This window comes from Helianthus annuus, chromosome 5, assembly GCF_002127325.2.
Source record: "Helianthus annuus cultivar XRQ/B chromosome 5, HanXRQr2.0-SUNRISE, whole genome shotgun sequence".
Lineage (NCBI taxonomy): Eukaryota > Viridiplantae > Streptophyta > Magnoliopsida > Asterales > Asteraceae > Helianthus > Helianthus annuus.
In genome coordinates, this window is record NC_035437.2 from 97,537,434 (window position 1) to 97,609,522 (window position 72,089).

Sequence of the window (72,089 nt, forward strand, 5' to 3'; positions counted from 1 at the left end):
ATGAAAGATAAAGGCAAAGGCGTTGAAGGTAGTTCAGCAGTGACAGAGAGATCAATTGTTCCTTCCTTGGTTGTTGAGAATCCTGAACCTATAACTGCTATATCTGGTCCGTTTGAGGAAGAAACACATCTTGATGAGCTAGCTGGTGATGATGATGATGATGAAGAGGATGATGGTGATGAAGAGGATGATGATGAAAAAGAGGGTGATGATGAGGAAGATGACGAGGATGAGAAAGTATTTTCAGCAAGCAGTCATGGTTCTGATAACGACGATGACAATGCTCAAGGTGGTATAGGTGTAAAAGTGACTGAGGCTTCCAAAGAAAGAAATGTTGATGATTTTCTAAATGATTCTGTGAATGAAGAATCAGGGGGAGCTGAAGGAAAGGGGGAGTCAGGTGATACTCAAAATGTTCAACATGTCGAGAAGTTAATTTTGAGATTGGATACTTACAGGGAAGAAGGTGAACATTTCCATACGTACACATTGGAAACAATTAAAGAAATGACTCGTATGGTGAATCTTGATTTCAAGTTCGATTTTGAGGAAGAATTGAATGCCTTCGACATCAACCAACAACCTGAATACGAGTATAAGTATGTTAAGGAGGCTGACATGTACGACAGAGTTGAAGTTGAAGATTGAACGGATGATGAGAGTGTTAGTGAAGATACTTCTCAGTTGCCTACACTTATGGAGTTCTTTACAGAAGAGAATAGAGATGACTTGAGAAGAAAGATCGTTGAGATCTTAAAAGATAAAAACTTTGATGGCACTCCCAAAGAAATGGAAAAAGAAGAACGGAAAAAGTAGTTTAAAGACAGTCACGAGAGGAAGTTCAAAAGACCGTTGAAGTACTATCAACGTGATCGAAGTGTGTCGCTTGGTGACATCATTAGCTGGGGTTTCTTACTGTAGGATCGTTTGGCGACCCGAACGAGTCGTTCAGAGGTAATTCTATCAAATACAGGTGCGGAAAACAAGTATTTGACTCAGGAACAGCTTGATGATATATAACAGATTCTGGTACAATCTCGATCCGGCAGCACCTCGGTACGAGTTTTGACAAAACGTTACAAATGAACCGTTTTTAGTGCTATTTATAGAGATCCAGGTCCGCCCCAAGGGACCATGTCCGCATAAGCGGACCATCCATTGACAGATGAGCGGACCACATATTTGACAGATAAGCGGACCTAAACATGCCCTATAAGTGAACCTCTTACTAAAAACCTATACAATCTCCTATTTTCTCGTATAACGTGCCCTGATCTAACATTCTAATACTGTGACTCGATCCAAGACGAAGTCAACAGATGAAATGCACCAACAGACTCCCCCTCAGATGTTGACGGAGTGCCATCGAGTCACCACACTGTCTTCCATCTTCTGTCTTGATCTGCCACTGGGCTTTTCTCTATCTTCATCTCTTTCTTTTCTATCATCAACAAACTCTCCTTCACAAAACTTTGACATCTTTTGAGTGTATCAAGTCCAACTTGTACTCCCCCTCAAATATTACATAATCTCTCTCAGATGTTGACTTTCCTGCAAAAACTCTACCACAAACATAAGATTTATGACAACATTTAAGCATATAAACATGCACCAACTCAGACTCTCTCATCTGCACCAACATTTAACTCCCTCTCAATTCTCTATCTGTATGATGAACCACTTGAAAAAGTTAGATTATGAAAACATTTTTAATTTTACACACACACTCCATCAAATATTGCTCATCATGTTTAGCACTTTGAATTTTGAAAATCAGCTTTTCAACATCAGTTGTCGAAAATATTTTTGTGTTTTAAAAAAAATTTATGCTAACACATCAAAAATCTTTTTGGATTTTTCTGAAAGAAAATGAAAAAGTAGAAATAAACTATTTACAGACAATATTTTTGTGAGCTCGTACAAGAGGATCATATCAGTTTATGAGACAAATCACCAACACCGTTAAGCTTTAAACATTCTCAGTTCTAAACAATTTACCTAGATTGTTAGTATGTTTGTCCACTTAAATTTTCACACAGACTTCAATTGATTCGAGATACGATATTAATGTTTTAGAGACCTAAACTTAATTGTGTATCACTCCACTTGAATATACTCCTGTATCCAGATCCCAAATATTCAGTCTTACAGGTGAGTATACCACAGATGATATCTGTAAAGAGGTAGATGCGAAACCGTGAGAGCTCAGGTCAGAACTTCCGTTCAGCAGAGAGATGACGGCTCGACTTTTGGTGGTCCCCTTTAGAGGATCTTTTTTACAACAGCAACGACTATCAATTTTATTGTTTCATCAGCTTGCTGAGGGCGATGCTATATTTCAAGCATTTAGCGAAAAGTATTATCTGGGGACTAGGTCAGTACTTCCATACAACAGAAGTCCGGGGATAATACCCTAGATATCACTGAGTATAAAGACCTAGTATCTCAGAATACGGGACCTTTCAAACAAGATTTCGGGGGTTACCCATATATTCAAGAATAGTTACCCACGAATCAAGCAAGTTTGATTTAGGTTTATATCTCGTTTCAATTTACTAAATGTGCGAAAATCTACTGACACATCCGCAGTAAGATCATTTATCACTTTTTGACTTTCCAATTCTTTAGCATGTTGTGATAGTCCACTGATGTACTATCATTTCCTCTTTTTCGCAACAAAACTCATTTTTGATTTTATCATGTTTTTGGCTTTTTCAAATTTTCTAATGTTTTTGGATTTTCTGAAATTTTCTTTCTCCCCCTAAAATGCAAACACATTAACGAAAATTGAAAAGAAACTGTACAGAAACATGACAATCGATATCAAATCACCTCAAATCGCCATTCACTAGGCATAAACAATCAGAACTCCCCCTATCAACAAACTATTTTCCCATTTAGATTTCAAAACACTTAAGTTTGTTTTAATCAAAATGGTTTTTCCGGAAAATAAGTTTAATTGATTTTACCATTTGTAGGTTTATCAAACAAATGTTCGGGGATGTGGTTCATCATCTTGTCTTCCAACCAGATGTAGGAAAATACAAGTACAAATTAATGTCCTTGATTTACCATTTGCAGTTCAAAAACCTCTGTACCACTTGTAAGAAATACACAAACAAACCTCTTTATCGTTTTGAATGATTGACGTTACCGAATAAAACTTCAAGAAAGATGCCGATTCATGCTCCACGCTTACCAACCTGGGAGCTCCGGCAAGTCCTGAGACTTACTGTTCATAATATGTACCATCCCAGTCACAAACCAGGGATGGTTCAACCTTTTCTTTCGTTGTTTTCTTCTCATAAAATTCCTTAACCCCTTTGACTTTTCCATCAATCATCTTGCCAAAGATGTGTTTTACCTTGGGGTTAAAGACCTTCTCAGCATCAAAATCATGTTCATCATGATAAAATTGGTTAGAAATTTCAACTTTACCAATTTTCTTTTTATAATTCTCAGCCCGAAGTAATGGAAACTCCTTATCATTAACAATCGGAACTGAGTTATCAATCTTTACATCAGCTTCACATTTTGAAACAATTTGTGGCTCAACTGACTTTGTGGAATCAGTTTCATCGCCTGAAGATAGCTCCTCTGATTTTGATCCATCAGAATCATCGCTAGAGCTTTTACCAACCTTCTTAACAACCCATTTCTGGTTGTCAGATTTGGCTTTCTTCTTGTAAAACTTGTTCGAACTCTCACCAGTTTCAAAAATAGAATCTTTAAACAGTTTTGTTCTATCAAGTGGTGATTCGAACGCAAACACTTTCTCCTTTATTTTACGAAATACTCCCTGTTTTGATTGTATCGCATTCGAACAATCTTTTGCAATGTGTCCAACAGTGTTACATCGGTAACAGGTTCTTGTATCTCGTTTCTGTTCGTCTTGCTTCTTTGCAAGGAACTCTTTATTTGATTCTCTCCAGAAACTTGTCTTTTCTTCTTCATCAGTTGATGTGCCTGAAACAAATGACATTTTGGATTTAAAATCACGAACATATTTTTCATTTTTCTGCTTTTCTGTAGGAGTAAAACCTAATCCTTTCTTTTTGAAGTTACCGTTATGGTTTGATCTCTTTTGGAAATCTGAACCAGAACCGTAATTCCTTTTCTTGTTTAATCTCTGTTGAACTCTTGAGGTGTAAGGTTTAGGTTTATCAATAAGACATAAGCCTTTTATTTCAGAAATATTGATTTCTATGAGTATGAAAACCTTTTTAATCAGTTCAGTTTTGACACCTCTTATTGGAAACTCTTCATCAGAATATAATTTGTCAGAATCATTCAAAGTGTACGCCACTTTAAACAATCCATCATCCAAATTAGATTTTGACAATAAAAACATTTTATCATAAACCAATTTGCCCTGTTTTTATGTTTGACTCTGTGTGCCTGACCCAGGCTTTGACTCTTCCACATCATCATTCTCTAACACATGATCCACGACTTTCTTCATTAATTGAGACTGTTGATCAGTGTCAGATGATGTAAACACAACATCAATACTTTCTGGAAGATTGACCGACGACTCTGACTCCCACTGTAAATTTGTGGCCTTTTTGACTCTTTCATCGTTTGGATATCTGGGCAAATATCCATTTTCCAGCGGGGGTGGACACTTATTGTAACTGACACCTTTCTTCTTACCAGATGACGTCTTTTCAGTATCCTTTTTCTTGTCACTCTTCTTCTTGTCAGCAATCTTTTCCTCAACACTAACTTCAGCTGCTTTTTCTTCAGTTACCTCATCGTCTTCCCATACCTTCATGCTCTCAACCGTTGGATAAATCCTGTCAATAACATAGGAAGTACATGAGTAACTTTTTAATAAACGATTAACTCTCTCCGTTTCAATTCTTTGCAGCTCAAGTTTCTGTTCTAAAGCAGCACACTTCTCAATGTAGTTGTTTACAACTTTCTGTTTCGTCATAAACGCTCCCTGGAGTGTCTTCATAGCAACAGCTTGCTCTTCACTAGTTTGATTGTACTGATTCATTGTCTTGTTCAGCACATCATACGACTCCTTCAGACTGTTCAAGTTGTAAATCAAAGTGCTATTCTGCTTCTTCACAGCTTCACAACTTTCACACTTTACAGGAACTTCTTTTGCATCAACTTGTTCTTCAACTTTAAACTTAGGCACTTCTGTCACCTTTTGCCTTCTCACCACCGGCACCTCTTCATCATCACTACTCACCGGCGTTTTGATCTTCTTTTTCTTCTTCTTGACTTTTTCATCTTCACTATCACTCTCAGCAACCAACTTCATATCTTCTCTATATTTTCTAGCCCAATACTCTGTATCATCATCACTATCATCTACAATCTTTGCTGTAAAAGCAGTGTAAGCTGTAGTTTGATCAGGAATGTAATCATCCCAAGTGAAATTTGCCCAGCTAAAACCCTCTGGTAGCTTTTCATCTTCTTGATCAATCAAACACGCTTTTCCATTATCTGGAATATATTTATCCCAGTTAAACGACTGCTTTCCGTCTTGATTTACCACACATGCTCTTTTTCCTGAATCTTCTATCACATCTCTTCCATGTGCAGTTTGAGCTTGATGTTTTTGTTGAGATGATTGACCAACTTGGTGATAGATGGCTTTTCTATAGTAATCATTGTTGTTGTTGAACGGATTTTGAGCTCCACTTGCTTCTCGGTTTGTGCACTCTCTCTTGAAGTGTCCTTTTTCCCTGCACCGAAAACAAGTAACTTTAGATTTGTCAAAACCTAAAGTAGAGACATTCGCATCACGAAGATCATCTCTCCCCGTGATTTGTAGGAACTTCTCAGCTCTCCGTAAAACACTAGCCAGACACCACTTTATGTTCATCAGCTCCATTTCTTCAGCATCTATCTGATCGTAATCCTCTTTGGTTAACATTGGATTCCCGATACGACCTGCAACAAAACAAGTGTAAGATTCCAAAACCATTCCTAATAAAGACATTTGGTTTTTGGCCACTTCCTCAGAATAATCTTGATCATTTTCAAGATTTAATACAATGTTGCACTGTAATTTTCTCCCGTTTTTAGTAGCAGAGATGTTTGGATCATATGATGAAAATGAAGTAAAGCTGGTTTTGCTGTTGGACCCCGATGATGGACTTCCAGATGAATTCTTGGCAATATAGGCAGTTTCAACCTTTGGAGATAAATTTGAAGACTTCTTCTCATTCACCCCTGCCTTATAATACAACCCGATGTCCTGTTCACCATCGAAATCTTTCATTCTGATCACTTTTCTCTGTTCCATTTCCTGGGCCTCTATTTTCTCAATGAACTTACTAAGTGTCAGATTACTGAAACCTTTCTTGTTTCTGAGCATCATCAAATATGTGCCCCACGTCTCATAAGGCAATGCATCAGCAAGCTTCTCAATCAGCTCATCAGTACTCTTCTCAATACTTAACCTTTTCATATTTGCAAGCAGATTACAATAACGTTCAATAATCTCTCTCATACTCTCATTCTTCAACCCTCGAAATAAATCAAACTCTTTCTTTAAAAGTGACTTTTTACTCTTAACCATTTCTTCACTTCCTCTAAACTTTGATCGCAAAGCTTTCCAAATCGAATATGATGTTCCATTGTGTTGTAAAAGAACCATGATATCCTCTTTCACTGCCTGTTGAAGAAGACTTAGCATCATTTTCTCATCTTTGTACTTCTTCCTAGCATCAGCAGTAAGATCTTTTATCGGAACGGGTTCTTCATCATCATTCAAAGGTCTAACATACTTTGTCTCGACACATTCCCAAGCATCAAGATAGTTTGCTTGCACCCAATTCTCAAACCGACCTTCCCAACCTTTAAATTCTTCAATGTTCATTAGTTTGGGAGGCTTTTGCATCGTCCCTGTTTCGTTTTCGAGCATTGTGGTTTGAACAGCAGTGATTGGGGTACTCGGAGTAGCAAATGCGTTGTAGAAATCCTCGTCCATTTTCAAAATGTTTGAAAATTGTTCAAAGCAGCCTTAAAAGCGGACCAGTATGTTTCAATGAACACAAGAGCGGATCTGTGTACTGACTAATGAGCGGACCTAACACAGTCTATATGAGCGAACCAGACTTGTTCAATCAAGCAGACCAAAGTGCCAAGCTGACACAAAAGCGGATCAGAATGCCAATGCTGACACAAAAGCGGACCAGAATGTGTATGTAAAAGCGAACCAATCAACAACTTTGGAGTAAATTTGTGAGACTATGTATCTAAAAGCGGACCAGATAGGAACCTTTGAGCGAACCTACTCACAAACCGTAAAAGCGGATCTCAAACGGACATCAGTTTGACCCATTTTTACTTCGAATTTTGACCCCAAACTTTCAAGGGTTTGTCTCTGTGTAGTTGTGACAACTCGAAATTTAGAACCTTTCATTGTATCTCGATGTAACCTACTTGAAACGTTATGTGATTAGTTGACGTGTTGGTGTAATGAGATATGTGAACACCCTATGTGATTATATGTTATGTTTATATGTATGCTTGTATGTATGCGACCCGAGACACAAGAACCCGACTTGAGACCATGTGGTCTCGAGTGAACAGTGCAACATATGGGCCGGTTGGGCCGTGCACCTCACCCGAAACCCATTAGGGTGCATCACTTGAAGCTAGTATATAACCTTGATGTTAGCCAACACTACCATCTTTGGACAACACACAATCTCCTACTCTCTCTAGAAAACCTTAAACCCTAAGGATCAAACATCACCTCCCCTCTCATCCTTCTCTCGGATCCAACCGGTAACACAAGAGCCCACGGTTCAAGCTTAGAGATCTCCCTTGAAAACCTAACCGGTTAGTGACTTATGTTATGTGTGATATTTCGGTTGAAGATGATATGTTTCGGTTGATAGTTATGTATGATGATGATGTGTGATGAGTTTGTATGATAATATGCATTTGCTTGTTGAGTTTTACACATCCTTCTTGAAATGCCAATATTAAGATTGTTGTTATCCATGATGAATGCATTATGACTATTGTTGGTGTTTGATAAAGGTGCTTGTTTGATTAGAAATACACATGTTCATGTTTGATGTGTAGGATGTGTTTTAGATAACATAAAAATGGTTGAATGTTGATGATAAATCCTATAGATGCATGTATTAATCGGATATGGATGACTAGGTTGTATAACTATTGTGGTTTATGCTTATTTTGATTATTCAAGTGTGCAAGATGAAAACTATAATGAAGAACATGATGAATATGTGAAGAACTTGTTGAATATGATTTGGGTATTTGAAATTGATATGTTTGATCCATTTTGGCTAATTGCTAGACAAGAAAACATGTTTGTATGGATAGTACACACTGTTGCATGAAATCGGATTTCCATTGGTTAGTACAAATGCCGGCTATTAACAGGTGTGTCAGTCGAGACCCTTGGTCCCGACTCGAGACCATGTAGATGACAACTCGAGATCACGCTTTCGACACAAGGTTGCGAGTCGAGAACCTCTAGTCTCGACTCGAGACCATGCTTCATCAGCACACAAACATCATGACTCGAGACTATGCTTGCGAGTCCAATTTCGACTCGAGACCAATACATGCATGACCCGAAACCTCCTCAGATTGTGACTCGAGAACTTGTAAGCCACAACTCGAGACCGCACAGTCTCGACTAGAGACCGCACAGTCTCGACTCGAGACTACGCACATGTGTACGCTATTTGGACTTTCACGCTGTTACGGGCCTAGGTTAGTGGGCCGAATGTATGACTTTTCTGTGTATTGTTAATTGTGAATGTCATGCACTGTTTGAACTTGCATTGCTACGGGCTTAGGATTGGGCCGGACTTTTGGGCTTTGCTTACTTGTATACGTACTACTGTTCAACTCGTAGGTATTGTTGTAAACCGCTATGTTTATACGTGTATGCCATGAATAATACATGTATGCAACTTGCTAGTATACGTGTAGAACATACGTGCACTACTTGGATACGAACCTGACTTGAATGGTATCTATGTTAGGACGTAGTTGACCACTTATAACTTGATTGACTTCTCTGTGTATCTGCCGAGCAAACCAAGGTGAGTTCACACCCTCTACAAAGCATGGGATTCCCTGGGTTGGGAATGGGGTTAAGGAACGTAGATTCCTCGTCCTCCTTGGGTAGGACAGCAATGGTTCAGGAATGTAATTCCTCGTCCTCACGGACAGATAACTCGTACTAGACCAAAACTCTATCACGAAGTCCCTCCTTTTATATCGACTTAATCGCCGGGCCAATGGCGAGCGGGTCATTAGTTAGATAGCGCTATTTAGGTCTGACAAACCTCACACCGTGCCGCAGAGGACGGGCGTGAACTAATGGATCTGGGGCACGTCAATGATGATAGACATTGACAGTTTCAGGGCACATAAACATGACTACAGTCAGTAGTCGATATGGTAACGAGTCTAGTGTATACATGGGGTAGCCCCCACGGCCGAAATGCCAGATAACTAACACGGGGTAGCCCCCACGGCTGGAATGCCAGAGTAACCGGGAATAAACAAGTCACGTTTTCAACTATGGGGTAACCCCCACGGCAGGATGCCAGATAAAGGAAACTGTTTTCGAAACAAACTAAAACGAACACCCATTGTGAACTCACTCAACTTGTTGTTGACTCGTTACTACATGCTTTGCAGGACCATAGGTACTTAGCTGGAGCTTGCACGGAGGAGAGTCGTTGTGGGACATGGATAGCTGCGTGCCATGTTAAACTTGGAAACAATTGAACTTATGTTTTGGTTTTAAATCTTATGCTTCCGCTTGCAACTTAAACTATGTTTTGTTTGAACACCAATTGTATTGGTTAGACTTTATAACTACTTATATGCTTGTTCAATATGATTGGTGGCTGGATCCTGGTCAGTCACGCCTCCAAGCGGTAGTACTCCGCAGGTGGATTTTGGGGGTGTGACAGACTGGTATCAGAGCCATTGGTTATAGTGAACTTGGTTTTAATAAAGAAGAAACGTTTTTTTGTTAAAACCAGACTATAACCTGTACAGTGCTCAACGGTCCACAACGACGCTTCACTCCACATGCAAGGCTCGACATTCTAGGTGATATGATCTATGTATATATTGCCTACTTGTTAGTTACATAGTACATTGCTTATGGTATGATTGGTTAGTATAACTACTGTTGCTTGAACACGTGTATGTTTACCCACTTCTGTCATCGCATTTTTTCACGAACCCCTCTCACTCACGTTCCTCTTAATATGAAGAACATGTCTGGACGCGTTAACCTGACACAAGCCCAGTTGACGGCTCTGATTAATGAACGAGTTGCCGCAGCACTTGCAGCTGCACACGCAGGAGGTCAACATGCTCAGCCACCGGTGTGCACCTTTAAGACCTTTATGGACTGCCGACCCACTACTTTTAGCGGAACTGAAGGAGCAGTAGGTCTCCTCCACTGGTTTGAGAAACTAGAATCTGTGTTCGAAATGTGTGAATGCCCCGAAGCGCGCAGGGTGAAGTATGCTACTGGAACTCTCGAGGGTTTAGCCCTCACCTGGTGGAACGCTCAGGTTCAAATGCTAGGGTTGGTTGCAGCCAACGCCACCCCATGGGAAACTTTCAAGGAAATGATCAGGGAGGAATACTGCAGTCGTGATGACATTCATAAACTGGAAGACGAGTTCTACAACCTCAAGATGACGGGGTCAGAAATTGAGGCGTATACTAAGAGATCGCATGAGCTTGCCTTATTGTGTCCTACTATGGTGGACCCTCCATTTAAGCGAATTGAACTCTTTCTCAAGGGCTTGGTGCCAGAAATCCAAAGTCATGTGACTTTAGCAAACCTGGCCACTATTCAGCAGGTTGTTCAGTTGGCTCACCGTCTTACTGATTAGGCGGTGGAACAAAACAGGCTACCAAAGCGTATAAGTGCTACAGCTACTTCGGGTGCTCCTAGTGACAACAAAAGAAAATGGGATTGAGCTTCAAGCAAGGGTTCAACTTCTGTGCAATCTCAGTCTCAGCAAAGAAAGACTGATGACTACAAGAGCCCCAGTCAGCAATCGTCTGGTGGTCAAAGTCATGGTTGGTACAAGGGGAATCACCCCAAATGCAATCGCTGCAACCTACACCACAGTGGGCCATGCACCAGGGGCAACTGTCATCGGTGCAACAAGCCTGGTCACGCTGTAAAGGATTGCAGGAGCTTATACCCCGCCAATCAGAATCGTCAACAAGCTCAACAGAATCAGCGGCAGCAACAGGGTAACAACAAAGGGTGCTTTCAGTGTGGAGCTGAAGGCCACTTCAAGAAAGATTGTCCCCAACTGAACCAGAACAACAACAACAACAATAACAACAATCAGGGGAATGGTAACAATGGGAACCACAACAACAACAATGGTGCCAGGGGGCGGGTGTTCGTGATTGGCCAAGGTGAAGCAAGGAATGACCCCAACGTGGTGACGGGTAAGTTCCTTCTCGACGACTTTTATGTTACAGTTTTATTTGATTCGGGTGCCGATACTAGCTATGTGTCACTAGAAGTTAGTCAAATGCTTAAGCGTATTCCAACACCCTTGAGCAACAAGCACACTGTAGAGCTAGCTAATGGTAAGAGTTTGGAGGCCTCACACGTAGTCAAAGGTTGCAAACTTATTCTCGCTAACCAGACCTTCTCTATTGACCTTATTCCTATCGTCTTGGGTAGTTTCGACGTTGTCATTGGGATGGATTGGTTATCCCAACACCGAGCAGAGATCCTTTGCAACGAGAAGATTGTCCGTATTCCTGGTTCAGGCAATGAACCCCTCCTAATTCGTGGCGACAAGAGGAGTGCTGTTGAAAACATCATCTCTTTCCTTAAGGCCCAGAAGTGCTTGCGAAAGGGTCACACTGCCATTTTGGCTCTCGTTACGGACACCTCGGAAAAAGAGAAGAAGCTAGAAGATTTTCCAATTGTACGTGACTATCCTGAGGTATTCCCTGAGGAATTACCTGGTCTTCCACCCCATCGCCAAGTCGAGTTTCAGATTGAACTAGCTCCTGGAGTTGCGCCTATAGCTCGTGCGCCTTATCGTTTAGCCCCATCGAAGTTGGAGGAACTCTCCACGCAACTACAAGAACTCTTGGATAAGGGTTTTATTCGTCCTAGCTCATCACCCTGGGGAGCTCCCGTGCTATTTGTGAAAAAGAAAGACGGCACCTTCAGAATGTGTATCGACTATCGTGAACTCAACAAGGTGACTGTGAAGAATCGTTATTCTCTACCACGTATTGACGACTTGTTCGACCAGTTGCAGGGGTCGAGCTACTATTCAAAGATCGATCTGAGATCGGGATATCACCAGCTGAGAGTTCGAGAAGAGGATGTCTCTAAGACAGCCTTTAGAACTCGTTATGGGCACTCTGAGTTTTTGGTCATGCCGTTTGGGCTGACAAACGCACCTGCGGTTTTCATGGATCTGATGAATCGGGTGTGCAAGCCTTATCTGGACAAATTCGTTATAGTCTTCATCGACGACATCCTGATCTATTCTAAGAGCCAAGAGGAACACGAGCAGCATCTACGACTTATTCTGGAACTCCTTCGAACCGAACAGCTTTACGCAAAGTTCTCGAAATGCGACTTCTTGCTTCGAGAAGTCCATTTCCTAGGCCACGTGGTAAATAAGGACGGGCGTGAACTAATGGATCTGGGGCACGTCAATGATGATAGACATTGACAGTTTCAGGGCACATAAACATGACTACAGTCAGCAGTCGATATGGTAACGAGTCTAGTGTATACATGGGGTAGCCCCCACGGCCGAAATGCCAGATAACTAACACGGGGTAGCCCCCACGGCTGGAATGCCAGAGTAACCGGGAATAAACAAGTCAAGTTTTCAACTATGGGGTAACCCCCACGGCAGGATGCCAGATAAAGGAAACTGTTTTCGAAACAAACTAAAACGAACACCCACTGTGAACTCACTCAACTTGTTGTTGACTCGTTACTACATGCTTTGCAGGACCATAGGTACTTAGCTGGAGCTTGCACGGAGGAGAGTCGTTGTGGGACATGGATAGTTGTGTGCCATGTTAAACTTGGAAACAATTGAACTTATGTTTTGGTTTTAAATCTTATGCTTCCGCATGCAACTTAAACTATGTTTTGTTTGAACACCAATTGTATTGGTTAGACTTTATAACTACTTATATGCTTGTTCAATATGATTGGTGGCTGGATCCTGGTCAGTCACGCCTCCAAGCGGTAGTACTCCGCAGGTGGATTTTGGGGGTGTGACAGTAGTTGCGCACAATCCCTGAGATTTTGAGCCGATTTCGACCGTTGAAAGTGTCTGAATCAGAAAAGAAGGTGTAGAAGATAGAAATTTTGAAGAATCTCAGCTATTCTTTGTAGAACTCCTCCTCCTGAAGCTCTGATACCACTTGTAGGATCGTTTGGCGACCCGAACGAGTCGTTCAGAGGTAATTCTATCAAATACAGGTGCGGAAAACAAGTATTTGACTCAGGAACAGCTTGAATATCACTTTAAACACCTTTTCTATTGATATATAACAGATTCTGGTACAATCTCGATCCGGCAGCACCTCGGTACGAGTTTTGACAAAACGTTACAAATGAACCGCTTTTAGTGCTATTTATAGAGATCCAGGTCCGCCCCAAGGGACCATGTTCGCATAAGCGGACCATCCATTGACAGATGAGCGGACCACATATTTGACAGATAAGCGGACCTAAACATGCCCTATAAGCGAACCTCTTACTAAAAACCTATACAATCTCCTATTTTCTCGTACAACGTGCCCTGATCTAACATTCTAATACTATGACTCGATCCAAGACGAAGTCAACAGATGAAATGCACCAACACTTACCTCATGTTAATGCTTATGCTATCAGGAGAGAATGCGGGGTACAATACTTTGAACGTTTATATGACATAATGTCATTACCATGGTGGGATGTGGAGGAGCTGTCTAAAGTAAGAACTCTAGGGTATCCTGTGCGAAAAAATGATATTCCGATGTGGGGGTATATTAAGTTTGAATCGTTGAAAGAGTTTCGACACTGGAAGCCGCATTACCCTAAAAGAGTGCGAAGGGTAGATCTGGAAACAGGAGTTGAAGAAACTATCCTTAATGTCAAAAAGCCGAGGACGATGAAGACTATACCAATGCCAAAGATGGAGCAGGATTTCTATAAAGGCTTCTTGGGTTGGGTATATAGTTATATTTCGACTGAGGCTGTTATCACTGATTGAGCTGGAGGGGAGATAAGAGGGATACATGTGTATGATCCAATGTGGCTCGTAAATTACTCTACGAAGGATATTGAATGTTTATTCATAAACAAGATTCACTATCAGGCTGAAGATAAAGAGCAGGCCATGCAGTTTCAACGTGTTGCTACTCTTTGCTTTCAGAAAAGTATTAACTCTGAAAGTAAATGGAAGTCATCTTGGTGGTCGCTCGAAGAGAAAGTGAAAAGGAAAGTTGAACATGAACGTCAAAAGCTTGAAGAAAACAGAGGTAAATGGATGAATATTCAAGCTGACGAAGAGAAGGCAAGAAAGAAAGAGATTGACCGAGTAAGAAACTTGCTTATGAGGAAGCCTAAGTCAAGGGAAGAAACGTTCAAAGCTATATGAAGATCCGAAGACAAGACTGAAGACTGCGGCTGTATCCAAGGGGGAGTTTATTGGTGCACGAATGTCTAAAGCCTGCGTCTTAGTCTTAGTTGATCATGTATAGGGTCTAGGAATGTTAATTATGTAAAGTATAGGGGGTTGATATGTAAATTGTGGTTTGTAATGTCCTGATTTCGCCCCAAATGACATGTTGTCATTTGGAGCGAAATCACATCATGTTGATTTCGCCCGAAATGACTCCGTGTCATTTGGAGCGAAATCCCACCCCTATATATAGTCTAAGTGTTTTCTCATTTTGCATGTGCATGTTTACTGTGTAGCCGAACTGCTGCTCGACTTTTTCGTGAAAGATTAATGAGAAAACCAGTTTAAAGTGATCTGCTTCTGTTTCTACTCAATTTCTACTTTGATTCATGTTGTTTGTGTATTTCCGCTGCATAAACAGTAGTATCTAGCTCTGATTAACTCACTTGACTGTCAATAATGGTCCTACATCATGTCTGGTTACTGGGATAAAGCCTCCAAGAATCTGCATCAAGCCACCACTACAACTGCTGAAACTGCCGCCGCCGCTCCGCAGTCTTCAAAGTCCTCTCGTTGCAAGAGGAAGAACAACAACAACAGTAGAAAAAATTGCGATGTCACCAATGCTGCCCCGCTCCAATCAGTTCCTGCTCAACCGCAGCCTCAACACCGCCAAGTAGCGGCACCGGTCACCAACGCACCGCTGGCCAAGAGTGCGTACACTGGTCCTCACCCGGCTTGCCCTACTTGTACTTATCACCACCCAGTGGGAATCGCTTGCAGATACTGTGTGCAATGCAACATGTACGGCCACTTCACCGCCAACTGCCATGCAGTTCCCCGTCAAGCTCCAGCACAAAGCGAAACTCCTGCTCAACAAGCTCTACTTCCTGCTCCTCAAGGCCAACAAGTGGCTCCTGCACCCGCGATCCATGCTAGAGCTTGCTTTGCGTGTGGTGATCCCAACCACTTCGCAAACATGTGCCCCAATCGAGTGGTGAAGCAAGAGCCACAGCAGCAGCAGCCCCAACAGCAATAGCAGTAGCAGCAGCAGCTAGCAGCCCGCGGCCGCACTTTCAACATCAACGTCCGTCAAGCTCAAGTCGATAACAATTTGGTCAATGGTACGTTCCTTGTGAATGGTATTTATGCTTCGTGTTTGTTTGATACTGGAGCCGATAACTGTTTTGTATCGTTTGAATTCGAAAAGCGCCTTAATCGTAAGCGCGCCCATCACCCCTCGACGTTCGATGATGAAGTTGCCACCGGAAGAACCGTCACTGTCAATTCTATTCTTCGTGATTGTACTCTTGAACTCAACAATCACGTCTTTCCTATCGACCTTATTCCGATGCAGCTCGGTAGTTTTGACGTCATAGTAGGCATGGATTTTCTTCGCGAAAACCATGCTGAAGTTGTTTGTTTCGATAAGATGATTCACTTCTCGCTCGCTAATGGTGATCAATTCTGTGTTTACGGTGAAGTCGCGTCGAAGAAACTCCAACTCATGTCATGTGCCCAGGCTAGCAAGTATCACCGCAAGGAATACCAAGCTTTCTTGGCACACATTGTAGTAGCAGAGAAAAAGGAAGTTAAGGAGATAGACAAGGTGCCTGTAGTTTGTGATTTTCCTCTTGTATTTCCTGATGAGCTTTCTGGATTACCTCCGAGTCATGATATCGACTTTCATATCGACCTCATTCCTGGAGCCAATCCTGTTGCTAGATCTCCTTATCGCCTCGCACCGTCCAAAATGCGCGAACTCTCGAGTCAGCTCCAGGAATTGCTTGATAAAGGCTTCATTCGCCCTATCACCTCTCCTTGGGCGCACCAGTCCTTTTCGTCAAAAAGAAGGACAGGTCGTTCCGGATGTGCATCGACTACAGCGAATTGAATAAGCTGACCATCAAGAATCGCTATCCCCTGCCTCGAATCGATGATTTGGTTGATCAGTTGCAAGGTGCTACGTGTTTCTCGAAGATCGATCTACGCTCAGGCTATCACCAACTACACATTCAAGAGGAGGATATACCTAAAACCGCTTTTCGCACTCGTTACGGCCACTATGAGTTCGTTGTTATGCCTTTTGGTTTAACCAACGCACCCGCGATTTTCATGGATATGATGAATCGCGTGTGTAAACCATTCGTTGACCGCTTCGTCATCGTGTTCATCGATGATATCCTGATCTATTCCAAGTCAAAAACCGAACACATGCAACATCTACGTTTGGTCCTCGAGCTACTCCAGGAGAATCGACTCTGTGCCAAGTTCTCAAAGTACGAATTTTGGCTAGAGGAAGTTCAACTCCTCAGTCATATTGTCAATAGTCAAGGTATTCACGTCGACCCCGCGAAGATCGAAGCTGTTAAGAGTTGGGTTACACCTAAGAACCCGTCTGAAGTCCGTTCTTTTCTCAGATTAGCGGGCTATTATCGCCGATTTATCGAAGGATTCTCTAAAATCGTCGTGCCGCCTACTTCTCTCACGCATAAAGACAAGCCTTTTGTTTGGGGAACTAAGCAAGAGACTGCCTTTCAAACACTCAAGCATATGCTCTGCAATGCTCCCGTCCTTGCTTTACCCGACGGAAACGATGACTTCGTTGTCTATTGCGATGCCTCGAACCTTGGTCTTGGTTGTGTTCTCATGAAACGGGACAAGGTTATCGCCTACGCATATCGTCGGCTCAAGATTCATGAGAAGAACTATACAACCCACGACCTCGAGCTAGGCGCAGTTGTGTTTGCGTTGAAGATTTGGCGACACTACCTTTACGGTACCAAGTGTACGGTCTTCACCGACCATAGGAGCCTACAACACATCTTCAGCCAAAAAGAACAGAATATGCGTCAACGTCGATGGGTGGAACTTCTCAATGATTACGACTGTGAGATTCGTTATCATCCCGGCAAAGCAAATGTCATTGCCGACGCTCTAAGCCGACGAAACTATTTGCATAGCGTTCGTAATGTTCCAGCCCAGCATCATCTCGAAACTCTCATCCGTGAAGCCCAACATGTTTGTTTCACCGAGCGCACTTTGAAGAAGGAAAGGATTCTCAACGATGGAGCCCAGCTAGTGAATAAGTCGAATGGGATATTCCATTATCTAGACCGAATTTGGATCCCTAAGCGTACCGATTTTCGACAGATTCTGATGGACGAAGCCCACAAGTCTCGATATTCTATTCATCTCGGTGCCGATAAAATGTACCAGGACCTTTGCTACAAGTACTGGTGGCTGGGCATGAAGAAAGATATCGCTCTCTATGTTTCGAAGTGCCTGACTTGCTCGAAAGTCAAGGCCAAGCATCAAAGACCCTCTTGCTTACTCGTCCAACCCGAGATCCCCATGTGGAAATGGGAGAGTATAGCTATGGACTTCATAACGAAACTTCCACGCACGCCATCAAGTCACGACAGCATCTGGGTTGTCGTTGATCGCTTGACCAAATCTGCTCATTTTCTGCCAATACGAGAAGACTACAATGTAGAAAAATTAGCCCGAATCTACACCAATGAGATCATTTGTCAACATGGGACGCCTCGCGACATCATCTCTGACCGCGATGGTTGGTTTACCTCGCGTCTTTGGGAAACGTTTCAATCCGCTCTCGGTACTACGCTTAATCTAAGTACTGCTTTCCATCCCCAAACCGATGGTCAGACAGAAAGAACGATTCGTACCCTTGAAGACATGCTCCGTTTGTGTGTCATAGATTTCGGTGGTAATTGGGACGCATACTTGCCTTTAGTCGAATTCTCGTACAATAACAGTTATCATTCCAGCATTCAAATGGCACCATTTGAGGCATTATACAGAAGAAAATGTCGATCGCCTATTGTATGGAACGAGATCGGAGACTCACAAATAACCGGTCTTGAGCTATTGCAAGAAACGACTGACAAAATCCTCCAAATTCTAGAACAATCTGTTGAAAGCTCGGAGTCGTCAGAAAAGTTACTGATGTCTGCGAGGTGTTATATATTTTTAATGTATATTTTAAGCCCTTTTACACTTTTTAGCCAAGTTTTAAATTTATAAAACACGATATTTACTAACACTAGACACACATATGGGCAAGTGCACCCATCGTGGACGTAGTATAGTGTTGGTAAGATACCGAGGTCGTCCAAGGACACAAGAGCTTTTAGTACCGGTTTATCCTCAACGTCTAATCAAATCAAAAAGTTAGAAAAAGGTTTTAAACTAGAAAAATAAAACTAACTAAATGCTGAAAAATAAAAATAAAATAAAAACAGATAGACAAGATGAATCACTTGGATCCGACTCGTGTATTAGTATAACCTTTGATTATTTTCGCACTTTTGCACGTGTTTAAGAGATTATCTTAGTTATTGTAGTAGGACCCTCTTTTGAAGGCGACGTTACCCTCAACCCAGTAGTTTGAGTCAGCAAGGATACAATCCTAAAGGGTTGGATTATTGGAAGATAATGAATTAAGTTATTAATGCAAATTATGGTAGGCCCCGCTTTTGGCGGTGACGTTACCCTCGACTAAGTAGTCTGAGTCAGCAGGGATACAGTCCTAAATAGCCGGGTTATAGTATTAATAGTAGTTAACTTATGAGGGGGTTAAAGAGTTTGGATCCCCGCCATCCAATACCTATGGGCATTGAAGGAGATCCTACTAAATTTGACCCAGGTCCCTTGCAGGACCTCTAAACGTTGAACAAGGGCAAGACCCTTACCAAACCGTTCCCTTAACCCCCGACCTGGTAGCCAACATACCTCCATATAGACCGTGGAGATATGAATGGTGAAAATCTTTTATTTTATATAGACAGTAAAATAATGCCAAGACACCACGGACAAACGATAAGGAAAGATCACCTTCAACATAAGTAACTAGTTATTAAAGTCATTAATACAAAACCAAATAAAAAGTGCAAAAGATTAAAAATAAAAAGTATTATACTAAACACTTGTCTTCACCAAGTGATGTAAGAGACTTAGGCAAACATGGCCTTGATTGTCAAGAACTCTTACTATCAATCTTGGATCCCGAGACGACTCACACACTCTACGATGGACAATGGATGATGGTGGTGGATGATGGTGTTATGGTGGTGGTGGGTGGTGGATGAAGTGTGAGAGAGGTGGTGTGCCAAGGGATGAGTTGAAATGAAACCAAGCACTCCTATTTATAGGCTAAACAGAAGGCTGGGCACGGCCCCGTGTCCGCTGGACACGCCCCCGTGCCCGTCTGACACTCTCTCTCTCTCTTCATTAATTGTAATTCGCAATTACAATTAATGCGTCTGCTGTACTTTCGCCACGCCCCCGTGCTCACTAGACACGGCCCCGTGGTGGGCAATAGAAGCTTCTACAGGTTTGTCTTTTCTGCTGCTTCTTGGGCATGGCCCCGTGCTGGCTGAGCACGGGGCGTGTTCAGTCTTCTGTTTTCTCTTCTTTGCTTGGGAGGATGCCGTTGAGGGTTCGGGCAATCTACTTTTGTTCCTTTTCTTGTATTTATGCTAGAATTAGTTGTCTTTTTGCTTCTTTTGTGTATTTGAGCTCATTTCATCCTGAAAATACAAAAGGAAGACAAAAACACTCTTTTTCCAACATTAGTACTTAAAAAGGGTTTGTTTTATGCCTCATTTGATGTAATTTATATGTTGCATTTTACACACATCAAATACCCCCACACTTGAACTTTTGCTTGTCCTCAAGCAAAACTCTTTAAATGTGGCTTACACTCCCAAATGGAATGGGTAGAAGAGAAGGTTTTTGGCTTGTCATAGAGTGTCGGGAATCCAAGATCTTTTTGGGTTTTATTTTTATTTATTTACAATCCTATTCGTTATGATTTATTTAGAACGTTTCATAAGATAAACTACTTATTTGGGTATAACATGCCTTTTTTAAAATTTCATTTATATACAAGTTCACATACCTCACGGGAGAAATCACTCAACACTCGGCCGAAGGTGTATTTTTTTTTTTAGTGAATCACTCGAGAGCGGCATGGAACTTATTCCTACCATAAGCTTGCCAAGCAATCAATCCTCCTCCTTTTTAACTTTATACCTTTGTAAATATCAAGAGGACTTTTTGGGCGAAGGGTTAGGCTTGGGCTAAAGGTGGGTGGTTGGTTAGTGGTTAGTAAAAGGGCGAAAAGCGTAAAAAGCGTCGGTTTTCGTAAAACACTTTTGTTTTGACTTTTTATTTTGAAGTATTTCTCCAAACAAGCTTTTGTTTTCATAGCTTTGTTTGTTTTTAACTTCATCATTCAAATATATATATATATATATATATATATATATATATATATATATATATATATATATATATATATATATATATTGATCAAACAAAAGAGCGAGCTTGCGAAAAACCGAGCTTGTTACTAAAATAAAGGGTGAAAATAAAAAGGGTTTTTGGTGGGTGAAAAGGGTAAAGAAATGAAAGGTTTAGGCTCAAAGGGTTTAACTAGGGGGATTTTGGGTAGGTGGTAAAAAAAATGAAAAATAATGGTGTGGAAAGAAAAATGGTTAGTCCTGATGCCTCTATCATTTACTTACTTGGGTTTAAGTTGGTAAGGACCGGGAATGAATCGTCGTGGCAAGTTCTAGAGTTGTAAGAACCAAGCGGCTATTCACACAAGAAACAAAAAATGAGCATTTAGTCTAAGGATGTAAATTTGTATGCTCAATAAAGGCTCAAAACTCACTTTTGTGGGAATGGGTTTTAATGTGATCAAGTATATATAATCAAATTTTAATTAGACTTGTTATGCCATATCATAATTTTCTTATGTTGGTTCTTGTTATCACGACGCTCTCGGTTGTAAAATTTGTAAAAATATAACCTTATTAATCTTAGGATTCCTAACTTAAACTTTAGACAAGTAAAAAAAACGAAAAATTTTGAAAAAATTTGGGGTGTTTAGCGGTTCCAATAGAGTTTTGTGTAAGGCTTGTTGTTAGGACTTGCAAAATTTCAAGGTGTTAGCTTCCCCCCCCCCATACTTAAATTACACATTGTCCTCAATGTGTCCCAAAAATAAATTTTTAGGTTGATTGGATGTGTAATGTGGTGTTAAAAAGCAAAGATTTATGTTACTGGCAGTCTGGACACGGCCCCGTGGGGACCGGACACGGCCCCGTGTTCAGGTGCCAGTAACAGAAATTAGAGAAATGAGACAGAAGCCTGGACACGGGGGCGTGTCTGGTGAACACGGCCCGTGTCCAGTTGCTTGAACTGGGCGTTTTTCTGCAGGTGGTTCAGCATGGGGCCGTGTTGGTTGGGCACGGCCCGTGTTGAGCCTTCTGTAATGGAGATTTGTGTCGGGTTGCCTCGTTCTTGTGCATGGGGCCATTTTTTCTCATTCCCTTTTTCATCCATTACCACCACGAGTGTGTTTTATTTATTATAAACCATCAAACTTTAGAAAACCAACATTTCATTGCAACCTTAGAGAGATACATATAGTTTCTAAATAAAACAAATAAAAACTTTACTAAATAGGTAAGGAGATACACGAGGTTATCATAAAGGGCTCTACTTCTTAGGAAAATTTCGGGAATAGTTTCCTGATGTAGTAAGACCTTTAGCCGATGGTTCCTCGGATGTTGTTCAAAGCCATTCTTCTATCTCCCTTGGAAGGAAAAAAGCGGCTTCATTTTCCTCAGTGGCTTGAGGAGGAACATTCACCGGGATTCCTTGCACCACCCTTTGCGGAGGCTCTTGGTGCATGGCATACCATTCGGCTGGAATGATGACCTCGGGCACTATGTTCCACGCTCTTTGGGTTATTATGGGAACCAAAGGCGGGGAAGCGAGAAGGTTTAACCTCTGGTGCAAGAGGTTTACTTCTCGGAGACAGCCCTCCAATCCCACCGTCAGATGGTTAATACGGTCCACTAACGCTTCCTCTACTCCTGTCATTTCGTCTATGGCCTCCCTCAAGGCGTAAACATAGTTCACCAGGGAGTCTTCTGCTGTGGACGACCTTCTCCCATTTCGGTTACCTCTTGAAGATGATCCGCTTGTTCTGCTGGCCATTTTCTGTGAAAGAAACCGAAGAAAGCTAAATTTTTGCAAAACAGTACCTCGGACACGGCCCCGTGCTCGCTGAGCACGGCCCCGTGTTCATTTGTCTGCAGGATTTTTGGCTAAGGATTCTTGGGGTTTTAAATTATTTTCATGATTTTTAACTGTGGTTTAAACTTAGATAATTTAAAACAAAGTTATACAACTAACTTTAAACAAGAATCCGTAGCAAATAATCCTACAAACTCTTCATAGAAGGTTGGAGTCATAGAGTTTCCAAGCTTCCATGGAGGAGATGTTGAAAAATTTTGAAAGAAGGGGAAATGAACAAAAGTGGAAAGGACAAGATGGTCCTTGGGAACCTTCTTTTAGCACTTACCTAGGATGGTATAGGTGAAGATCCCAGGAATCTCTGTCTAGTGAAGTGGTAAAAAATGAGCAGGAATCAGGCTGCATTTAAAGAAAACGACAGCGCACTGGACACGGCCCCGTGTGCAGAGAAAATCCTGACACATTTTGTCCGTATTCTGACAAAATCAGCAGAGAATCTTTTAGGTGAGCACGGGGGCGTGTTGACCGGACACGGCCCCGTGTCTGGAGGCTGTCTTATGGAGTTTTGTTGTCCCTAAGGATCTTATTGATGTCGGGTGGTTCCTTACTGGATGGAACAACCCCAACGTGCCTAAGATACCTAAATTGTCCTAGACTAAGACGAGAACGCAAGAGGTTGTCGGTGAGGGTAATTCCTATTTTCATTCTAGGTGGACAAGTCCAACCCTTTCCCGGGCTCTCGTTAAAGAAGGTGTATGCCGAATCGCTCAGGTTTATGTATGCACCGAACGAAGTCGATGGGGAGTCCTTCACGGCACAATCGGCACAGGGACGACTATCGTCCAAGTCTTTTCTAGGTATGAAGGTATTTTCGGAAACAACGAGGTTGTCGGAATGCGGTTCCAACATTTCTTCATGGTCATCGTCTTGGGGCGGATCAATAAAATCCTTCCTAAGTTCTTTTGACCAATTTAGAATTAGCTCTTCTAGTTGAAATAACTCGTCAAGGAGCATTTCCCATAGAATATCTGGCTGGGCGCATTCGAGGGAGAGATAGTGCTTATTTTTACTTTCGCCCCTCTTAAGGTTATAAGGGATTGGTGGGTCTATATAGTGGGGCCTATAATTTAGAAAGTAACATTTTAATTCTTCATGTTCGCCTCCACATAATTGACACCACATACCATAAGAGTGCCGAAAGTAAAAAGAATTACTATCACTCATGTTTATGTCAGAAATTACCAACCACCGGGATCTAACGGTTCTGTTTTCAGTAAGAGAATCTTGGGCACAGGGGCGTGTTGAGTGAGCACGGCCCCGTGTTCAGCTTACTGTCTGACTTAAAACAGGATTGCCAGTTCCAATGATTGAGCACGGGGGCGTGTTCAGCGGGCACGGCCCGTGCTGAGCTCTGCAGAAGCTGAAAAACTAAGAAAATCCTAAAAATTTTAAAAAGAAAAATAAAAATATGATTAGGCCGTTGATTCCTAACTTTCTTAAAATACTTGTGTCCCCGGCAACGGCGCCAAAAACTTGATGTGTGCGAGGTGTTATATATTTTTAATGTATATTTTAAGCCCTTTTACACTTTTTAGCCAAGTTTTAAATTTATAAAACACGATATTTACTAACACTAGACACACATATGGGCAAGTGCACCCATCGTGGACGTAGTATAGTGTTGGTAAGATACCGAGGTCGTCCAAGGACACAAGAGCTTTTAGTACCGGTTTATCCTCAACGTCTAATCAAATCAAAAAGTTAGAAAAAGGTTTTAAACTAGCAAAATAAAACTAACTAAATGCTGAAAAATAAAAATAAAATAAAAACAGATAGACAAGATGAATCACTTGGATCCGACTCGTGTATTAGTATAACCTTTGATTATTTTCGCACTTTTGCACTTGTTTAAGAGATTATCTTAGTTATTGTAGTAGGCCCCTCTTTTGAAGGCGACGTTACCCTCAACCCAGTAGTTTGAGTCAGCAAGGATACAATCCTAAAGGGTTGGATTATTGGAAGATAATGAATTAAGTTATTAATGCAAATTATGGTAGGCCCCGCTTTTGGCGGTGACGTTACCCTCGACTAAGTAGTCTGAGTCAGCAGGGATACAGTCCTAAATAGCCGGGTTATAGTACTAATAGTAGTTAACTTATGAGGGGGTCAAAGAGTTTGGATCCCCGCCATCCAATACCTATGGGCATTGAAGGAGATCCTACTAAATTTGACCCAGGTCCCTTGCAGGACCTCTAAATGCTGAACAAGGGCAAGACCCTTACCAAACCGTTCCCTTAACCCCCGACCAGGAAGCCAACATACCTCCATATAGATCGTGGAGATATGAATGGTGAAAATCTTTTATTTTATACAGACAGTAAAATAATGCCAAGACACCACGGACAAACGATAAGGAAAGATCATCTTCAACATAAGTAACTAGTTATTAAAGTCATTAATACAAAACCAAATAAAAAGTGCAAAAGATTAAAAATAAAAAGTATTATACTAAACACTTGTCTTCACCAAGTGATGTAAGAGACTTAGGCAAACATGGCCTTGATTGTCAAGAACTCTTACTATCAATCTTGGATCCCGAGACGACTCACACGCTCTACGATGGACAATGGATGATGGTGGTGGATGATGGTGTTATGGTGGTGGTGGGTGGTGGATGAAGTGTGAGAGAGGTGGTGTGCCAAGGGATGAGTTGAAATGAAACCAAGCACTCCTATTTATAGGCTGAACAGAAGGCTGGGCACGGCCCCGTGTCCGCTGGACACGCCCCCGTGCCCGTCTGACACTCTCTCTCTTCATTAATTGTAATTCGCAATTACAATTAATGCGCCTGCTGTACTTTCACCACGGCCCCGTGGTGGGCAATAGAAGCTTCTACAGGTTTGTCTTTTCTGCTGCTTCTTGGGCACGGCCCCGTGCTGGCTGAGCACGGGGCGTGTTCAGTCTTCTGTTTTCTCTTCTTTGCTTGGGAGGATGCCGTTGAGGGTTCGGGCAATCTACTTTTGTTCCTTTTCTTGTATTTATGCTAGAATTAGCTGTCTTTTTGCTTCTTTTGTGTATTTGAGCTCATTTCATCCTGAAAATACAAAAGGAAGACAAAAACACTCTTTTTCCAACATTAGTACTTAAAAGGGTTTGTTTTATGCCTCATTTGATGTAATTTATATGTTGCGTTTTACACACATCAGTTACGCCGATAGACGATGCAAGCCCCTTGAATTTGACGTTGGCGATCACATACTCCTAAAGGTATCACCTTGGAAGGGTGTGGTCAGATTCGACAAGAAAGGAAAGCTCGTGCCTTGATATGTTGGACCCTTTAAGATTCTGGAAAGGATCGGAAAAGTGGCCTACAAACTCGAACTACCGGAGTAACTTAGCAACGTCCACCCGACTTTCCACGTTTCGAACCTCAGAAAGTGTCTGGCTGAGCATGATTTAAACGTTCCACTGGAGGATCTTCAAGTGGATGAAACATTACACTTCGTGGAGAAGCCTGTCGAGATCATGGACCGACAAACCAAGCAGCTCAGGCGCTCACGCATTCCCATTGTGAAAGTTCGCTGGGAAGGCAAACGAGGCGCAGAATTCACTTGGGAACTCGAAAGCGACATGAAGGCGAAGTACCCGCAACTGTTTGTTACGGCTAAAGCCTAATTTCGGGACGAAATTCCCTTAAGTAGGGGAGGCTGTAACACCCCCTGTTTCAAAAGTCAAAGTCAAAGTCAAGATTGAAGTCAAAGGAAGAAAAGATTGCTAATTACGATCTCTCACTCCTTCTTTGACCACTGTTTGACTTGTAATCGAATCTTTTACTTTATTTGCTTTAGTTGTATTATGTGGAGTATCTATTAATAATCGAGGTTAAATCGATGTTTATCGCATGTTTTATCGCTTATCGCATCGCAATCGCACTCGCAACTCGAATTATGCATTCTGGATATTGCTTTACGTGTGTGTGCTATTTATGTGTTACTTGTGCATGTTTAATTATGTTTCTGTTTGTGGTGATTAATCAAAACGCAATCGCAAATCTATCGCAATCGAATCGCAAACGCTAAACGCCAGTTGTTTATGATGATTGTATGTTAGATATAGTATTTGTGTGTTTATTATTAATCTATCACATCGCTCGCTCGAAACGCATCGCAACGCTCAACACGCGAATCGAAACGACTGAAACTTAACATGACGGACACCAGGATCGAGTGGCCAACCGATCGAGTGGCCATCCGATTGAGTTGCCATCCGATTGGTGGCCAATCCGACCCTGGGCACTTTCCTCTTTTGGAAACCCTATAAATACCCTCCTGTCACATCATTTGTGATGTGACAGCTCCTCCACTCGACCAGCCGCACTCCAGCCTTTTTTCCCTCGATTTCTCGCGATTCTTGTAAGTTTTCAACTTAAATCTTGTACTTCTATGATCTAGACGCACTTCTTCATCATTTTCTCTTTTGAATCTCAACTTTTAACTGTGAAATCAATGGATTTGGGGTGTTCTAGGATGATGTCATCATGGAGTTCTTAGGAACTTCAAGTTTTGGCCTCATTCCACCAAGAACAACTCAGATCTGAAGGATTTCCACAAGATTAAATAATGTTTTCGCATAGATCTACACATATTCATGGTTAAAAGGATTGAAAGATGGTTTTCCAACTTTCTTTCAACTCTTTTACACTCAATGCACTCAAAACCGATAGAATCGGAGCTCGTTCTGATCTTCTACTCCTTCTTAGTGATGTGTCTGTTCAAGATATGGTTTCTATCAAAGAGATTACCGATTTCGGGTTAAACATGAACGACCGTCTTGAACAGTTGACTGACCGAACTAGGGTAATTCCTGTTCGATCGGACCACTTAGGTCATGATGGGGTTTCTATTGTTTAGCACATTATCACACCGTCTCGATCAAAACTGCAAAACTTTCAAAACAATCAAGTGTCAAAGACGATCGGGTCGTTGGGACGGATTGCCATCCGATCGAACAGCCATCCGATCGGCTTACACTTGGTTCCACACTTAAACTTTTATTTAAACTTTTCAAGGATCTGAACGTCGAACGGATTACCGTCTGATCGGATAGCCATCTGATCGAACGACTATCCGACCATGTAACATTTGGAACTTCGATACTTAATCATTTTCATAATTTTCAAAGATCATCAGTAATTAACGGATTGCCACCCAATAGGATTGCTATCCGATCGCGTAACAATCCTGCTGTGAACTTGTTCTCACTAAGTGCCCTACCAATCGGATCGCTATCTGATCGAACGACCGTTCGATCAACCGACCTGAAGGGTAGAGATACTTCTCTGTTTTCAAAATGCTACAATGAAAACTTCAAAGCCATCATACACAAACACATCCTTACCAAACAAATGTCAATCCAATCGAATGGCCATCCGATCGGATGACCATCTGAACGGATTGACATCCGATCGACTGGCCATCCGATCGGATTACCATCCGACACTTGGTCAATTTTGCACCGTTTTATGCGCCGCTCATCGTTTATGCAATCATTAACTATTCAGGCTAATCTCTCACAGTGCTCCCTTCAATCCAAGAGAGAGTTCACTTGTTAAACACAATCTGTGAGTATACTCGATCCCTTTTTGCTTTACGCACTTTTGGGTGTTACATACGTTACTTATTCTAAATCACAATCGACACACAACGCAAACACTATTTATACGCTAACCGTTATTGTATGTTACGTGTTATTTGATGAATGCTTGTATGTTATGTTAACATAGGGATTATTGCCTGACACCTTAGCAACGATAGTACTATAGTTTGGACTCAGCACCTGTCGTGGACAGGGGTTGTTAAGGGCTTTACTTCACGTGTCCAAGTGGGGATATGTGTTGTGCATTCTATAATTCGCAGTCATGTCTGTGCATATTTCTCTGTCGATAACCTACTTGCCTTCACATTATACATGTTTCATGCTGGTTATGCGTAATCGATTTCGAACTCTATTACTATTATCAAACTTGTTTGCCCACCTTTACACTATGTGTATTAACTTTATTTTAACGTATGTGACAGGTGCTTAGGATGCTTGCTTGCTATGTGGAATCAAGTAGGAAGAGTCTAGAAACGAACAATTTAAATCTGAGTCATCAGAACAGTTTTATTTGTTTTTGAGATAATATGTCTGTAATAATTATTTTGCTTGATATGTTTTGGTATGGGACTTAACATTATATATTCGGTAATATTAGTTGTTATGGATTTCTCTTGGACAATCTGTTTCGCTCAGTGCCATGCCCCGGTGTTTCCGTCATCGGTTGGGGTGTGACACCGCAATCAAGCTGAAGAGTGGTGGACGAATGATTGGGCTTTTTAGAACTTAATGAATAAACCAAACCCAAATTACCCACAGTTTTGAACCTGCTCCTGCTGCCTTTCCACCCATGAACCCCGACAATGTTGCTGACCTGCGCCATTATGGTGAAGAGTTGGTGGATGCAGGGAATCGGATCAAGTCAGTGGGTGAGAGCCTGATCTGGAAGTATGACGAGCGGGAGTTCAACTTCTAAAGGCGGTCTATCAATAGAATGGGTGTTTGTATAATATTTAATAGTTTGTGAAATAATAATAATAATAATAATAATATATCACCTAATAATAAATAAATCAATATATGTAAATATGTGGTTGTGTATCGAAGCATAATATATATATATATATATATATATATATATATATATATATATATATATATATATATATAAATCTAAATGTCGCAATGATCGACAATTTTGGCTATATGTGTTGACTCAGTTTGTATTTGTAATTACAATGCTTTGTTTATTTGTTATCTATTTTGTGATATTAATCTAAATATAATGTTTGAAATTCAGATGGTAAACGAAGTGAACCAATCAGGCCAGAATAATCAGGAAAAATCTTTGAATAAAGAAGATATAGAAAACATAATCGCCCAGGGCATAGCTAATGTTATCCCTTTAATCATAGCGGCTGTTAAGAACCCGGTCGAACCTTCCAAAGCTAAGAATAGCAAACGCACCCGTGATGACAGTTTTAGTCATAGCGTAAATGGAGGCAATGATAACATTATCAAAGCCCCATTTCCTAAAAAGATGAAAGTAATGACAACTGGTTTTACTTATAAAGAATTTCTAGCCTGTAAACCAACCGAATTCACAGGTAGTGAAGGAGCCACTGCTGCACTGCGATGGCTAGAAAAAGACAGAAGCCGTTATTAAAATAAGTAACTGTGCAGAAGAAGACAAAGTAATGTATGCTTCCAACCTCTTCAAAGAGGAGGCATTAGAATGGTGGAACACTGTTCTACAAGCTAAAGGAAGCGACATGGCTTATGCCATGAGTTGGGAAGAGTTTAAGGAAATGATAGAAAGGAAATTTTGTCTTTCCTATGAAAAGGAACAGATGGTAAATCAGTTCCCGAACCATAGAATGGTGGATGTTAAGTGACGTGAGTACACATCCAAATTCTTCGAGTATGCAAGAATTGTACCGACTCTGGCTTCGCCAAAATATGTACTCATTTCTCACTATATTTGGGGATTGATTAGCGAAATCCGCGATATAGTCAAGGCTGCTAGACCTTGGACTATCGACGACGTAGTGGAATTGGCCAATACCTTGACTGACTGATTAGTTCGTATGAGAGATGAAAATAGAAAAAATGAGTTGGCTCAAAAGATTACCCAAGGTTTTCGCTCAGGTAATAACTTCAAGAAAGGAGTCGGGCAGTCTTTTGCACCACCTCTTTGCAAATTTTGCAAAAGAAGGCACCCAGGAAAATTTAATAGGTACTGTAACTTCTGTAAGATACCTGGGCACAGAGAAGAAAAGTGTAGAAAGAAATCTACTATCTGCTTTAATTGCGGGGAGGCCGGGCATTTTAAGCCAAATTTCCCTAAATTAGCAAAGGCACCTGACAACAAAGCAAAAGCAGCAGACGAAACCAACAAGAAGAACACGTGAGCTTTTTAGCTAACGACACAAGAGGCATCTATGATCCCCGACGTAATCGCTGGTACGTTCCTTATCCATGACATTTATGCAAAAGTATTATTTCACTCTGGTGCAAACCAAAGTTTTATAAATACTGCATTTTTCCATGCTCTTAATCAACCTTTAACTAAGCTTAGTCAAGCTTGTACGGTAGAAATGGCCGAAGGAAACCCTATCGATATACGCGAAGTACTTCAAGAAGGAAATATAGAACTATTAGGACATACGTTTTCTTCAAATCTTCTACCTATGAATCTAGCGGGATTCGACGTAGTATTAGGAATGGATTGGTTAGTAGCCAACCATGCCTGAATCCTATGTGATCAGAATTTTGTAGAGATTCGTGAGCCAACAGGAGAGAGGATCCTGATCAAAGGAGATAAGCTGAGCAAGCCAATGAAGTTCATCTCAGTGATGAAAGCTGCTAGCTACGTACGGAAGCAAGGCGTAGCGTATATGATTTCACGTGGCCCTCCATACCCTTCACAAGCCATAACCGAGGCCATTTTTGCCATTTCTATTTTTTTTATATTTTTGAGGACAGGGCCTCGATTTGGGCTTATAAAGAGGTGTTCTCATCTACTTTATGGGCGCCCAGGGCAATAGACTTTGAGCCGCGGGGGGTGTGCCATTGAAAATTGTTTTGAGCAATTTCCTCAATTTGATTGTAGATTTTATTTGGGCGTTTATTACCTAGAAGTCCCTCGGAGCTTGAGTCGAGTGTTTGTCTCGTGTTTGGCAATAATCCATTATAGAAAGTGGATACTTGTTGCCACACTGCGAGACCGTGATGAGGGCATTTCCTTAATAGCTCCTTGAATCTTTCCCAAGTTTCATATAAAGATTCCCCGACCTCTTGTGAATATGTATTTATTTCAGTCATTAATTTAGCGGTTTTAGAGGGCGGGATTTACTTATATAGAAATTTTTGCGCAAGTTCATCCCAAGTGTTTACCGATCCACTTGGAGGGTGTTGAGCCAAGCCTTGGCTCGGTCTTTTAGTGAAAATGGGAACATTTGGAGGCGGACAACGTCATTTGATGCTCCGTTGATCCGGAAGGTGTCACATATTTCCAAAAAGTTGGTAATATTTAAATGGGGATCTTCATCGGGTAGGCCATGGAAGGTTGCGGAATTTTGGAGCATTTGGATCAAATGCGGCCGAAGTACGAAGTTGTTGGCATCGACGTTTGGTGCATTGATGCCGGCTCTGAGGTTACCGACTGTGGGTCGCACGTAATCCATTGGGGTACGTTGATCCGCCATCGGGATTCGATCCCCCAAAGCTTTCTCTTGATTCTTGGCTTTTAGTCTTTTTCTTAGAAAGCGTTCAGGTTCGTCTAGAGGTTCTTTGATGTCTTTATCAGAACTGGAGCTCATGTACCGCGTAGAGTTTTCAGGCCATGCAATTGAGTTCTAAGTCCTGCGATTAAAACAAAAAAGAATGTTGGTCAGATTCTTCACCACGGCCCCGTGGTCGTATTACAGTTGCTGTTTTCTGGATCCCTAGTTAATGGGGAGATCAGCACGACCCCGTGGTGCACCTCCATGGCCCATGGTTAATCTTCTGTAACTCAGAAAACAAAAACTGCCAGTAAGAATGATGGGCATGGCCTCGTGTCTGACCGGGCACGACCCGTGTTGAGTTCTGCAGAAGTTGAAAAATTAAGAAAAAAATCCTAAAAAATAAGAAAAAAGCTAAAAATAATTAGGCCGTTGATTTTAAACTTTCTTTAAATCCTTGTGTCCCCGGCGACGACGCCAAAAACTTGGTGTGCGTTAAGCGTGATATGATTTTATTAATATTTTAAGCCCGTTTTACGCATTAGTCAAGTTTTAAATTTATAAAACACGATATTATACTAACACTAAACACACACTTGGGCAAGTCCACCCATCGCAAGTGTAGTATAGTGTTGGTAAGATACCGAGGTCGTCCAAGGACACAAGAGCTTTTAATACCAGTTTATCGTCAACGTCTAATCGATGTAAATTTTTTGAAAAGAGTTTTTAAACATGAAAATAAATCTAAAAATTAAAAGATAAATAAAATGAAAACAAATAGACAAGATAGAATCACTTGGATCCAACTCATCTTTAATGTATCCTTTGATGATTTTTGTACTTTCGGACTTTTTAAGAGATTATCTTACTTATAGTAGTAGGCCCCTCTTTTAAAGGTGACATTACTCTCAACCCAGTGGTTTAAGTTAGCAGGGATACAATCCCAAAGGGTCGGAATATTGAAAGACAATTAAGTAAGTTATTAATGCGAAAAGTGGTAGGCCCTTCTTTTGAAGGTGACGTTACCCTCGGCTAAGTGGTTTGAGTCAGCAAGGATACAATCCCAAGAAGCCGGTTTAATGTTTTAATAGTAGTTTACATATGAGGGGTTCAAGCTATTCGCACCCCCGCCATCCAATACCGTTGGGCGTTGAAGGAGGTCCTAGTAAGCTTGAACCAAGTCCTCGCAGGATCTATACACTGAACGAGACAAGAACTTTACCAAACCACCCTCCTAACCCCCTTCCAGGTAGTTAACGCGCTTTATATAGACCGTAAAGACACGAATGAGCAAATCAATGACATCATGAAGAAATGGTAAAGAAAATTCACTTTCAAGATAAGAAACTAGTTATTAAAGTCATTAATACAAACCCAATTAAAAAGTACCGAAAGATTAAAAATCAAAAGTAACACATTAAAGACTTGTCTTCACCAAGTGATGTAAGAGATTAGCCAAACATAGCCTTTGCTTGACAAGAACTCTTACGATCAATCTTGGATCCCGAGACTACTACACACTCTAAAGATGATAGATGGATGATGGTGGTGGGTGTTGGTGTTGTAGTGGTGGTGGAGTGGTGGCAAAATGGGAGAGAAGTGGTTTGCCAAGGGATGCCTTTAAAGTGAACCAAGCACCGCTATTTATAGCCTGAACAGAGCCCCGGCCATGGCCCCGTGTCCATTGGACACGACCCGTGGCCATCCTTTTCTCTTCCTTCATTAAATGCAGCTGTCAGCAGAGGGCCCCACACGACCCGTGTCTTCTGGGCACGGCCCCGTGGTCCTTCACAGTACTATCAAGATTCTGCAAATCTAAGAATTGACCACGCTTCATTATGAGCAGGGCACAACCCCGTGGTAGGCGTAGAAGCTTCTGCAGCTTTGTCTTGCTGTGTCAGGGCTGACCACACCCCATGCCTGGCTGGGCACGACCCCGTGGTCAGTTTTTGTCTTCTTATTTTTGCTTTGGTGGATGCTGTCGAGGGGTCAGGCAAGTCACGTTATTCCTTCTTCTTGTATTTATGTTGGTTTTGGCTGCTTATTTGTTCTTTTTGTTCTTTTAAGCTCATTCGGTCCTGTAAATTCAAAAGGAAAAAGAAACGCGCTTTTTCCAACATTAGTACTAAAATAGGTTGGTTTTATGCCTCAGTTGATGTAATTTATATGTTGCATTTTGTACACATCAATATTCCACATCATTAGTGACAATTCGTGAGCGTGACGCAAGGATTAGATCCATGTGAATGTGGATGAGGTGGCAGCAATGATAAATGATGTATCTGAAGGGCGGTGCACATGATCTGATATTTCATAGAAATTCCCTGCTCATACCTCAATTTTCTGCAGATGACGAAAACTAAATTGATTCATAAAGTTTGACCTCACCAAATGGTTGCAACATCTGCAGTGAAGAATACCCGATTTATAAAGTATGACCTCACTGAACAGTTATAACATCACAGGGTGGTGGAGATATGTGATGCTCAAAGGGGAGAATCGTGGAGGCGATTTCAGTGATCAGGGAATCGATTTGAGGTGAGATGGCTGATTCAGGTGAAGAGGGAGGAGATAAAGGACCACCGTACCACCAACGACGTTGAACTCCATAAACAGACCAACGCACCTCTGCCAACACCACCATTTGATCTGTTCAACCCTAAATTCACTTGCTTTTAGGGTTAACTTCTGATTTCAAGACTATACATCTGTTTGATCTATTCATCAATGTCTTGTTCTTTACCATCTGGATCAAATCATGTCCTTTTGAATATGCAAACTCATATTGGGGTTTGAAAGTGGGTTGAATTTGAATTTGGATTTGAAGAATTTGAAAAGGTTGTTGGTGTTACTAGTGGGGAATCGTGTTAGATATGGTAATAATAAGGGTTATTGATATGTGAATAAAGTTTTTTTTTTCCTTTTTAAAATTTTAAGGTGATATATAATCATTGAGGGTATTTTAGACATTTAACGGTTGACCAACGAATTATGTTAATATGGGCATTGATTCAAATCGAGAACCACAAGTACGGAAATGATCAATTTTAGCACTTGGGCTAAGTATGTGATTAGGTATAAATCACAAGGACGAAAATTGTAATTTACTCAAAGAAAAACCCTTTAAAATATCAAATTAAAGATAACGACAGTCCCCTTTTCTCTTTCGCTCATATTCCAATTCCAAACCAACTGCAACTGCATTGGAATCATCTACGAACTTGGACCATTTGCCTTCAATTCAAGCCCTTTGTGACGCCACAAAGCAAGATTGAATGTGGTCAGTTTTGATTTTTCTACTTTGTTTCTTCTATATATGACTGATTGTTTCTACCCTAATTTTGAATGAAAACAAGTACCCTAATTCTTACAACGACAACTGATACTATTAGTTATCTGGGTTGCAGGGAATTCTGGAGAAGACACAAACGAAAGTTGTATGTTTCTGTTGGGGTTTGCGGAGGTGGGTACATATTATACAAGTTTTATGATGCTTACAACAAGAGAATTTCTCAGCTGGAGAGGCAACTTGCTGAGGAGCAAGAGAACGATGAGCGTCTCAAGGCCCAGTAAGATATATCTTCTTCATTCATTTTGTTTTGTTTGTTATTGAGGATCTTGTTGAAACCTGAAATGAATCTCACAGGATGCAAATGCACTTTGAGAACATCCAAAGAATAGCCAACACCATGACCTTGCCTCACACCATGCTTTATTTGAGCAGCCGAGTCGCAGAAGAGTTGGATCTTTTGCATCTTACAGATAAGTTGATCAGAGGGAAGGGTGGTCAATCCAACACTTTGACTCCTTCTGAAAAGCTTGAGCTATGGGACAGGCTTAAAATATTAAGTAAGTATGCAAAGCTTTTCTGGTTTCTGTTTTACCCTTTTCTCGTTATCGGTAGCTAACCAGTGCTATATATAATCCAAAGGTTTCACAAGGTTGGTGTTGTCGATCTGGGCAATGACGGCTGTTAGCCTATATATTAGAATCCAAGTCAACATTTTAGGGAGACATCTGTATATAGACACTGCACGCGATCTTGGCGGTTTTCAACCGGTAAGATTTCTTCACTTTATTTACTTCTTTTGTATATCAAGTGTTTTACAGTGTCAATTTAGTCGAAAATAAGAATATAGGAACTCGTAAATAAATGTTATACTAGCTTAATACTTTATTTTCTCATGTGTAGATCATTTTTTATACAAGTTATTATACATCGGGATTATAGCAAACAATCACTCACTCCCCCATTCCAAAATATAAGAAGATTAAGCTAAACAAGCAAAAGTTCATCATCTCAAAGTATTTATTTTTGTACTGCTTTCTAAGTTTTATCCACAAAAAAAAATTGTAATTATACTCTGTAGTTATCTCTAGAGACGTTTATAACTTTAGGGGGGTAGGGGCGCTCCAGTAGTGCTGGTTTTCCATCGCTCACAACATCCAATTAAGTTCTTCCACGTCATCGAGCTTGGTTCCATCACTAGTGATGGATTTTAGTGGGGGTGCCCATCACTCACCACACACTCATCTCCATCATCAAACATGTGCAGCACCTTCAATTCTTCACGCGTGATCATGGCAACGCGTTATCCAGTTCACGCGTTATAAGAGATGGTGGCGGTGGTGTATCACGGAGGTCGACGCGTGGCCAGCCCTTCATAACGGGGCGCCCCGTCTCCTCTTATAGTTACAACTTACAAGCTTATGTTAAGATTTAGGTTTATATATGTTGACATCTTTTTCATTAGAAATCAACAACTTGGGTAGTTAATATCAATCATTGTTAGGAAAGACATAGCAATTGAAATGTTCTAATTTTGGAGCCTCACCAGTTGATGTATATTAAGTTTCTCAAATAATTAATATTTTCATGTAAATAAATAGATCTTTTGATGTGAGTGAGTCGTGATCTTTCCAAGTGAGGCAACATACCTTATTTTTTTACTTCGGAATAATTATGTGTTAAAGTGCTTCATCTTGTTTTGTTAAAAGTAGGCAATTGAATACTCATTGTTTACATGATTTACAAGATATATTAATGTAATGGTGCTATGGTAAGCGGGATCGTAGGGATGAGAAGATCTCAGCTAAGTTCCTCATACTTGACAGTAAAATTGTTTGCATTTTGATTGTCGTGTCTTGAGAAATCTTTGTCTGATTTTATAAGTGCAGTTGCTGTAAATCATTGACCTTTTAATCTTCATTGTCAAGTCTTTGTCTTTCGATCTTTGGTAGAGCCTACATCTTGAATCGTTTGTAGTCGGTCTCTGTTCTTTTGTCGGCCGTGTGAGCAACAAAATTCCAATGTGCTTCAACTAAAGATGACATAGGCTGCTGCATCTTGTGAAGCAGTATTGTAAGAATCGCTAGTCGGTCGATGGGGTACCGACTAGCGATTAATCGGGATTAATTGGAATTAATCGGATTGGGATTTTTATATGTAATTTTTAGTTATATATACACCATAGTTATCAAATGTGCTAGGCGCACTCTAGGCGCATAGGCCTCGCCTGTCGCCTAGGCGAGAAGCGCAAAAAAAGCGCGGGCCTGAGAAAAATAAAGCGCAAGCAAATAAAAACATAAAAAAATAATTTATGTATTGAAAAAACACTTTCTTAAAATTCCGAAAGTATTCAAATACCATAATCCTTATAATAAAACCAAAATCATTATGAATCACCAAAATATCCCAAAACCAAATTGTTCAAACTTGAAAACAAATAAAGTTCAAAAAGTAAATTAACTCATAAATCATAAATAATTTATATGAAGAGATGAGAATGGTTGAATATACTGCATAATCCTCATAAGGTCAAAATATATCTGTAGTATTATATGTTTCTCCGGCAAAAAAAGGCAGAAGATTATGAAAGTTGTTTTATCAGATTAGGTTCTTATTTGAATAACAAGATATGATATCTCTAACTTTTCTAAATTTCAAATATATTTTTTAAAGATGTATAAGATTTGATTTGATTGAGATATGATTTCCAAAAAATAGATAAATACCTACAAATATCATCTGGTATATGTATAAGAGATAAGATTTCAAAAAAAAATCACGTGGCTTTTTTACCTAGGAGGGAAAAGCGCATACAGGTCGACTCGCCCAGAAATATCGCCTAGGCGGGAAAAGCGATCGCTTTTGATAACTATGATATACACACACATTTTTATATGTAGTTTTATAAAGTAGACATGTTTTAACCCCTCATAGACCCATTTTTTAAGTAATTTGCGGGATTTTATAAATTTTGGTCAAAATTCGTCCTGGATCTGGCCAGAATAGGACTCTCATTGACCGCCTAGCCATTAATAGGTGAACCTCCGATTAGTGATTTTTACAACCATGCTGTGAAGGAATATATTGAGAAATTGGGAGTAGACATAGCGGCCATAGCGACCGCTATCGCGAATAGCGTGGCGAGGCGAGACATGGTGACCGTGGTAAAGTATATAAATGCTTGTGGTTTGTTCACAGAAACAATCTTTGTGCGAAATTCAAGAAGAAATAAGTGTTTGCAGCCAACCCTCTTTACACCCCCATATAGCACCAGTAGGTAGTGTACAAGAGGGGAACAACACTTTTATGCCTTGTTGATTAATCGATGATATATATTAATGATGGGAGTTGACTTATTGGTAGTTGTTTGTTAGAACCTAAATATTGATTGAATGAAGACAATGATCAATCATCAATGGACATACCTATAGGTGTTAACCTTCTCTCCATGAAAGGCATACCATTTTACTTCCCGAATTCCTATAAATAATAGACTTCCCTAATTAGAGTTAAGTGCCATTTCAGTCCCTGTGGTTTGGGCTATTTTGCCAGTTTAGTCCAAAGGTTTCATTTTTCGCCTGTGGGTCCAAAAAGGTTTCATCGTTGCCGTTTTAGTCCACTGGGTTAACTTTATCCATTTTTTCTGTTAACGAGAAGGGCAATTCGGTCATTTTATATGGCCGAATTGTCCTTCTAGTTAACAGAATTACATATAAAATGACTGAATTGCCCTTCTCGTTAACAGAAAAAATGGATGAAGTTAACCAAGTGGACTAAAATGGCAACGGTGAAACCTTTTTGGACCCACTGGCAAAAAATGTAACCTTTGAAGATCGAAAGTTAAGCACGTATTTCTTGATGGGCCGCGTTTACGTTATGTTTATTTTAGTTAATGGGTCAGACTTTATTATTATGTTTAGTTTATTTCGGTTGGGCCGTAGGCCATGTTTGTCCAGGTTATGTTTAGTCTAGTATGGGTCAAAGAACAATGTCCGTGTCAGTTTGTTTATAGTCCAGTCTGATAGAAATATGATACGGGTCAAGGGTTTATAAAGCCCAAAGGTGAAACGGTGTGTCTCTTTGTTGTAACTGCTGCAACGGTTATTCAGGATACACCATTTAAGGAAAAGACGCGACCGTATAGAGGCACCGTTTCACACCTATAAGAACCCTGCATCATTGTTCTATTTCGTAGCGTTGTAACAGACATTTGTTGAAGGTATTCGAAGTCAGTTTATGTTCGAGTGCTGCAAGTATTTCTGTTTGTTTTTCGATCAGTAAGTTTTCCATTCAAATCATTCGTATTACTGTTCGTTCATTATTGTTACAATGAAGTTCTGCGATCGTTGTTATATGATTGATTGTGATTGTGAATATAATAACAACCCGGTCCGTTCCGAATGGTCCTGGGTGTCCGACGATTCTGATACCAACAACCTTTGGACTAAACTGGCAAATTAACCCTAATTATAAGCTTTCTATATTGAAGAATCGACCCTAGTTGGCATTGCATTACACTCCTCCACAAATTCTAGTCTGCTACCTTGTTCTGATTTACTAATCATGTTTATTCAGGAGGATGCCGATCTGATTGACCAAACCGACGAGCAACAGTTTTTGGCAAGTGCTGATTTTCTTTCAAGTCAGAGAATGCCGATACTGGTATCCAATATGCAAGCTGCCGCAACTCAAGTTCTCAGAGGGTAAGGACTATCTATGCATATTGCTTACCTTATATCTAAGGTGTCTATATATTATAGCTATAGTTTAGATATATTACGTATCTATTTTTTTATATGCAGAAAGCAGTTGAGGGATATCTTCAACGCTAGTGTACTTGATGAAACAATTATGCAGATATTGAACATGTTCATGAGCATGGGAAGCCCTCATCATTGGGTCGATTATTTGATGCCAGAGGATATCAGATTCCACAGATCACCTGAATCCTCTGCTACGGACATCACTAAATTAGATCAACTAATGCTGGAGACGCGCTCAGTTTTATCAAGGTACTTCATTTTACTTTTGTAGTTACCACCCTCTGTTTCTGATTTGTTGGTTCAGAAAGATGGCAAAATTTCTCATGTGGCGAAAGGTTTAAACTATGAACCTGTGGGCAAGGTTTAAAAGAGCGGAAACGAGTTTTGAGGCGATTTCCCTTCGCCTCATGAGGCGTATGCCTCGAGGCGAACCGAGGCATAAGCCCGAGGCGGAATTAAAAAATAAATATAAAAATTATATATCTTATAAAAATAATAATACTAACTAAATTCATCATCAAAATGACCAAAAACACATAAAAAAGACATAAATTGCTTGAAATTAGCACAAAAATTCAAAAACATAAAAAACAAGTATCAAAAACCCCTGAGCCGCAGCCTTTTTAGTGCCTCAGCCCCTCTGAGGCGCACGTACAACATCAACCCCCTGAGGCGCGCCTCAGAATCGTTTTTTGGGCGTTCCGCCTCGAGGCGCATGCCTCAGCCGTTTTTTTTAAAACTATGCCTGTGGGTAAAATTGCTAAATTGGAAACAGACCCGAACAGTATTTTGATGACTAAAGCCTCCTACATCATTTTATCCAAACGATAGAATATATATATATATATTATTTTTGTAGTGAGATTTGGATATTGAGAGTGACTTAATCTTTTTGTAGTTCTGAATTTGGGAATATTCTGGAGATGTCACTAAGAAAAGTGGTGGAGGGGGTGATGGAAGACATGAAGGGAAATGGAAATCTACCACTAGCCAAACTTCTTCCACGGGTTGCACAAATTAGTCCGTTGCTGCTGGAGGAACCAAGCCGAAACAGGTTTACTCAAATCATTCAAAACATACCCCAAGTCGAAGTTTTCTTCACTCTTCTCTACACAAACATGTCAACTTCATAAGTCAGTATTGTTACGGTGGCTTCCGAATATTAGACAGACAGACGACCGCACTTCTAGTTTGTCCTTGCTTGTACTTTTCCCTTCACCTGGGCGTGTAATAAGTATAAGTTGAAGCATAAGCTTTCACATCATCTTACTTCCAAACATTAATTCTTAAGCGAATGTTTTGTATTGTTTTTTTGCTTTTCTGTTTAATATTTGTGTAGATCATATAAAAAATGATGATTTTAAGGCCACAGATGTAGTAGTAGTAGTATTTTTGGGGAACTTTATAATCGAATAGCTTTTATGTGTTTTCTCATATTGTGGATGAAAGTCATCTTTCAAAAGTAGTACTATGATTTACGACGAGTGTGGGTTGTATGAATGTACGATATAAAAAATTAATATTAAGTATGTAGGGATGACAATGAGATGAGTTTGGGCGATCTTAACCTCATACTTGATTATCAAAGTTTATCGTAAACCGGGTTTAACCCTCTTGGGTTTATATGGTATTTACCTGTTATGGTATACTCACGGTTTTCGGGTACACGCATCAGTATCTTAAAGTTACCTGTTGGATAAATCAGCCCAAAACCCACCGGGTAGTTATCGCGGAACTATTAATCAATTACATCTAGTATAATCACTATAAAATTGTTTTAAAATGACTACAGTCTATACAAAAGAAAAAAGAAATCCCAAATGTAAATAAATAAAATACCCAAATGCACAAATGACAGTAATAGGGTATGCAAATTTTTAATAATTCTTAGCAAAAGATTACAATTAAGATGTTATAAAGAAGATTGCAACAAAAAATGTATACGTTTAAGGTGATGATTCAATTGCCTTACTAATAAAAAAGATATCGATCATATAAACATATTTAAAAAAATAAGTTATTTCATGTATATAATCGGGTAAACAATCTGAGTAATCGGGTAGGGTGAACGAGTATATCACCAAATCTCATATTTGTCCCAAATTCGTGGAAATAAAATAAAAAATGTGTATATGACCTAAGTCGGTATTCATGACCTAGTGGTCTTACAAGCTACCAAGTTCAAGTATTTGTGGTCGTTTTTTCAGAGTGACAATGATGCAGATAGTGATGTAGTTCACCGTGTTCAAGCATGTTGGTGCAAGTGGAGAATAGCCGCTCGAGTATCGTGTGACAAGTGGTTCCCAATAAGATTAAAGGAGAAATTTTATACGATTGTAGTTCAACTGACTTTATTATACGAAACTGATTGTTTGACCATCAAGAAGACAAAATCACAAAGATGGAGGTAGCAAAGTTGAGTATTCTAAGGTGGATGTACGACACAAAAGGATGGACTAGATAGGAAGGGGAATTGGACTTTAATAAATTAAACTTTGCCATGTTGGCCACCATTAATCCATACTTAAAAAATTCCTGAGAACAATCCCAACTTTCAAATTATCTTCTTCCATCAAGCTTTTTTTTTTTTTTTTTTTTTTTTTTTTTTTTTTTTTTTTTTTTCAACTAGGGCTAACGTAGACGATGATGTCGATGTTGTGGAAAGTTCTCTTTCTCTCTCACCAATATCATCTTTTGTGAATCCATAACCAACTTAATTATCGGTATCATCAATGGGAAGTGAAAGCCCAAGTAACCCTTTTTCTAAATCTGATTTCAAAACCATATATCTTTTGATATTTATTTTTATGTCTTTTTATAAAAATATACAAAAACCACTCTCTTTATGGCTTGACTAGACGTTATCTACACTTCAGTACTAAAAGCTCTTATATAATTGGACGACCTCGGTATCTTACCATCATTATATAACGCCAACAATGGGTGCACTTGCCTTAACGTGAAGTTTTGAGTGATGATAGTATCTTATCGTATTTCTATATATAAGACTTGATTCTGTGTAAAAACCGATTAACTTGAGTGCTCTTTAACCTTCATTTTAATTCATGTTAATAGTATATTATGAATGTACAAGTTAAAACCATCAAGAACCTTCACTTTAAAAAGATGAACACCATGAACAAAGTAACATAATCTAAAAAAAAATATTTTTGATGTTGTTATGAAGTTGTTTAGTTGCTAGATTGTGTTGATGATGAAATGTGTTACATGTACACTTTTAGATTATGTTAAAGTAAAGATCTAGCAAATATACATATGGATCTTACAAGATCCATGATGAGCATGGAAATGGTCTTCTTAAAGTTGTTAAAATGTTACACTTATGTTTATAAACTTTTAGATAAATGGATGAACAAAAGTCCTTAAAATTATATGAAAATACACCAGGGATTTATATTTCACTAAATACTCACAAGAAATACAAATACAAAAATACACTCAAAATACATATGAAAATAATTAAGTATAAATACATATACTTACCTATATATGGGTGTATGGACAAAAATACAAAGAATATATATTCATATATTCCCTTATCAAATTATAAACATATAGACTTTGGACAAAATAGATAGATAAATATATTAAGGAGCAAAATATATATAATAATAAGACTTGGTAAAAATTATACAAAAATCAAACAAATGACAAAATACATATATTTAACACGTATAAGATATATATATATATATATATATGTGTATATATATATAAAATGTAAGTATCTATAGAAAACCCACTTTAATTTAGAAAATCTAGGAAACTCAAAGCTCCCGATGTTTGTTTTTTTTTGAAAAAATTTACACATGTTATATACATGTTTTTAAGGGTTTTGGGCAAAAAAAAATCAAAAAAGCGCCGAGTAGATATTTAAAAAAAAAAATAAACAAGTTTTGGTGTAACACATGTTACAAATATATCAGATGAATGTAACATGTATTACACCAAAACTTGTTTATTTTTTTTAAAAATATCTACTCGGCGCTTTTTTGATTTTTTTGCCCAAAACCCTTAAAAACATGTATATAACATGTGTAAATTTATTCAAAAAAAAAAAGACATCGGGAGCTTTGAGTTTCCCGGGTTTTCTAAATTAAAGTGGGTTTTCTATACATCCTTCCACTATATATATATATATAAATTACAAACCTATCCTTAAAATATAGTATTTTTAAGAGGTAACAAATACAAATTTCACAAGAAGTATAATTCCGGAAAAATGTAAAAATCATAAGAAATGATTTAAGTTGGTAAATACAAAATACATGGGTATTTATACCTAAATACGTGTATACTTATACACTTAGTGAAAATACGAGATATTTAAAGTATTCATACAAGTATATTTATTCCAAAATAATATTGGAAATATTATTTAACAAAACCATACATCTACTTTGACTTAGTTAAAAGTACGCAAAGACAAGAACTCATAAAATAGTATAAGTATACATATACAAGAGCAAGTTAAAAATATATTATTTTTAACACTCATCGAACTTCGATTATATATATATTATTTGGAAATATATATACACATACACTTAGAAGGTGATCCAAGATCACATTAACCAAGAAAATGTATTTTAAGAATATATAATATATCCACTAACGTCGTCAACGAATCAAACTTTTGAGACCCGACTACAAGGGGCTTGACCCTACACATGTCGTGGACATGTACATACCACTCGTGCGAGGCACGAAGTCACAAGAGGGCTAGGCCCGTTCATATAACTCACAAATATACAAAATTATATATTTTGTGAAATATATATTAACAACTTAGAAATTTATCCATCTAAAACATAGTTCAATAAACAACAATTCCATACAACTTAATACAAGTCGTAATACACATTCAAGATGGATGACTTGTACATAGATTATACATAAACCTAAGTGTCTAACGGAAATTAGGACATTTGTAGGTTACTTTGCAAGACAAGAAGACTAATCGTGATTCTAAAACTTTTACGGGACGCATTCAGTGAGTTCATGTCCCCTCTTTTAAACGCTTTCTAGTTTTTAAACTTTCGGGGGAGATACATGTACAAGTGGTATGATAAGCTAGGAAATGGAACAAGTTAGATTATGTGCGAATAGGGTTGTACTTAAGCACCATTAATCACACTTAGACCGAGGAACGGAAGGGGTAGATCTAGTGGGTTTTGGCGAGCCCCACTCTTGGTCCATGGGCCCCATACGGAAGAGTGCTTTTGTGTCCCAGTCGAGGGTAATCGACACAAAATTCGTCAAGGGTTGGATTGCTTCCTATGTCGTCACACATATTAATGTCCTAGCTAAGCATTAATGATCAACGATTTCATTGACGCTTTAACATACCAGATTTTATACAAATACATCTCACATTTTAAAGATTCATTTGATACCAAAACAACTACATAAATTCACCAACTTTGTTAACGTTTTTAAACTTACATGTATTTCAGGCAATTAGCGGACTATGCGAGGATTTCATGTTAAGAAAGCAAGGGTCGGAACTCCATGCCAACTTTTGGAGGATTTGCTCATTATATACCGCCTCCTTGCGGTGATGTAGTGATCAAAACCTTAAACTTTAAAAACTTGTATTTTGATGTATGACATTTTGGAAACTTATTTTCATTTGAAGGGTTGTAAACAATATACTTAACATTGTGTTGCGTTTTGAAACTATTATGACATTGGCATTTGGAGTTTGTTTTATTCATTTAGTATGTTTATCGTATAAAATGAGAATCAATCACGATCACACCTTGCGCTTCAGCGTACGAGCAGGTGTGACAGATTGGTATCAGAGCTTCGATTGTAGTGAACCAGGATTCCTGTCAAGTCTAGTCTACAATCACTAGATCCTCTCATAAATTTTTTATAAGAATACAAGATTTTCATTGCATAAACATTTCACAAAGTCCACTACACAAATTCATTTCATATAAACAATGTAAGGACAATACGTGGCTTAGTTAATAAAAAGGTAGACACGAAACATTAAGTTAATCCGCACAAAACAAGTAGGATAACTTAAAATGAACTTATGTGATTCTTAAATTTCATGTATATATATATTAAGTAAATTAATATATATGTCGTATAAATAAATTTTCCAGGTTACATGTCATCTTCTAAGAGTGGCGTGTACAGACCCGTTGTAGAGGTGATCACTTCGGACAATGAGTCAGATCTAGAGGAGGATCCAAACTATGTGTCGGATGATGACGACATGGATGATTTTCAACCGTTTGCCTTACCCGATCATGTTGTTGATGACGCCCCTCTGGTGGACGATGTACTAGCTGCTGACCTATTCCATCATGGTTACATGATTGTGATTGGTCACCCCGAGGGAGACCATATTCTTGCTCCCATACCCATTGATTCCATACCACTTGATATCATACCTCCTATCATCAATTTAGACGACGTCGATTTCATTCCCGTGTTTCATATGGACTACCCTGATGAGGACCTCGGTGACGGGGAGGTCTTCGATGTTGCCATCTTAGAGGTCGCTTCTCCCGTTGTTTCCGTGGTTGACATATCTTCTGATTCAGACTCTAGGGAGTCAGTGACCCCGCACTTCGAGCCGTTGGCCTAGAGGCATACCCCGCTGATGATGCCTCCTCTACTGTCCCAGCTACCCTTACACCTACTCCTACTTCTACCCCCACTCACACCTCTGTCCGCACCTCCACCACCCATACTGATGATACAACCTCACACCCCTAGTCCCTATCAGGCAGACTTGTCGGTTGGAGCCACTATCGATTGATTCTTTTCGTCTCAATTTTGTCACCCTGCTGCTGCCAGACCCTCACGTCGACCACCATCACCTCACTACGGGGCGGGCTCTTTGCATCAATCTTCCTAACCATCCGCATATGTTCCAGCCGAGCATCTTTTGACTGGTACTCTCCACCTCATGTTATGCCGACCTCTGACCCTTACCATCCATCTCATTTCACTTCGTACTCCACGAATGACTAGATCCGCTCTCTGGAGCAACAGGTACAGATCCTATGTAAGCGGGTCTATGATCTAGAGAGGGAGGCTGACGCCAAGCCTCCACCACTACCAGCATCACCACCACCCCCAGCACCCATGCCGCCAGTCAGCCTTGCTGCTCGTTTGCTTTGCAGGTACCTTTTGTCATGGGAACTACCTACCCGTTTTTGTGCATGAAGACCACATACCAAGTTTTGAAGACAACTAGAAGACTAAAGATCGCTCAATGTGAAGGAAGATTTTACCACTTTATATGTATTCGACTTGTATAACCGTATCAAGGCGGCTCGTGATCGACAAAAGAGCTACACAGACAAAAGACGAAAACCATTATCCTTCGAGGCCGGAGACAAAGTCTTGTTGAAAGTCTCGCCTTGGAAGGCGTAGCTAGGTTTGGAAAGCGTGAGAAGCTCAATCCACGATACATTAGACCATTCGAAATCCTGGAAAAGATTGGCATCGTTGCCTATAAGTTGAAACTACCGGATGAGCTCAGCGGCGTACACGACATATTTCATGTGTCGAATCTGAAAAAGAGTCCAACACAAGAAACGGTTATCATCCCTACGGATGAAATTCATATTGACGACAAACTCCAATTCACTGAAGAACCCGTTGAGGTTAAGGACTGGAAGGTCCAGAAAACAAGGAGGAGTCGCATCAAATTAGTCAAAGTCCATTGGAACTCTCGACACAGACCCGAGTATACTTGGGAACGTGAAGATCAAATCAAAGCCAAATACCCCCACTTGTTCGAGAAGACTCCAGCAACGGATGACTCGGCTTGAATTTCGGGATGAAATTCTCTTTAACAAGGGGAGTATGTGACAAATGGTAGTTTGTGGTAATATTCGTACAGTTAAACAGTTATTTATACTCTACAATTATGTGTTTTAAACGTCAATACAACATGTTTACATGTCATACATTTAGAAATATCGCAGAATACATTTTAATTATGCATGTCATTCATTTTTTCATCGTATATCGAAATAGTTAAAGCAGTGCATTGAAACAACTAGTAGACTTACCAGTTAGACTAGCTGTGTCAGCATAGTTCCGGTACCTAGCTAAAAGTCAGACTTAGGACCTAGATTTAAGTCCAACACCAATGTTATACTAAATCCCAAGTGGGAAAACATGGATATACATTAATGTCTTCCGGAAATCATACTAGCACTAAAATTGTCCGATTGGGACCATAAATAACAACTTGCCCGCAAAAATTCAGCACTTTATGGTAAAGTATAGAATCCAAAATGATGTTAACCATCATAAGTATCATAGAAGATATGGGAAATATCATTGAGACACCAAAACATTTCATACCATAAATATTACACTAATTACATCTTAATAAACCGAATAACGAATCTTCAACTGATCAAGTATCCGAACTACAACTAGACATAATAAATGAACTAGTTAACATTATTTTGGCATCGTGAAGCTAGTTAAGGCCATCAAACATCTCGAAACACTTAGAAAATCCCTAAATACAATTAACAGCTAACTACACTCCTTGATTTCTAACTAACTTAACTACCATTCAAACTCAACTAGTACCCCCTCCCTTCAATTGATGGTCAAACATGGGGTCCCCATGTTATCTCATGATAAGATTATTGGCAAGTTGGGTATTAGTGATGTTTAGTAGAAGGAAAATTTGCAATAAGTTTATAACACCACCTTATCCCAACATTTTCTCACAACCTCCCAACACAAGATTCAAACTTCATCTTCTTCCCCTCCTTCTCTCCCACCTACGCCCACACCACTCTCACTTCACCTCCATCTCTTGATCAATTTACAAGTATTCTAAGCTTACACAAGGGTGAATCAAGATCATCTAAGAAGGTTTCAAGCTTTGGAAGTTCAAGGACCACCTTGGAGAGCTTTTATCCACCACTTTCATCCCATTTTCATCATCTTTGTTCTTAAGCTTCATCTCTAGCCTTGAGCTAGAAGTGAGTGGTCTTTAACCTTCCTTTTGTCACACCCCAACCGACGGCGGAAACATCAGAGTGAGACGAACGAGATTGCTCGAGACTTCATAACACTATTTGCGACAATAATAATAATAAAACTAATTTCATTTCATAGATAACAAATTGTCATATTACAACTTGTGAAATCAAGTACAACATTGTTTCAAAATACAACAAAAAGACAATAATCAAAATACAACCTTGCTCCAAAATGATACAATAAACACAACGACCTAATCTAGTATAACAAGGCGTGTATCTAAAGTATTCCTACTATGTTTCATCATCTCAACATCATCAACCTGTAATATGTTTAGAAATACATGGTTCAATACAAAAGTATTGGCGAGTATACAAGTTTAATACATAACATAAGTGTAAAAAGAATTAAACGAATCCACATGGAAAACTTTAGTTATCAAGATTAACGTAAAACTGGCATGCAAATATTCAAGTCAATCCTCTGATTACCGCAAGCATTAAATTTAACATGACCACAAGACTACGGGAGGTGTGTTACTCCTATAGCGCTATACATGTTAAATGGAGGCTCGTACGAAGTTAATGACAAGTTTATCATATAAGAATCACCCAGATAGACAAATCAAGTATAACATATTAGCATGTATGTATTGAATTGTTTGTGCGTTGTATAAAATTCTAAGTGCAACTATGTAGGTTAATAGGTAAACATATTGCACCTAAAGGGTGAAAAGTAAAAAGGGTGTTCGAGTATACTCATGGTTTTGAAAAATCTTCTTTAGTAAAGTCCGCGAGCGAAGGGTTGATGACGAGCACAGGAACGCCAAGGTTACCCTACAGGGGGTAAACGAAGGCGTGAGTCGTTAACAGGCCTTTGGATCTCGTCTAGATCTAAGCACGAACGTTCATCCTCAAACCGATGGCCAGAGCGAACGGAGCATCCAAACACTTGAAGACATGCTTCGTGCGTGTGTAATGGATCTAGGCGGTAATTGGGATATTCACCTACCCTTGAGTTCTTCTACAACAACAGTTATCACACAAGTATACAAGCCACGTCGTTCGAAGCTCTTTTTGGTCAGAAGGGTCGCTCTCCGCTATGCTAGGCGGAAGTCGGCGATAAACAATAATTCGGTCCAGAATTAGTCCAAGAGACTACTGATAAAATTTTCCAAATCTGAGACCGTATCAAGGTGGCTCGTGATCGACAAAAGAGCTACGCAGACAAAAGACTAAAACCATTATCCTTCGAGGTCGGAGATAAACTCTTGTTAAAAGTCTCGCCTTGGAAAGGCGTAGCTAGGTTTGGAAAGCGTGGGAAGCTCAATCCACGATTCATTAGACCGTTCTAAATCCTGGAAAAGATTGGCACCGTTGCCTATAAATTGAAACTACCGAATGAGCTCAGGGGCGTACACGACATATTTCATGTGTCGAATCTAAAAAAGAGTCCAACACAAGAAACGGTTATCGTCCCTACGGATGAAATTCACATTGATGACAAACTCCAATTCAATGAAGAACCTATTGAGGTTATGGACTAGAAGGTCCAGAAAACAAGGAGGAGTCGCATCAAATTAGTCAAAGTCCGTTGGAACTCCGACACGGGCACGAGTATACTTGGGAACGTGAAGATCAAATCAAAGCCAAATACCCCCACCTGTTCGAGAAGACTCCTACAACGGACGACTCGGCTTGAATTTCGGGATGAAATTCTCTTTAAGAAGGGGAGTGTGTGACAAACGGTACTTTCTGGTAATATTCGTACAATTAAACAGTTATTTATATTCTACAATTATGTGTTTTAAACGTCAATACAATATGTTTACATGTCATACATTTATAAGTATCACATAATACATTTTAATTATGCATGTCACTCATTTTTTCGTCGCATTTCGAAACAATTAAAGCAGTGCATTAACTAATAGACTTACTGGTTAGACTAGCTGTGTCAGCATAGTTCCGGTACTTAGCTAAAAGTCAGACTTAGGACCTAGATTTAAGTCCAACACCAATGTTATACAAATCCCAAGTGGGAAACATGGATATACATTAATGTCTTCCGGAAATCATACTAGCCCTAAAATTGTCCGATTTGGATCATAAATAACAACTTGGCCACAAAAATTCAGCACTTTATGGTAAAGTATAGAATCCAAAATGATGTTAAACATCATAAGTATCATAAAAGATATGGGAAATATCATTGAGACACCAAAACATTTCATACCATACATATTACACTAATTACATCTTAATAAACCGAATAACGAATCTACAACCGATCAAGTATCCAACTATAACTAGACATAGTAAATGAACTAGTTAACATTATTTTGGCATCATGAAGCTAGTTAAAGCCATTAAACATCTCGAAACACTTAGAAAATCCCAAAATACAATTAGCACCTAACTAAACTCCTTGATTTCTAACTAATTAACTTAACCACCATTCAAACTCAACTAGTACCCCTCCCTTCAATTGACGGTCAAACATGGGGTCCCCATGTTGTCTCATGATAAGATTATTGGCAAGTTGCGTATTAGTGATGTTTAGTAGAAGGAAGATTTGCAAGACGTTTATAACACCACCTTATCCCAACATTTTCTCACAACCTCCCAACACAAGATTCAAACTTCATCTTCTTCCCCTCCTTCTCTCCCACCTATGCCCACACCACTCTCACTTCACCTCCATCTCTTGATCAATTTACTAGTATTCTAAGCTTACACAAGGGTGAATCAAGATCATTAAGAAGATTTCAAGCTTTGGAAGTTCAAGGACCGCCTTGGAGAGCTTTTATCCACCACTTTCATCCCATTTTTATCATCTTTGTTCTTAAGCTTCATCCCTATCCTTGAGCTAGAAGTGAGTGGTCTTTAACCTTCCTTTTGTCACACCCCAACCGATGGCGGAATCATCAGAGTGAGACGAACGAGATTGCTTGAGGCAGATGGCCAAGATCATACCAGACTTCGTCAGCAAGATTCAGACCAACCCCGATTCACCCCATGGTTCCGTTGACTTGAAGGTGGATACACCTCGTTTGACGTTCCAATTCAAACAGTTTATGGCCTGTAAGCCTCTCGAGTTTACTGGCAAGGATGATGCCACTGCCATGATGAACTGGTTCGATGCAATCGAACTCACCTTCCTCCAAAGCGAGTGTCCCGATAATCTACGTACCCTGAACGCGACGGGGGTATTCCGTTCGAGGGCTCTCGAATGGTGGACCTCCGAGCGTAACAAGTGTCACACCCCAACCGATGGCGGAAACATCGGGGTGAGGCACTGAGCGAAACTGATTGTCCAAGAGAAATCCATAACAACTAAATTACCAGATAATTAACATTATGTCCCATACCATAAGTTGTCAAATAAAATAATTATTACAGACATAGATATCTCAAAGACGAATCATAGTTCCGATAATTCATAAATTAATTGTTTGTTTCTAGACTCTCCTAAGCTCGATTCCATGTAAGCAAGCAAAGCTCAGCATCCTAAACACCTGTCACATATGTTAAAATAGAGGTCAATACACATAGTGTAAATGTGAGCATACAAGTTTAATAGTATAATAGATAGCGAAAATCGTTTACGCATAACCAACATGTAACATGTAGCAAAGTGAAGCTAGTAGGTTATCGACAATGAAATATGCACAGGCGTGACTGCGAGTTGTAGAATGCGCAACACATATCACCACTGTGACACGTGAAGTAAAGCCCTTAACAACCCCTGTCCACGATAGGTGCTGAGTCCAAACTATAGTAGTATCGTTGCTAAGGTGTCAGGCAACAATCACTGTGTAAACATAACATACAAGCATTCATCGAATAACACGTATAACATGCAATAACAGTCAGCGTATAAAAGTGTTTGCGTTGTTTGTCGATTGTGATTTGAATAAGTAGCGTATGTAACACCTAAGAGTGCGTAAAGAAAAAAGGGTTCGAGTTGTAGGATCGTTGAATCGATCAAATGAGTCGATCAGAAGAGTTCTTGATCAAAACGAGAGGCGGAAACAAACGTTTTGATGTTGAATCAGCTTGATTTGCATGTAGAAGTAGTTTAATTGTCGTTTATATTGATTTGACAAAGTTACAGATCGATCCGACACTTCAGCAGAGCTTCGCTACTGGAATTGCAAAGTTACAAATGAAATCTCAAGTCACCTATTTATAGGATTTCCATTCCCCACGAAACTGTCATGTCCATTTCGTGTGGAATGGCCGTTTCGTGTGGAATGGAACTTTGACATTGCCATTTCGTGTGAATTGGTCAATTAACATTAAAATCCTATTTCTTTGACTACCGAGCTTTGGAAATTGCAAAGTTACAAATGAAATCTCAAGTCACCTATTTATAGGATTTCCATTCCCCACGAAACTGTCATGTCCATTTCGTGTGGAATGGCCATTTCGTGTGGAATGGAACTTTGACATTGCCATTTCGTGTGGAATGGCCATTTAGCATGAACTGGCTCTGCCATTTCATGTGAATTGGTCAATTAACATTAAAATCCTATTTCTTTGACTACCGAGCTTTGGATTATCCTATCTAGATACAATGCTTGATACAAGACGAAGTCGACAGACATATGCACAAACAGACTCCCCCTTGGATGTTGACGAAGTCTTCGGTGTCGAGTCTTCAGTATGACAAGTCTTCAGTCTTGATCAGTCTTCACGCTTTCCAAAATGTCTGACACTGTAAGCCTTCAACCTTCTCTCTTCTCTTTATCAGCATCTATACTCCCCCTTGAATGTTGATCCAAAATCTGTATCTAACTCTTATATCCTCAGACTCCCCTTTCGATAAGCTGGGATCGCAGTCTGGAATTCACTATCTGCATAAACTCTACCCAAAAGTAAGATTTTTTATTTTTAACAATTTTAATCTTTGCTTTACCACTTGTATTTGAAACATTCAAATTTGGTTTCAAATTAATGAACCATTTAATCATTTCAAAATCATTTTTTATTTCATACAACCTCTCCCAACCCTGTTATTCATCTTGTTTAGCACTCGGAATTTTGAAAATCAGCTTTCCAACATCAGTTGTCGAAAAATAAGATGAAACAAAATCTTTTTTGGTTTTTCAAAATTTTATACTAAAACACATTCTTTTTGGGATTTTGTCTTTAATGAAAAGTAGTAAAGAAATATTTACAGACAATATTTTTGTGAGTTTGTGTAAGAGGATCATATCTGTTTTTGAGACAAATCACAAACACCGTTGACCTTTTTAGACTTTAAGTTCTAAACGATTCACTTAGATTGTCAGTATACTGATCCACTTAAATTTTTACACAAAGTTCATCTGTTTCGAGATACGAGATTAGTGTTTTAAGCACTTAAACTCATTTGTGTGTACCACCTCAGAATATACTCCCGTATCCAGACTTCTATATTCAGTCTTACAGGTGAATGTACACTAATGATATCTGTAAATGGGTAAATGCGAAACCATGAGAGCTCAGGTTAGAACTTCCGTTCAGACAAAGAGATGATGGCTCGACTTTCGGTGTGTCCTGTTTGGGGATCTTTTCTTCAACAGCACATGATTAGCATTTTTCAATGTTTCATCTTTTTTTTATGCTGAGGGTGAGCTTTATGATTTAAAGCAGTGTAGAGTATTATACGAGGACTAGGCTATTGCTTCCGCAAAATCAGAAGTCCTGGTATAATACCCCAGATATCATCACGTACAAAGACCTAGTATGTCAGAAATAGAAAGCCCTTCAAACAACATTTCGGGGGTTACCCATATATCCGAAAGATGTTCCCCACGAGATAAGTAAGTAATCTTATTTAGGTTTATATCTCGAAAACAATCTACTGAATGTATAAAAACCTACTGGCATATCATCAGTGAGACCGTTTATCACATTTGACTTTCCAATTCTTTAGCATGCTGTGATAGTCCACTGATGTACTATCATTTCCTCTTTTTCACAACAAAACTCGATTTTCATTTTTCGATGTTTTTGGATTTTTCAAATTTTCTAATGTATTTGGATTTTCTGAAATTTCTTACTCCCCCTAAAATTCAAAACCATTTAAAGAAAATTTTGACAAACCGATGTGAATTGCTTCAATTCTCCATTCACTTGGCATAAACAATCAGAACTCCCCCTGACAATAAACTATTTTCCCATTATGATTTCAAAACACTTAAGTTTGTTTTAACTAAAATGGTTTTTCCAGAAAATTAGTTTTGTTGATATTCACAAACCACTTGTAGGTTAGGGGTTAAATTCATCACATTGTTCTCTCAACCTTTTGTATGAAAGTTAAATCAAGTTCAACTTAATGACCTTGATTAACCACTTGTAGGTTCACTTGAAGGACCTTATCAATCAAACCACTTGTAAATCGAAATATGACACTTTTAAGTTTTGAGAAAGAAGCCGATTCATGCTCCACGATTACCAACTATGGAGCTCCGGCAAGTTCGGATTTTAAGCAAAGAATACAGACACCCAAGCCTGACCAACTTTGGGTGTAACCTGTTCAATTTCACTCAGGGTTTGAACATTCCTTTTTGTTTCATAAAATTCTTTTACCTTACCCTCGACCATTTTTCCAAAAATATTTTTCACTTTGCCATTAAACGCCTTTTCGACATCAAATTCTTTCTTTTCAGCATAGAATTGATTCGAAATTTCAACTTTTCCAACTTTTGATTTTAAATTTTCAGCCCGCAATGGTGGAAAGTTGACGTCATCCATTGGCGGTACTGAATTTTCTCTTTTGAGATCAACTTGTGGCTCCTCTGACTTTGACGAGTCAGATTCATCGCCAGAACTATCATCTGAACTTTTAACAACCCATTTTTTTTTGTTTAAATTTGCTCTTCTTTTGTAAAACTGTTTCGAACTTTCACCAACCTCGAAAGTTGAATTTTTGAACACTTTAAATTTCTCCATTGATTGTTCCTTTTTATCAATACATTTTTCTTTTAACTTTGAGTTAGAAGAAACTCCTTGTTTTGTGTTGTTGGACTTTGAGCAATTCCAAGCAGTATGCCCAACTTCTTGACATTTGAAACAGGTTCTTCTTTCAACTCTTCGTTCAGATTCTTTCAACATATTCTTTTTCCTTTCAGTGAGAAACTCCTTGTTTGACTGTCTCCGAAACGGTTTCTCCTTCTCCTCTTCAGAACTTGTTCCTGAAACAAATTTTGTTTTTGGTTTATAATTTTTTTCATTTTTATAATTTTCTGGTGGAATAAAACCTAATCCTTTCTTTTTGAAATTACTGTTATGGTTTGGTTTCTTTCGAAAACCAGAACCAGAACTGTAACCCTTTTTCTTGTTCAATCTTTGTTGAACTCTTGAAGTGTATTTTTTAGGTTTTTCAGTAAGATTTACATCTTCTATTTCAGAAATATTAGTTTCTGTTAATTTGAAAACCTTGTTGATCATTTCAGTTTTGACACTTCTTATTGGAAATTCGTCATCAGAAAATAATTTCTCAGAATCATTCAAAGTATATGCCACTTTGAATGTCTCGTCATTCAAATTATTTTTAGATGTCAGAAATTCATTATTGTAAATCTTTTTAACCATTTTGAAATCAGAGTTATCACTTTCTTCATCCAACACTTGGTCTACAACTGTTTTCACAAGTTGTGACTCGTTGTCGGTGTCAGACGGAGAGAATGTAATATCTATGCTCTCCGGTAATTCATTCTCCTCTGTCCTCAATTTGAGGTTCAACGCTTCTTCCACCCCATCTGGATACTTCTGAGTGTAATGATTCCACATTGGAGGTGGAACGTTGTTGAAAGCAGGTTTAGCATCAGTTTGTTGAGGAACAATCTGATCAATCACATAAGATGAAGAAATATAACTGATCAATTTCTTATCAACTCTTTCTGTTTCAATACGCATTAATTCAAGTTCCTTTTTCAAAGATGCGATTGTGTCCAGATGAATGTTAATCTCCATCTGCTTTTCCATGACAGTTTCTTTGAACAGCTTAGTAGCTTTATCATTTTCTATACTTTCCTTTTGAATCATTTTGATTGAACGTGATAAAGTGTTATAAGCTTCTTTCGCATCAGAAAGATCGAATTTTACTTCGTCGGCATATTTTTTCAATTCTTGAAACTGTTTGTCTTTTTCAGGACAATCCATGCAGGGTTTTAAAAAGTTTTCGCATGGTGTTTCAGGAATTTGATCAACTTTTCCAAAAAACCTTTTCATGTTTGTCAATTTTACTTCCTGTTTTACCAAACCCTTCGGACTCTAACTCAGACTTCTCTTCTGATTCGGACTCCACATCTTCTGATTCGCACTCAGACTTCATTTTTCTAATCTTTCGGAGTTCAAGTTCTTGAGCTTCAATCTTCTCGATGAACGTGCTCAAATTGAAGCCAACATATTCCAAGTTTTTCTTCCAAACCAACAAATATGTGCCCCACTCATCATGCGGTAAAGCATCTGCCAACTTGTCAAGCCACTCTTCATCTGTTTTGTTAATGTTCAAACGCTTCATCTCTACAACCAAATAACAATACCTTTCGATCAACTCTTTTGTTGAGTCACCCCTCATACCCGTAAAGATATCAAATTCCTTTTTCAGCAATGCCGTTTTGCTCTTTATCATCGAAACACTTTCAAGAAACTTCATTTTTAGTGCATTCCAGATAGACTGCGAGTTATCCTAATGTTGTAGCAAAACCAAAATATCTTCTTTGATTGCTTGCTGCAAGATACTCATCATTTTCTTCTTGGCTTTAAAGTTATCCTGTTCAGTCGGAGTTAAGTTGCCAATTGTTTTCTCAATACCCGCTGCATTCGTCGGAGGTACATACTTTAATTCAATTTTCATCCAACACTCAAGATGATTTGCCTGTACCCATGTTTTAAACCTATCTGACCATCCCGAATATTCATCGATATTAAGAAGCTTTGGTGGCTTTTGCATTGTACCAAGCTCGTTCTCCATGTTTATGTTCTGTACAATACTCGCTGGAGTTTGAGCTGCTGTCATTCCTCCTCTGAAAAACGTGTTATAAAATTCTTGGTTATCCATTTTAGACTTTGAAAAAACATTTTCAAAAAAATTTCTAAGTTTTTGAAAAATTTCACTTTTAAACGAAACTGACTTCTACACGAACTGAACCTCCACGTGAACTGGATTTTCAAACAAATTGGACACTCAAACGAACTGAATGTTTAAAACGACCTGAACTTCAAACGATTTGAAGTTCAAGCGACCTGAGTTGTTCAAACCTCAAACGAACTGATCAACTTCTCAAACGAACTGGACCTGCTTTCAAACGAGTTGAAACTTTGGTGCGAATTGGGTCACACTTCATGTGAACTGGATATCACCACCTCGTGTGAGCTGTAATACACCTAACTGTGTGAACTGAAATCACTTTTGTTCAATCTAGATAACATAAGTAAAGTGGCCGACAATTTATATTACCCAATGAATTCTCATTGGGCCAACACTATAAATCTGATTCACATTAAAGAATGATTGGGTCGTTCCTCTTCAATCTCATGTAAACCTTGGGCCGACACTATAAATGCTATAATCAAATTGATTGGGCCGCAATTTATAAAGTCAATCCAAAACTCATGCAGTCTATTTACTCTTTTTGAACTTTTCCCTAGAATCACATGTACTGACACTATTTAATGGCCGACAAATTTCATTTAATCTTCAATCCTATTGGGCCGCTATTATGGACAATGTGATGTAATAAATTGAAATCAATTGGGCCGACAAAAGAATTGGAATTCAACAACACAAGCAAACTGCATTCATGAGCCGATAACACAAATCAAATGCTGATTAGACCGATTTATTATATCATGAGCCGACAAACTTGATGCGAATCAATTGCTGATTGGACCTATGAATTGTTCACATGCAATCAATTAAACCTTTCACTTTCATTTAAACAATGGCCGACAATGTTGATTTTAAGCCATATCTGATTGGACCACACAATAAGTGAACAGTCTGTTAGTGCACTATGTCTGTTGAATTCGTCTTGTATCATGTCATGTAATAGAATTGATAGATCAGGGCTCGTAGTTCGAGAAATAGGATTTAGAGGTAATTTCGTTTGAGGTGGATAATTCCGCTTGAAAGTTGCCTAGGGTAATTTCGCACGGAATTAGATTCCGTGTGAGTCTAATTTTCGTTTGTGTCTTGTTCAAGCGGAATTAGGCATCTATAAATAGCCTTCAAACGGAATCATTTGTAACGTTGGTCTGATTTGGTACCGAAGTGCTGCCAAACTGTCTCGAGGTGCTGTAACACTATTACATCAATTATAGAGACATATTAAAGTGAATCAAGCTGTTTTCACATCCGTTTCATTGATTCCGCCTTTGATTCGGATCCAAAACTCTTCTGAACGACTCATTCGGGTCATACAACGATCCTACAAGTGGTATCAGAGCTCAGGAGGAGGAGTTCTATCAAATTCAGCTTGATTTCATCAGACTTTCTTACTTCTACACCTTCTTTTCTAAATTGAACTAGATTTCACGGTCAAAATGGTTTGAATTTCACATATATCATGCGAAACAGTGTTTTAACTAATCCTTGAAAGAATTGGACTAAAATTCGATCTAAAATTGTTAAAACTTGTAATTCCGCTTGAACAACAGATCGAACATGCTGATGTTATCATAATTCCGTTTGAAACTGGTTCTTAATTCCGCACTGAATTAGTTAGTTTGGGTTAATTTAGTTTGAACATGCAGTTAATTCCGCATGGAATTTAGTTTCGTTTGAATCATTTCATACGAAATTATAATTTTGTTTCAAAAGGTCTAATTCCATTTGAAGTGAAAGTTAATTCCACACGAAATTTGATTTCGTTTGAACAGTCCACACGGAATTAGTATTTCCGTTTGAAAAGTTCTAATTTCGTGTGAAATATAATCTCGTTTGAACTTGTTATTCCGCACCAAAGTTAATTCCGCACCAAAAAGTGATTTCATTTGAAAGTGGATACTTCGTATCAAGATCATTTCACGTCAACCGAGTGTCAGTTCCAGGTACATTGATTAAAGAATTTTCATCATGGCTGAAGAATTCTACAACACTTTCTACAACGCGTTTACCTCAGATACATCAGAAATTTCAGAAGTTACACCGAAAGCAATAACAAAATCAATTAAAGACAACATTAAACATGATAATTTCTATGGAACCTATTCAAAACCACCTAAGCTTGAAAACATTGAGGATTACATTTGGTGGAAAGAAAGGTTTATCAACTGGACTAAAGCATACACACATGAAAGTTGGTTTTGCTTGGAATTTGGCTACGACAAACCTATTGATGACAAAGGAGTAGAAATTCCACTCAAAAGTTTCATAGAAGAAGACAAACGAAGATTTTCATATGAGCAGAAGATGGTTGCTTTGATTCAACAATCGATCAGAGATGATATTTTTTCATTACTAACTCATGATGGGTCTTCGAAATCTGTATGGGAAGCTTTACGGGTGAAAGCTGAGGGGGGTAAACAAATCAAGAAAAACAAAATTGCGTTATTAAAAAAGGAATTTGATTTGTTCGATAGTTTGAAAGGTGAATCTGTAAGACAAATGATTGAACGTTTTTGTCACCTAAAAATTGAACTTGAAAGGTTTGGAATTGTGAAAACAAGAGAAGAAATAATTGACAAAGTAATTGAAGCGTTACCACGAGCTGATCAGTGGCAAACGTTTGTATTCATATTGAAAAATGATGCTTTATATGATACAATTTCTCTTGATGTTTTGTTAGAGAAAATTGAAAGTCATGATCTGGAATTGCAAAAGCAAAACAAGATGAGCAGTTCGTCACATCATCAGAATGTTGGTCTTTATTACAAAGGTAACATACCTTCGGTGAAAGTAAGTGAATCACCAAAGACCAGATTCAGTGTTGAAAAGATGAAAGAACCACAAACAAACTCATCAAGCTACAATTCTGGATATCATTCATCTTCAAAAGCAAGTTCTGAAGAATCAGAGGAGATATTGTGCAACATTGCTCTCAAGCTGAAGAATTCTCCGGCTATGAGCATCAATGCAGCTAAACAGCAAATGAGTTTTCTTGCATTAGTTCTGGAATCGTATGAAGGTCTAGTAGCAGGCAGAATTGGAAACTCTGAACTGACCAAAGAAGACTACGACCAGATCGATCCAGCAGAAATGGAACTCATTGACATACGTTGGTGTTTAGCAAGTTGTATACGAAGAGCACAGAGATACATGGATATTACTGGGAAGCAATCATTAGGTGGTCCGTCAACAAAGCTTGGATTTGACAAATCCAAAGTGACCTGCTTCAGATGTAAGCAAAAAGGTCATTTCAAAAGAGAATGCAGAAATGCTGAAGTTGACGAAACTGAAAAACCTTTCAATGATGACTATTATCGAAAGGCGATTTACCACCGCAGTAAAGAAGAGCCAAAAATGATTGAAAATGTTCCCAAAGAGAAGTCCAGAGCTCTTGCTGTATTTCATGATGATGAAGGTTTTGATTGGAGTCAGATACTTCCAGAAGAAGATCGTGTTGTAACAGCTCATGGCAGAAAAATATCAAAAAGTCAACATTATGTTTTCGTTGCTGAAATTCAAGAGGAAAACAGAGAAGAAAAAGGCACAGCTGAAATAAAAAAAAAACTCGAGAAGAGATTTTGAGAGAGAAAACTGATAGAGAAATTTTCATTGTTGGATGCAAAATGGAGATGCAGGAAGAATATGAAAATGCTGTTCGAAACAAAAGATGGGATAAGAAACAAGAATGTTATGTCAACAAAGAAGGTGAACAGGTTGTTCCCAGAAGTGACATAGTTCACGATGATGTTCTTCTAGTAATTCCTCGATCTGGCGAATATTACTCAAATGTTGCAAAAGACAAAACATATGTAAAAAGGCTGGATAAAATCATCAGAGATGCTATGACAACAAATCTGAGGAAGATGAATGAAGAAAGAATGAAGAAGAATATTAAGAATCTGGTTGATGATTTGAAAAAGGTCGCTGAGGAGATCAAGGTTGAAGAAGTTAAAATTGAAACTACTAAAGAACAAGATGAGAAGGTAGCTGAAAAAGATAAGCTGGAAGAAAAGGTAGTTGAAAAAGAAAAGGTTGTTATTGAAGAACAGCAAGTTGAAGAAGCTAAGAAGAAGATGGAAAGATCGGTAGAAGTGAAGGTTGAAAGTTCAGCAGATGTTGTTGGTGATGCTGGTACTGGTGAAGAAAAGAAAAGTGAAGATGATCAGAAGCAGACAGAAGCAATCACTGAGGTAAATTCTGATTTTGAAATCTTAAAAATTGTTGAAAAGTGCAAGAAATGCATGGAATCATGCAGTGCTTGTACTAAGAAAGACGAAAAGTTCAGAACAAGAGATCTTGAATTCACCAAAATCGAAGAAGTTTTCAAAGAAAAATGCAAAGAAATGTTAGAAAACGAAAAAGTTTTAAAAGATAATAATGAAACGATTTCAGAAAAATGTAAAAAGTTAGAAAAAGAAAATGAAAGTTTGAAAGAAAAGGTTTCAAAAATGACAGAAAAATGTGATAAAAAAGAAAAAGTTTGTCAGGAAATGAAAAAGGAGTATGATTCAATAAAATTAGCTTATCACATTACAAAAGAATCATATGAAAATGTAAAAAGTGAAATGAAACTTGTTCAATCAAGATTGAAATATTGTTCTGAAACAACTGATACATTTAAGAGACAATATGAAATAAAGCAACAAGTTGTAAATTCCTACATTGAGGATGTTGCTAAGCTTAAGCGTCAGATTGTTGATTTAGAACAGGATAATAACAAGTTAAAAAGTTATCACGCGTCGTTATATGTGCTTGAAAGAATTTTCAATATAAAACCAGAAGGGAAAGATTCTGAGCAAAACAAGAAAGGTATTGGCTCAGAGTTTCATTAAGTTCCACCATCGGAAAAGTTTGTTTTTTATGATGATGAAAAGGTCAAAAAAGCTTTCAACATGGTAGATCAATTGCCAGACAACATTGACGTAACCTATTCCAAATCTGATGATTCTGATGATTCAGAGGTGGTAGGTAAGGTCGTTGAAAGTGTGTTGAAAGAAGAGTTGGTTGATACAGGTAAGTCTGAATCACAGGATGAAAATGAAGGTAATTTTCATGATGGATATTTGAAAAACACAAAATCCGAGAAAAATTTGAATGATGATTCAAAAGGATTGGTTTATACCATGATTGGATCGGACAAATTATTCTTAGATGTTGCATTCCCGATTCAGAATGTGATTTCAGAAAAGATTGACAAAGTTTTTAAGATGGTTGAAATTGAAAAGTCTGAAATTCCAAAGTTTGTTGGTAAAGGTCACAAAACTTTTTATAACAAACCTGGTTTCAAGAAGAAAAACATGAAAGCCGGGTTGGGTTATAAGAAGAAACAAAATGGGAAGAAAAATGAAATGCCAAATTATCAGACAAAGATGAATTTTGTTCATGGAACAACTTCAGAAGAAGAGAAAGAACTAAAATTTAGACGACAGTCTATTGACGAGTTCTTAGCTCAAAAGAAAAAGCAACAACCACAGGTCAAAGATGTATCCAAGAGAACATGTTTCAAATGTGATCAAATTGGACATCTTGCACGCAAGTGTCCAAATCTCGAACCTGTTGATGTTGACAAAAAGAAGTCTGAAAATGTTGAGAAACAAAAATCTGAGGATGTGAAACAAAGGTCAACCAGATTTGATTCCAAACAAACTTGGAGGTACAACACAAACAAGTTTGCTTCGAATCAAAATTGGAAATCAAACCCGAACAGGTTCGATTCTAGACAGACCTGGAATTCTCACACACCCAGATTCAGAACAACGCAAAGTTGGAAAACATCAGTTGATATGATAAAACCCCAACAGTTTGGGAAACCAAATGTTGTTCAAAATCAAAATGCTCAAAAAGACTCACATTTTTACAAAAGATGTGCTTCAAAAGGTCAAACTTGGTCAGTTAAGAAACCAATGATTTCTAAAGTTGATGAAAAAGTTGAAGTTAAAATTGAAAAAGTCTTTGTTCAGAATGACAAAGATTTTCCGACATTGAACGAAGTTTATTGTGTTGAAATGCCTAAGGTCAAACATACCTGGGCAAAATTGTTCAAGTAATTGAGTAAGTTGAATGTGTAGGTGCTCAACAAAACCAAAGATTGTGAGAATGGAAGTTGGAGCAGCCTGGCACAACGAGGAAAGGAGGCTGCTGAACCCTGTGTTGGTTGAAACAGGGAGTTTATTTGATTTCTGTACATAAATAAACAATATTTCAAAAACCCTAAAAATTGAAAAATTTAAAAACAAAAAATATGTTTGTTTTTAAATTTGTCAAAAATTAAAAAAAATTCAAAAATATGTTACTTGAATATGCCGAAACCCTCACGCGGAACAAACATGATTAATTTTTCACAAGATTGAAAAAAAGTTTTCAAACTGTAAAAGATCAATGTGTTGTAAATCATAGGGGTACAAAACTTGACAAACTGACAAATAAATTCGGTACACATTAAGCAGAAAATGGATGGCGAGACAAAGCTATCTACATCGGTTATCAAATTTTCTTTAAATGGTTTTGCATTTTAGCGGGAGTAAGAGTTTTCAGAAAATACAAAAACATTTGAAAATTTTGAAAAAGCCAAAAACATGATAAAATTCGAAAATGAGTTTTTGTGTAAAAAGAGGAAATGATAGTACATTAGTAGATAATCACAGTACGCTAAAGAAATGGAATGTTTTAATGTGATAAACGGTCTCACTGATGATGTGCCAGTAGCTTTTTACACGCTTAGTAGATTTTGTTTGAGATATAAACCTAAATTTCAAGATTTACTTATCTCGTGGGGAACATCTCTCAGATATATAGGTAACCCTGAAATCTTGTTTGAAGGGCTTTCTATTTCTGACATACTAGGTCTTTGTGCGTCGTGATATCTGGGGTATTATACCTGGACTTCTGATTTTGCGGAAGCAATAGCCTAGTCCTCGTATAATGCTTTGTATTGCTTTATTCATAAAGCTAGCCCTCAATATAAAAAATGATAAAACTTTGAAAAATGTTAATCATGTGCTGTTGAAGAAAAGATCCACAAACGGGACACACCTAAAGTCGAGCCGTCATCTCTTTGCTGAACGGAAGTTCTGACCCAGCTCTCACGGTTTCGCATTACCCGTTTACAGATATCATTAGTGTACATTCACCTGTAAGACTGAATATAGAAGTCTGGATACGGGAGTATATTCTGAGGTGGGACACGCGAATAAGTTTAAGTCTTATAAAATACCAAAATCCGTATCTCGAAGCAGTTGAACTTTGTGTGAAAATTTAAGTGGACAAGTATACTGACAATCTAAGTGAATCATTTAGAACTGAAAGTGTTTAAAGCTCAACGGTACTAGTGATTTGTCATAAACTGATATGATCCTCTGACACGAACTCAATAAAAAATATTGTCTGTAAATATGTTTGTAAATATTTCTTTACTGCTTTATGTTTCAGAAAAATGCAAAAAGATTTTGATTTCTGCTTTATTTTAGACAACCGATGTCTGAGTGCTGAGTTTCAAAATCTATATATGTTGATTGTGTCACACCCCGACCACGTAAAACATCAAATCGTGGCGGAAACGTCGGGGAGGGTTGTAACAGAATTTTTGTTTCACAACCATGGTAATTTAAAATAATATTTTATTCATCACCCAAAGGTGGAATACATCGTTCAAAACAAGAACCAACATGTTACATTGTCTTTAAAACTACTGAAATAAAGAGTACATAACGTAATTAAACTAAGTCTAGCTCTGTTTTATGTCACTAAGGCCCGAGTCCACCCTAGTGTGTCACGATCGTCCTATGCATTAGCTCCTGAAACACATGTGAAAATAGGTACGTTAGCATAAAAATGCCTGTGAGTAACATAGGTTTTGTGAAAATAGGATTCATGACTTAAGTTTAAGAAAAGTGTTTAATAAAAGTTAGTCATAAACCTTGTAAAATGTTTCGTTTTGTAAATCATTTGAAAAGCGATAAAATCAGATGACATGTATAAATAAAAGAATTATTTATGGTTAAAGAATAAGCAAGTAAAATAAGTTATATAAAACAAGTTGTTTTTGTAAAACGAAGCCTTGTGAAATATGTTATTTGTGTAAAAATGTGCAAGTCCAAACTAAATGATTTAAATAACGCTACGATATGTAATACAATACAAGCACTTATATATAGGAAGTACCAGCGGCGTATCCACCATGCTTGTATCATACTACACACATATCGTTACTTAAGTCATTAAACAAACCACCAATGTATAAAGTCCATGTTTAAACCAACCATCAAATGTTCTTGTCTAAACCATTGTCATATGTTAAAAAGTCCCAAAATGTAGTCATGTGTATGTAACAAATGTTATGTATGTTAAGTAAATATGTATTCACTTAAACCAAATGTAAAAATGTACAAAACAAAGTATTTTGAGTATATCAAAAAGTTACGTTTTGCAAAGTAAAAGCATGTTTTAATGATACAAACATTTATGTGGTAAGTTAACGCATACATTCAAGCCTTGAGACAGACGGTGATGTGTGTAAAATGCAACATATAAATCACATCAATTAAGGCATAAAACTAACCCTTTTTGAGTACTAATGTTGGAAAAATAGTGTTTTTGTCTTCCTTTTGCATTTTCAGGATTAAATGAGCTCAAAATCACAAAAGAAGCAAAAAGACAACTAATTCTAGCATAAATACAAGAAAAGGAACAAAAGTAGACTGCCCGGACCCTCAACGGCACCTCCCAAGGCAAAGGAGAAGAAACAGAGTCTGAACACGCCCCGTGTCCAGCGAACACGGGGGCGTGCCCAGGAAGCAGCAGAAAAGACAAACCAGTAGAAGCTTCCATTGCCCACCACGGGGCCGTGTCCAGCGGGCACGGGGGCGTGGTGAAAGTACAGCAGGCGCATTAATTGTAATTCGCAATTACAATTAATGAAGAGAGAGAATGTCAGACGGGCACGGGGCCGTGTCCAGCCTTCTGTTCAGCCTATAAATAGAGGAGCTTGGCTTCATTTTCTCTCATCCCTTGGCACACCACATCTCTCACACCTCATCCACCACCCACCACCACCATAACACCATCATCCACCACCATCATCCATTGTCCATCGTAGAGTGTGTGAGTCGTCTCGGGATCCAAGATTGATCGTAAGAGTTCTTGACAATCAAGGCCATGTTTGCCTAAGTCTCTTACATCACTTGGTGAAGACAAGTGTTTAGTATAATACTTTTTATTTTTAATCTTTTGCACTTTTTATTTGGTTTTGTATTAATGACTTTAATAACTAGTTACTTATGTTGAAGGTGATCTTTCCTTATCGTTTGTCCGTGGTGTCTTGGCATTATTTTACTGTCTATATAAAATAAAAGATTTTCACCATTCATATCTCCACGGTCTATATGGAGGTATGTTGGCTACCTGGTCGGGGGTTAAGGGAACGGTTTGGTAAGGGTCTTGCCCTTGTTCAGCGTTTAGAGGTCCTGCTTGGGACCTGGGTCAAATTTAGTAGGATCTCCTTCAATACCCATAGGTATTGGATGGCGGGGATCCAAACTCTTTGACCCCCTCATAAGTTAACTACTATTAATACTATAACCCGGCTATTTAGGACTGTATCCCTGCTGACTCAGACTACTTAGCCGAGGGTAACGTCACCGCCAAAAGCGGGGCCTACCACAATTTGCATTAATAACTTAATTCATTATCTTTCAATAATCCGACCCTTTAGGATTGTATCCTTGCTGACTCAAACTACTGGGTTGAGGGTAACGTCGCCTTCAAAAGAGGGGCCTACTACAATAACTAAGATAATCTCTTAAACAAGTGCAAAAGTGCGAAAATAATCAAAGGTTATACTAATACACGTGTCGGATCCAAGTGATTCATCTTGTCTATCTGTTTTTATTTTATTTTTATTTTCAGCATTTAGTTAGTTTTTATTTTTCTTAGTTTAAAACATTTTTCTAACTTTTTGATTTGATTAGACGTTGAGGATAAACCGGTATTAAAAGCTCTTGTGTCCTTGGACGACCTCGGTATCTTACCAACACTATACTACGTCCACGATGGGTGCACTTGCCCATATGTGTGTTTAGTGTTAGTAAATATCGTGTTTTATAAATTTAAAACTTGGCTAAAAGTGTAAAAAGGGGCTTAAATACTCATCAAAAATATAACACACTTCACGCACATCAGACGGATAACCTTAAGTAAAGGTTATCAAAAGAAATGTTTTCGGATTCAGTCATTCCTTTCATCCAAACCAACCCAGGATGTCAGGAACGGGATTTGTCAAGTCCTATGGTACCATTACTTACTACCGAGCGGCGTAGCTAATGTTAATGAATGTATATAAGTCCCGTTTATGCAAACCAAATGTCATACCAAATGTAAACATGTTATATGAAAACAATGTACTAAGTATGCTAAGTCGACATACAAAGCAGAAAAGTCATGTAAATCAATGTGCTAGTATGCTCAGTCAACATACATAGCAGAAAATGTAATGTAAAACAATGTGCTAATATGCCAAGTAAACATATGTAGCAAAGCAACGTAATGTAAATCAATGTGCTAGCATGCTCAGTCAACATACATAGCAAAACAATGTAATGAAATCATGTACTATAAGTGTACTAAGAACATAGCAAGCATATGATGTGAAAGCAAGAAAGCACGAAAGTAACAAGTAGGCACATGTGTTTCACCCCAAAATGTTTGGAAAACAGTAAAAGAGGGGTCTATGTACTCACTTGAGATTGCTTAGAAGTCGTAGGATAACCACCAAGCAATGCTAGAAGATCACGGAATCAAACGGCACCTATATAGGTATCTACATTAATAAACGAACCTATAGGAAGATCGGGTAGTACGAAGGTTCGTAAACCAAATAAGTGTGGGAACTTATGTAATATGGTTTGACAAAGCCTATGTACTAAAACGAAACCTATCCTAAGTGCTTTTGACCCGTTACGACCCGCTTAGGTAGCTTTTGCTACTTTAACGCGTCGTTCGCGTGAAACGCATTTGGAAAGCTTAACTAGTCCTATGACAAGTAAGATATGCCTTAATATGCTTAATATTGTTGCTAAATCAATTTAAATGTCAAAAATTATGTTACATAGGTTTAAAATGAATTTTGGCACAAAAAGGGTATTTTGGTAATTTACCTAAGGCATAAGAACTACTTATCATACAACTACTTAAACGTCGTGACCATAAGGTATAACCTCGGAAGGTTATTCCCTACACAACTATGGTCACCTAAAATGTTTGGTCGGATCCTAATGATCGACTAAATGGGTCGGGTTCGTAAGCATAAGCGATTGATTAGATCGCTTACCTTTACGACCCTAAACAAGCACAAATCTAAAAGCGACGAGCTAAACATGCTAGAACATGTTTAGTAAAGTTAGAAAACAGGTTTGGTATTAAAACAAACGGTTTTAATACCCTAGAGTAGTTTGGTTGCAAAATACGCGAGAAAACACATTTGGCCGAAACTACGACTCGTCACTGAGCCTAGATAACGTGGTAATCAGTAGGTATAGTCACTAGGGACTATAACCATCGTGATTACGCTCACGTTATGGAGTTCAAACGAACTTCGCGTTGACCATAAACTGGTCAATGCAGAAAGTCAAACAAAGTTTGACTTTAACGCTAAAATGAACGAAAAACGCGAAAGAATACTTATAGAAGGTCCCCGCAAGATTTAACCCGATTCGCTTTCAGGTAGGAAGTATAAACTTCCACTTAGAAGGCTTTGAATCAGATTAAATGTGAGGAAGATGGGCAAATGGGTTGGGTATTTATAGGAAAGGCACAACCGTTAGGATCGTTTCTCGATAATCGAGCTTTAATCTTGGCCCTCCACTTGTGCCCATTGTTTTGCAATACAATGGGTAGATAAAAACCATCAAAATTTGCCCCTAGATTGATCAAAAACATGTCCAAGTTCAACGAATACCAGCTGCTGTTTCAAAAACTGGTTTTTCTGTTACTGGGCATCTCAGGCGGCCCGCCTAAGATATGTACATGGGCTCACGCGGGCCGCATGGCTAAGTATTCAGAAATGACAGTTTAGCCCCTGCACTTCAGAAACATGTATTTTTGCCCATTTTTGGCACGTTTAAGCCCCGTTAACCTCATTTCAAGCCTCTAAAATGAAGTTAAAGTATAGGGAACTCAAAACATGCTCAAAAATATCTCGGATGTCGGTTCGTTTGGTCGTACGATCGCGATGTTTGCTTAATTACGACGGAATGCGCATAAGCGCGAAAAACGATCCAAATTGCGCGACGAATGGATTTTTCTCATGCCAAACATTAAAACATAATATTTTAATGCTTACATAAATTTTTGGATGTCCGGATGTATTCAGAACGTAAGTTATGCGCGAAAATGCAAACTTATGCAATTTTTGACGCTTTTAGTCCCTGAATGAGCATAAAGTTTATTTTAGCACACCGAACCCCTCAAAGCCTATTTCTAAGCTATGTAAAGGATTTTTAAGGTGTGTTTGACTTATGATCATGTTCCGGAATGTTCATTATAGTTCAGACTGGCATACTTTCGCAGTTTGTCAATTTTAGTCCCTGTAAGCGAACTAACTTGAATTTTGCCATACCAAAGCCTTCAAAACTTATTTTTAAGTTATGTAAAGGTTATTTAAGGTATGTTAAGCATAAATTGATGTTCCGGAGTATTTGTTGCATATAACTGATTACGTTTTCGCACCAGTTTGCGCATAATTCTCTAGAAAGCGGTATAGAGTTTGAAATCGAATAAAAGTCAAAACATGAAAAACATCAAACACAAATAAACAAACATTGGGATCAAATAACTTTATTTCATTGATAACTGAATTGTTTACAATGATTACAAGCACAGATGTCACAGTCTCCCCTACTTGTGGAAATTTCGTCCCGAAATTTGTTTAGAGGAAACCCGTGAGATAGATGTGGATACTTCGCCTTCATTTGATCTTCACATTCTCAAGTATACTCAGGTCCACGTTTAGATTCCCAGCAAACTTTAACCAACGGAATGCGCTTGCATTTAAGCCATTTGACTTCACGATCCATAATTTTCACGGGTTTCTCAACAAAATGAAGTGTTTTATCAACACGGATTTCGTCAAGCGGTATGTGGAGGTTCTCATCAGCTAAGCACTTTTTGAGATTGGATTTGGATGAACATTACCAAGTTTAGGAGGTAATGCAAGTCTATAGGCTACCTTACCGATTCTTTCGACGATCTTGAATGGTCCAACGTATCTAGGTGCAAGTTTTCCTTTCTTTCCAAATCTGATCACACCTTTCCAAGGTGAGACCTTAAGTAATACACGATCACCGACTTGAAATTCCAAGGGCTTGCGTCGTCGGTCCGCGTAACTCTTTTGACGGCTTCGAGCTGTCTGTAGGTTATCACGAACTTTCTTAACCTTGTCAGTTGTCTTTAGAATGAGGTCAGGTCCAGTAAGCTGAGCCTCACCTATTTCATTCCAGCAGACTGGTGAATGACATTTTCGACCATAGAGAGCCTCGAAAGGAGCCATGTTGATGCTGGAGTGATAACTATTGTTGTAGGAGAATTCAATCAATGGAAGATGTGAATCCCAACTACCACCAAAATCGATCACACAAGCTCTAAGCATATCCTCTGAAGTCTGGATTGTTCTTTCAGTTTGGCCATCTGTTTGTGGATGATAAGCTGTGCTCAGATTGAGTTGGGTCCCCACAGCATATTGCATGGTTCTCCAAAAACGAGACGAGAAGCGAGCATCCCTATCAGAAATAATGTTCAAAGGAACACCATGTCGAGGTACAATTTCATCCACGTAGATTTTGGCCGGCCTTTCAGCAGAAAAATCCTCACGGATTGGCAAGAAATGCGC

The 72,089-nt window shown here is 38.8% G+C and overlaps 1 protein-coding gene and 1 non-coding gene across 2 annotated transcripts; both read left to right on the forward strand.

Moving 5' to 3' along the window:
* Positions 1-31,554: 31,554 nt before the first annotated feature.
* On the forward strand, positions 31,555-31,661 carry LOC118492737. The gene has a single exon (XR_004894739.1). It is a non-coding gene; the product is annotated as a small nucleolar RNA R71 (small nucleolar RNA).
* Positions 31,662-35,188: 3,527 nt separating this feature from the next.
* Positions 35,189-41,537, forward strand: LOC110940841 (peroxisome biogenesis protein 3-2). Its single transcript, XM_022182416.2, has 7 exons — positions 35,189-35,336; positions 35,464-35,625; positions 35,703-35,905; positions 35,988-36,115; positions 39,921-40,048; positions 40,148-40,357; positions 41,007-41,537. The coding sequence occupies exons 1-7, from the start codon at positions 35,332-35,334 to the stop codon at positions 41,239-41,241; spliced, it is 1,071 nt and encodes a 356-aa protein (XP_022038108.1). The 5' UTR covers positions 35,189-35,331; the 3' UTR covers positions 41,242-41,537.
* Positions 41,538-72,089: the final 30,552 nt, after the last annotated feature.

Coding starts and splice junctions, on each gene's coding strand:
- LOC110940841 (XM_022182416.2), top strand. Junction 35,626..35,702: donor GATGAGCGTCTCAAGGCCCA/GTAAGATATATC, acceptor TGAATCTCACAG/GATGCAAATGCACTTTGAGA. Junction 35,906..35,987: donor GGACAGGCTTAAAATATTAA/GTAAGTATGCAA, acceptor TATAATCCAAAG/GTTTCACAAGGTTGGTGTTG.